The sequence below is a fragment of the Diceros bicornis genome (genome assembly GCF_020826845.1).
Source record: "Diceros bicornis minor isolate mBicDic1 chromosome 39 unlocalized genomic scaffold, mDicBic1.mat.cur SUPER_39_unloc_1, whole genome shotgun sequence".
Lineage (NCBI taxonomy): Eukaryota > Metazoa > Chordata > Mammalia > Perissodactyla > Rhinocerotidae > Diceros > Diceros bicornis.
The window spans coordinates 1,013,344-1,085,432 of NW_026690915.1; the positions used below are offsets into that span (position 1 = coordinate 1,013,344).

The window sequence follows — 72,089 nt, forward strand, 5'->3', positions numbered from 1 at the left end:
GATGTGGAGGGGACTCGAGTAGGACAGACATACCATCTACCCAACCCAGCCCACCTCTCCCGCAGGACCCCTGCCAGCCCCCAGGCTTCAGCCCCACCCATTCCACTAAGCACTTTGCCCCAGGATCAACACCATCAGATGCCTTCTTCGGGGCTGTGGATTGTCCCTAGAAAGAACCCCATAAGCATGGTGGACTGGCCCCCGGGAATTTCAAAGAAAGCTGGACCCACATCTGTTTTATCTGCCAGGGTCCCTAGCTGCTGTGTTTCAAAGCCAATTCTGATCTCAGTTCTTGTCTTAATCAGCTCAGGCGGCCACAACAAAATATCATAGACTGGGTGGTAAACAACGGACATCTATTTCTCACAGTTCTGGAGGCTAGAAGTCCAAGATCAAGGTGCCACATGGTCGGTTTCTCATGAGGGCTCTCTTCCTGGCTTGCAGACGGCTGCCTTCTCCCTGTGCCCTCACATACTATTTCCTTGGTGCATGCACGGAGAACGATCTCTCTCTCTTCTTACAAGGCCACCAATCCTGTTGGATTAGGCCCCTACTCTGATGACCTCATTTAACCTTAATTATCTCCTAAAAGCTCCATCTCCAAATACAGTCACCTTGGGGGCTAGCGTTTCAACATATGAATTGGGGGGGCCGCAATTCAGTCCACAGCAGTTCTTTTCCAGCCAAACTTTCTGCTCCTAACTTCAAGCCATCCCATCCCCTCTAGGACCTGCCCACTCTGGGTGAGACTTCGCTTCCTGCTTTCACAAATATGCCATCAAACACGCCTTCCCCGACCCACACTTGGAGTGTGATTTCATTTATCCATGTAGCCAACGATCCACTAGAACACATCTCCAATGGATACAGACACAGGGGACCCAGAAGGATACAGCCAGTCTGTATTGAAAGAGGAGAAGGCACGGATGATGAAGCCAGAGAGGGAAGGAAGGAAGCCTCTGACCTCGTTCCGTGAGGAAAAAGCAGGCATCCATGGGCAAAAGGGGGGAAAAAGTGTGCTTGGGGCACAGGAAGCACATGCAAAAATGCAGAGGCATGAAGAAGAGGGAACCCTAAGGAATTGCAGCCATGAGCTTGGAGAAGTGCGACTGCACATAGCTGCGGCCAGGCTCAGATGCCAGGGGAAGGGAGTTAGCTGGCATCTGCAGAAGGACCAAAGCAGGAAGTAGAAAAACCCATTGGGCAGCAGAGTGGAGACGATACTGAATGGGGCATGCTGGAACCATCCCTATATATGGCATGGCCTGGAAGCTGATTGAGGAGATGGGTACAAGAAAAGGACCAAGGCCGTCGGGACAGTAGGGAATTAGCATTATCGGGACTTGGTCCCCAGGAAGGTGGAGGAGAGGAGGGAGCAGTGAGGGGCAGTTGTTAGCGAAAGTGGAGAGACTGAGATAGGACCAGTTTGGGGTGGCACAGAGAACTGGCTCAGTTTGGGGCATGTTGAGTCTGTGAGGACTTTGAGATTCTCCCGGATGTGGGTCCAGTGGGCTTTGGGAAGATGTGGGTCTGGAGCTTGGGAAGAGGGGTGGATGCTGGTGGAAGTGTGACAACAGGTGATACAGCTGGAGAAGTCAGGGCAACAGAGGAGAAATGGATGGAAAGGGGGAGGTTCTGGTGAACCCAACATTTAAGGATGGGGAACTAGAGAGAGGACCAAAAACCCACAGCCACCCTGACACCCACACCTTCTATAAGCCTGTCTGAAAGCTCTGGAACCTCTAGGTTAATTTCTCCAGTTGAGTCCATAGTTTTGTAATCCTCAGGACATTGCACATCAAATCACAGGATCATAAGGGGCTTCCGTGCCATCTATGGAGTCCCACCTCCTCATGTACACACACAGAGACGCAGAGTGCCACAGAAGACACAGTAACAACAAAAACCAAGAGGACACTTGCAAGACGGAAAGACACTTTGTAAAAAGAAAAAAGTAGCATGTGACTTTGATACAATGCAACTGGATGTAATCGGGGAAGGAACATCTCAGAACTCATCCCTTTTCTGATCTTCTGCAGGGAAACAGGATACATCTTTGAAAACAGACTGGCGACAAGAAATCATAGAAAAGCTGTCACAAAACAACTGTAGCCCTACTCTCTTTATCCTTTTGGGTACAACCATTGTTTCTGCACTGTTGACAAATGCAGTTTTTGGAAAGTACCTGTGTTTTCCACCTTTCCACAAAGGCACAGGAGAGAAGCAAGAGTCTCCTGGTAGCAGGCTGCTATTCCTGAACACACAGCAGAGGCTTCTACGTAAACCGTGATGTGACACCATCACCTTGATGGATTGGAAGAAAACCCCAGATTGGAAATCAAATTTTAATCCCCCCAAGTCTGCCTTGACCTCCAACAGGAACTCATATCCAGTCTGCACTGGGCAGACTGGATACAGAACAGCAAATCTTGCTCTGCTGGGAGCAAAATACGCTTCTAAAGTCCCGAAGGCCAGAGGGCAACCCCTGGCCCCTAGGGTCAGCAAAACACGAGAGACCCCTCCTTGAAACACGAGCCAGGGGTTTGGTGCCATCTCATGAACTTTCCAAGAGGTATCCAAGGACTTGAGCACAGATGAAAATAGGACAAACAGGGCGAATGCACTCCAAAGGATTCTACGCGGGCACTGACAAACCCAAATTCACAACTTTTAAACCACAGTGATAGGAAACTACGGGCAGCTGATTCTCATTGTTTGCAGCAGTTATGTTCTATAAAGTCTCCTCAAACACTGAATTAGCAAATACTGCACCACTGTCCCCAGCGGGAATACAGGGTTAGGTTCCTGCAACGCTCTGGCCACAATACTTTCATCACTTGATCAATACATAAGCCTGTCTTATGTGTGTTTCTGTTTTAGGATACCTTACGTCACACATTGTTGATTCATTAACTTGGAGGTCACGATCAGCAGCACTAAGCACTAGCTCGTGGCTGAGCGAAGCTTATCTAACACACTTATTTTCTCCATAAGGCACCTACCTTACAGTCTTCTTGGCATTATTCTTGTACTAACACCAGATGGGCACTTCAGCAATGGGCAGAGGCCATTTTAAACAGCAGAAAACATGGCACTCAATATATCGCGAAAAAGGACACTTGTTTTCATCCTTGAGGATTGTGGAATTCACAAGACACGAGCCTTCACAAGACGGCAAAGCACGGCTGTGTCTGACCTCAGCTGGGAACGTGCTGGTGGGCGATTCGAGTTCTTTGCTGCTCTGCGCATGTCCAGGAAAGACCACAAAAGTGCTTGGAGTGTTGATTTTGGAGTCACAAATAAATTTTAGCGACTAGGCGAGTTCGCAAATATGGAATCCGTGAATAATGAGGATCGTATGAGTGCTTAAATTAAACACTTCAATTTTAAGAATATTAATCCAATTATAAGATATTTTTTAAAGTCTAGAGGGAAAACTAGGAATGGAGAACAGATCGGTGTTGCCAGGGATTAGGGGTGGGGATGGTCTAATAATTAAGGGGCGTCCAGAGAGAGCTTGGGCAGTGATGGGACTGTTCTGTGTTCTAATTGTGGGGATGGCCACACGACTCTATGCATGGGTTAAAATACATAAAACTGTGCACCAAAAAATTCAATTTCACTGTATGGTTTAAAAAATAAATTTTTTTTTAAAAGACAAACTGATAGCACAGTCACCTCGCAGGATAGAAATGAAATGGTTTTAGGGATAAATTGTTGCAGGAGAACTTTTGTTTTTCCCTCTCTATATTTTTGTAAATTTTTTTTGCAATGAAAATGCATTACTCGTTATTTTAACTTAACAAAACATAAAGACCGATCACAAAACATAAACCGAGCCATCTCTGACGTATTCTTAATAGCAATTAACACAAGGGGATCTTGAGAGAAAATTTCCTAGCAGACACCACTTTCTTTTGGGTTCTAGACAGGACCAACGGCAAGGAATCCTCATTCAACGTCAAGATGTCAATTTAAATAACTAAATCCTAAGATCACACACACAGTTTATGAGGGAACATCACTGTTATTTTCTCACCATCGGAACCCATATATTCAGCACAGCAAATAGTAGAAATTTCTTTAATACGGCTTTCTCTCCAAAGGGGAAAACGCAACATCCCTGGGCATTTCATTTAACTTGATTCATGCATGTTGTACCAGGGACCACGCAAGCTATCAGGCATGTCATCATGATCCTCAAGGAGTTTGCTCTCAATCAGGAGTGGGCCAACTTTCTCTGGAAAGGGCCAAAGTATAAATATTTGGGGGCCGAGCGATCGCAACTATTTAACTCCAATGTTAGAGCAGAAAAGCAGCCACGAATGATGCATGAAGGAAAGAGTGTGGCTGCGTGCCAATATAACTTTATTTACAAAAATAGGCATGGGTGGGCAGGGTTTGGCCCGCTGGCTGTGGTTTGCTGGCCCCTGTTCTAGATGAAGGCGGTTGACTATGTGTAAATAAAAAAGTGGGCTGAGAGAGGGTCAGAGTAGGGATTGGTCCTCTAGGAAAGACAGAGCTAACATCTTAGCCCAGGAAGGGAACAGAGGAAGGGAAGAGAGAGGACCAGGAGGAAGCCAGGCATGGTGAAAAATTGCCAGGAGACTGCGCCTTCCAGTGGGAGGAAGTGGGCAGTGGCAAACTCAAAGAGGTCAACTAGGGTGAGGCTGCAGAGACGCAGCTGGGAGGTGAGGGATTACCTTCATTAGAGCCATTGGTGAAGTGATGGAGACACAAGCCAGTTGCCATGGGCAGAGCAGTGAGTGAAAGGTGAGAGATCGAGGGTGGTGAGGACCTGCCAGGGGGAGGCTTGGCAGGAGAAGGCTGGAGGGGAGTGGTGGGTAATGGGGTTTGGGAGAGTACTGAGTGTTTATAGGCTGAAAAGAGAAAGGCTTCTGGGTGCATGGACATCCCCGAACAGAGAGGAGGGAGCAGAGACCCAGCTGGGTAGGAGTTCTAGACAGGGAAAAATTTATCTCCCCGAATGCAGTGGTTCTCAACTGGGGACCGCTAGCAATGTCTGGAGACACTGTTGGTTGTCATGACTTGGAGAGGGGAGGGGCCACTGGCATCTTAGTGGGTAGAGACCAGGGATGCTACTCAACATCCTCCAATGCACAGGATAGCCCCCCACAACCAAGAAGTATCCAACCCCAAATGCCAGGAGCACCGAGCCTGAGAGGTTCTGCTCTAAACCAAATTAAGAATGGAAGTCAACAGCAACTAGAAGGATGTGCAACTATGACATACAACTATCTACTGGGGCTTTGGGGGGAAAAAAAAGGAGGAGGACTGGCAATAGATGTTAGCTCAGAGCCAGTCTTCCTCAGCAAAAAGAGGAGGATTAGCATGGATGTTAGCTCAGGGCTGATCTTCCTCACCAAAAAATAAATAAATAAATAAAACTGTTAAAAAAAAAAAAAAAGAATGGAAGTCAACGATGGAGTTGGGTGAGGTGGAGACCCCAGGGGGCTCAACCCCATGACCTCCATAAGTCAGTGGGGCAGGGATGAACGGCAAGTCTCCAGGAGAGAAGCAGAGGTTAGGAGTAACCCCAGGGAGGTGACTGAACAGGCAGAAGTTCTGCTCCAAGGGTCCCAGGACACACAAGAGAACACACAAGAGAAACATCTCATGCCATCCTCCAGAAATGAGGGGGATCTGAGAAGCGGGGGGGCTCTGGAAGCGAGCATCTCATACCTCAATTATTCAACTCACTGGACCCCCCTAAAACTCTGTGGGTTTTCATTTTAATGAATCCCACACTGCCTTCACTCTCTGGCTTTGCAATCCCCCCACCCCACGCCCAAGTAATCTCAGGCCAGAGCCAGCCAATCCAAGGAGAAATGGCGGGGAAAGCCATTGCCCTCTTCAGCAAAGCAACAGAGACGCCACAGGAGAATGAACCAGGGTGGAACATCCCATACAACATCTCCAAGAAAGAGTCCTTCATTCCTGAAAAATCACATTGATCTCCCTCCACCGCCCAGCCCTGCCAAAATGTCGTGTCAGTTGATGTAAGAGATTAATGATCTGTAAACTTTCTCGCCCCTCTCCAAATCTCTGAGGGGTCTCACATCTCATGTATTTGATAGGATTTTGTTAACCATTACCGCAGGGTAGGGATGGGGAGGCTGGGACCCCAATGAACAACCTTTTATTGAGAAGCCAGTGCTCTGCAGCCAGACAAGCTGGGGCTCTAATTCCAGCTCTGTAACCAGGTCAAGTTGCTCGCCTACAAAAAGGGAGGGCAGACTCTACCTCATAGGATCATGGTGAGAATTAACTGAGATTATATATGCAAAGCATATGGCACAGCTCCCACTGAGTGTTTCCTTTTATTCTTGTTAGTTAGGTATTATCTGGAGAATAAAGGAGCAGTGGCTTGGAGGACTGGTGAGGACATGAAGGAAAAGAGTTGAATCAAGAAGAAATATTTACCAGATGCCTACTGTGTGCCAGGCACCGTTCTAGGCTCTAGAAATGTCGCAGTGAATGAAATACACATAAGCCTCTGCCCTTGTGGGAACTGTAAATGTGTAACCAAGTGGTAAATCCATCTGTTCACTCCTGGAAGCCCAGGCGTAAATCCACAATTAATTACCAAAGCCACAAGGAAAAGAGGAACAGGGAACCGCACGTACACAAATGCATACACACAAACAACCACAAAGCCTGGCGTAGGTCTGACAACTTGTCTTGGATTTTCTTAACAAGAACCTAAACCAATTGCCATCCTTCCTTCATTGAGCGCTCACTGTACACCAGGCATACGGGGGCATCAAGACATTGCGTAATTGGCAGAGGCGCTCAGCAAACCTGGTTTTCAACTCCTGAGCCTGTGTATGCTTTCTCCCACACCTCACTCACCATCAGGGAACTCAAGGAGTCTCTTCCTTTCCTCCCCAACCCCTTCCTCATCATGACTGATTTCCTTTTATGCAGAAATCTGAAGTAACCCAACAGATATTTTTAAAGCACAGCCTCAGACACCACGGTGGGAATCTCCAGCCGTCTTCTCTTAAACGATTCTTCAGTCCTTGTCCCACAACCAGAAAGGCCTGCTGTCAAGCCGCAGAAGCATGCTGGGGTTGGGGTTGGCCTCTGTCTGCTGCCACACAGGGACACGCAGGAGGGAGGCCCTCGGGGTTAGGGCGCATGAGAGGCTCATCCAAGGTTAGAGACCTCCCAAGTCTGACGGCAAAAGACCGCTTCATGACGGGCGGAGCTGGCAAGGGGAGGTTAGCAGGGAGCCCCGGCAGCAGTCCAGAGCCTTGGGTGGGCACCACACGGAGAGGTTCCAGTCCTCCCTCTGGCACTGACTTGGGGCAGTAAGTTATGCGTCCTCTCTGAGCCTCAGTTTACTCCTTTATGAAATGGGCGAACAACAGCGTCAGCCTTTAGGGGCCACTCTGAGGGTCCAGAGAGATAGGATGGCGCAGCCCGTGGCATTCGGTGACACCCACTATAATAATCATGATAAAAACGTCCACTCCTTCTGCTACTATAACTGTGCTGTTCCCAAGGCGCCGGAGTTTGCCTCCGGACATCTGGAAACAGAATCCCAAAGTGTAAACATGCACCTGAAGTCCAGGGTAGCCACGGGCCTCGATCCCAGGAAGGGGATGGAGGGATTCTACAGTTCCCCGCCCCGGGCAGCGTCACCTAGCAGCAGCGACCCCAAGGGACCCCCCGGTCTGTCACCCTCGACTCCGGCTCCTTACCGTGTGCGCCCCGCGCATTTGGCTGTCCGTGGCCGCCCGGACCCAGGGACCCCACTTCTCGGAGGCGACCCAGAGAGGACGTGTGTCCCCTCTCCGGAGCGACCTGGGGTCGGAGAGAGCCAGGCACGGGTCCGAGGCGCGCTACGGAGAGGCGCCCGCGGCAGAGCAGGCACTGGCGCAAGGTTGCTCCAGCCCGGGGCCGGCACGCGGGGCGCGGAGCCGTGAGCCCAGGCGGGCAAAGACCAAGGTCAGCGGCTTCCCGCCCCCAGCGGGACCTGAGTGACCGCCCCGGCCACCCGCCTCCCCACCCGGGAGGGCTCTTGGTCCACAGCTGGGGCTCCATTTTGGCGAGGGATCGCCTCCCCACCGCGCGACTCCCCGCCCACTCCCGGACCCCAGACTCACCCTCTCCGGGGTGCAGGTGGCCCGCGGCGCCCAACAGCAGCGCGGCCACGGCCACCAGCAGCGGCGCGGCGCCGCCCCCCGCCGGCCCCCGGCGCCCATGGCTGGGGTCCCGACGGATCAGAGCGCGCGGCGCCGGCCCGCGAGGGTCGTGCTCCGAGGTGGCCGCCCGAGGGGCGCTGGGGGCGCGTCCTTTTCTTCCACGCCCGCGGCCCTCGGGTCGCAGCCCCCGCCCGGGAGGCTCCTTGAATCAGCCGCCGGAGGGGCGCGCGGCCTCGGCCGCTACAAATCCGGCGGCGCGGCTCGGCGGAGGCGGCCCCGACCCCGGGCTACTGATGCCGTAGAACCACCTGCTTCCTGCTGCCTGGAAGTGGGTTTTAGTGAGGCTGGCTGTGCGGTTCACCCTAATGAAGAACTTTCTAACAGTGAGATCCAAACAAAAACGGAATGGGCTGCCTTATTGGCAGCATTTTCCAAAGTCAGTCCATGATGTAAGGAAGTAAGATAAGTTAGTTCTGTGATTATAGAATTCAGAGTTCGAGAGGGAAAACAAGCATTGTTCACATAGTTTCAGAATAGTCTAATCAGAAATGTAATAGAGACACATGCATGATGCTTTGGGTACCCAGAGAATCAAACTCTGCCTGGGGTGGGGACAGGGAAGCCTTCATAGAGGAGGAGGCACTGGAACTGAGTTTTGAAGATCAAGTAGGAATTTTCCAGGCAGCTAGGGGAGGGAAAGTTGTTCCAAGCAGAAGAAATAGATCACATGAGCTGTATGGATTGGTGGTTAGGAGAGTGTACCCAGGAGCTTGGATCCCAGCTCAAATACTTTGTAGCAACATGACCTTGAGCAGCTACTCAACCTCAGTTTTTTCATCCATAAAATGGATGGTGATAATTTGGGTCACAGGCATTGTTGTAAAGATTATATCAAAGCATGAATGTTAAGAGCTTAGTACCTGCCACACAGCAAGTGCTCAATAAATTGTAAATACTACTAATTCTCTGGAAGGGGAAAGCATTAAAGAGTTCTGGCTGGATGATCTGCACTTAGCACAGTGCCAGGCACATAGGACATTCTTGTCAATGTCGACTCCTGTTATTATTATTCAACATCATGACCCCTTCCATGGTCAAACCTGACCTTGTCCAGTTCATCCTCATGAGTGCTGCTCTGTGATGCCCTTGTCCTTACTGGGTAGAAACCCACCTGCTCCTTCTCTGGCTTCTGAGATCCCTTAGCAGAGTCTTTAAAAATCCACTCATTCCCAACCCCACTGGCTTACAACAGGGTTTTTCCACCTTGGCATTATTTGTGGACAGATAACTCTCTGTTGTGGGGAGCTGTCCTGTGCACTGTATGAAGTTTAGCAGCACCCCTGGCCTCAACCTACTTGATGCCAGCAGCACTTCCCTCCCACCATCTAGTCAGGAAAACCAAAAATGGCTCCACACATGGCCAAATGTCCCCAGGAAGTAGAATGAGCCTGCTCACACCTTTCAGTCAACTTACAGCCAATCAATCCCCCCAGTCGCCAGTACCCCAGCTGGTAAAGAGCTTCTACTGCAGACTCCTGTCCAGGGCTATTTAAGTGTCCAAATGAACCTGGTCTTGCTCTGTGCACTCACACGTCCTCACCCTGAAAGGAGCTGACACCGACTGAGTGCTGACTGTGTAGCAGTCATCTGGCTGTTTTATGTGCTTAATGCTTTAATCCTCCAGTCCTGGAGATGGATGGTGGAGATGGTTGCACAACAATGCGAATACACTTAATGCCATGGACAGTGCACTCAGAAGTGGTTAAAATGGTAAATTGTGTTATGTATGTTTTATCACAATAAAAGAAAACAGTGCCTGTATGTATTGTTATTTATATGTGGTGTTTTTTTTTTTTTTTTGGATAAGATAGAGGTTGAGAGAAGCATAGAGACTTGTCCAGTATCACCCAGCAAGGAAGTAATAGAGCCAAGATTTGAACAAATAGGGATTTGATTTCAAAGTCCCTATTTTTATCTTGGCATTCTACACCCCGCCTCCAAAAAAAAAAAAAAACACTGTAATATATATTTCAGGAGTTTTTACACACTCACACGCACACACTCTGTCCTGTGAGTCCTCAAATTCACCTTTCCTTCCAAGGTGCCCAGAGGGTCCCACTGTTCTTGATGCATCTTTTAAAAAATGCAAAGCCCTGGATATTTGGAATCTCTAACCAGCAGTTCCTCAGAGGCTAGCAATTCTGGTTGTGGTCCCCTAGTGTCATGAGCTTTTGTCAAACTCTTTCCCCCCCAAGACCTCTTTTGGAAAATATGTTTCCACCCACCCAACCTCCCCAACCCCTGCCCTGCCAGTCACACAGCCAGAGCTGGCAGAGTTAGCCATGACTCACTTGAATCCGGGCTGGCTTATCACACTGTGACTCCTAAATCAATACTTCTCATTTGGGTTGAAGAGAAGCCCCTTCAGCAACTTTCCAAGTGTGGTTTTACCTCTTTCTTTCCCCATTTTCATTAAGGATGCCAAAATTTGGGTCTGAGGACCCCTTTGTTGACACTGAGTGACCAGGGTGAAGACACCAGCATTATTTCCCTTCTTGTTGCCAGTAAAACTCTCACATCTCTCCAGGATGGCCAGGCATGAAATGGACCCTTGATCATCTTAATAATCAAATGACATTTTGCAGGACACTGTCATTTATATTATTTATTTAAGCCTCACAATCCATTAGCACAGCTTAAGAATCCACAGCAGAGCTCACTCAATAAACAGTTGTTGAATGAAGATATTCTGCAAGGGAAACACTATTTTGGTTGGAACTAATTTTAATGACAAATTGGCTGAGAGAGTAGATGTGACTTACCTAAAGTCACACAGCTACTAAGAGGGCAGACTAGGATTTGAATTCCTATTTGTCTGATTCCAAATCATAAGTTCTCTCAACACGGGATGTTGCTTCTTTCCTGGAGTTAATGCTCAGCACTTCTGCCCAGGAGGCCAGAACTGAGAACTCCCCTAGGGGATCACAGTTGTGGATGGCCAGTCCTCAGAAGGTGAGCTGAAGGTGCCCCCAACCCATGATATAAAGTTTGTTCTGGTACCAGCCTCATGACCAAGGTCACGTGCCCATGCCTGGCTGCTTCCAACAGCTTTTATGAAAGGTCAGCATGGGTTGACCTTCAAGATGGATTGAACATCAACATAGATGACTTCCTGCTGTCTAGAGGCCTGGCCTTCTTGGGTTCACAGCGATGAAGACAGACAGGGAAAGAACAAGCACAACTCAGACTCAACTCAGCACGTTTGTGGGAAACAACATGAGCAGTTCTTTGGATTCATCCTGCCATGAATGTCTAGTCTCTCAATCATGCCTAGATGCCCAAGATCTCCGCAAGGCTGGGTTCCAAGGTGTTTCCCCCACTTACCATGGTCTGTGTGTGGAGTGAGGGACCTTTCTCAACACCCCATGAGCATGTCAACCCCCTCATTCCAAGACAGTCTCAGATAAAACCTCCCTGGATTCCAGCATCCTGGGCTTAACCAGTGCTGCCTCTGTCTGTGCAGAGATAGTTGTCATCGCCTGGGTATGGAAGCTCCAGGGAGAGCTGTTGCATCAGAAACCCCTCTGGGTCTACCTTTCTGCTGGAGAGAAAATTGGTTGCAATGGGAGCCTAGAGCCCTTTATGTTTGGATTGTCGCTGGAGGATCACGGAATAACATTTACTCATCTCACAACCACAGAAGGATGAGCAGCACTGATGTGGATAATTGAATGCGACAAACATCCAAGTCTTTTCGTTTAGATCCAATTAGGAAGAGGAGATGAGGGAATCCATTATTGCAAATGGACCCATGCTCAAAAACAAAACCAATTCTGATGTCCAGGAGACCTCTTCTGAGTTAAATAATGAGACAGTGATGGTGGTGGAACAGCTAGGAGGCAGCTTCACTGGCTTGAGACATTTCCTCCTCTTCCATTCTTGAGGAGCCTGCAAGTCTCAGGAGATGCAATGGTCAAGAGATAGATGACTCTAGTGCCCATGAACTTATTATGTGTCTACAACCAGAGCCAAAGGAAAGGGCAGAGACCAGAGAGCCAGGCTATCCTCAACAAAGTTGCCCTCTGCAGAAAGTCACAGGCAAGGCCAAAGCAGAGTGATTTACCCAGAGCTCTGCTCAAACCAAAGCTGAGTCAGACAGGTGGCAACAAGGTGTAACCAAGACAGAAGCAGGAACAAGTGACATATGCTAAGGACTTTATTTATAGTAGTAACTATTAGCAAATTCCTTGTACCATGCCACCACTCTCTACTCCCAAGTGCATGGCAGATGTTAGTCATTGATCTCATTGTTTTCTACCTCTGACCTTAGATGGAGCTTCCCAACCTAGCACACCATACAGCCAGAGCTTACAAATTGGATTTGACATTCATAATGAAATCTTCTTTCCAAGCAGATTCTAGACCAGGACTCAAAGCAGTTGAGATAGTCTGCATGGAGATAAAGAGCTTGTACCAGAAAGTTATTCCACACACTGCTTCCTTTGTTGAGAAAGTCTTGTTCTGGAAGAAATGTCAGTTGAACTAAAGGTTAGTGATGCTGTTGATTGACAGTCCATCCCAAAGTCATTTCCCCCTCAAGGGCCAATAAGAGCTCATGGACCACACTTTGCATAGCACTGCCATAGACCATGAGATCCTGGACAGGAAATATCCTGCTATTATTCATTTCTGTGTAACTGCTACCCAAGGTACATGGACACTTCAATGTTTGTTGAACAGACAGGGATGGAACAGACAGGAGTTTGGAAAGAGAAATCAGGATATGGAGAATTGGGCAGGGGATCTTGGATCCTCAACACCTAGCATGCTGACTTGCATCAAAGATGGATGGATGGGTGGATGGGCAGGTGGGTGGATGGAAGGGTGTAGGAATGGAAAGAACAAGCCATGATTCAAGTTATTTGTGGCTGAGTCATGTTGTTCTAAGGAACAGATGAAGAAAAATAAAGATGAAAAAGAAATTGTTAGTAGTCTTGGTGTGTGCCTCAAATATTTGTCCTTGCATACCATCTTCATAATTTTGCCATTTCCATGTTCCATCCACACTAACGTTTTCTCAATACAGGTATCTCCTGCTTAATGTCAGTTGTCCACTCCTGAAAAGCAGATGCACACAAAATTGTCTATTGGAACCCTATATTCCATTATTTAAATGGGAAAAGTTGTATTTTACATCAACCCCAAACTCTCAACCAATCTCCTGAAATATAGCTAAAACCAGTGAAACGCTTACGTATCAGTAACAAGCTATCATGCTGGGATATGACATACTTAAAACATTGCTTCCTGTTGACTGAGAAATGAACAGAGCTATTAACAGTGTGAAGTCATATTTCTTTTCCATTGCTTCCTTTTCCAAGATTTTCTTCACTTCTCAACTTTTGGGGGAATCATTGTACAACACTAACCTTTGCTTTTGTCAAAATGTAGACGGTCCTTGAGGGAACAAGTTCATGACAAGCACATAACAGCAGAGAATGACTCACATTGAGTGTGATGTTGTCATAACCTCTCGGCACCAGTAATACCTGAGACGCACACTCTCCTTTGTTACCACTTGGGACACTTTTTCTATACACTGTTTTGTTTAAAGTCTTGTACTTAGCTTGGTGTCAATGTCAACTTTTCCTCTGTAACTATGGGCCAGAAAACATTATATTGAGAGACAGACACATTTTATGAAGTTTGGGCATTAACAAGACATTTTTGCATTCTACTAGGAAAAGTTTAAACAGGGAGATAGTCTGTGGAATATACCTGTGTTTTTCTTTAATCACTCACTTTTAGTTGTTTTTTTAGAATTTACTTAATTTCCTCTTTTATGCTGACAAGTCATCACCATTAGCCTTTGGAAAAGATAAGCGTAAAATGATGGAAATGGCTGAAAAAAAATAACACCAAGTCTTTTCTCAGGGTTTCTAACTTTTTACATGAAAATTTTTAAACCTACAGAAAAGTGGAAGGAACAACCATGTACCCTTAACTAATTGTTACTCTTTTGCCACATGGCTTTCTCGCTTTACATACATATAAACACACAACCACACTCACTTTCACATAACATCAAATTCACAAATTCATGTGACGCGAAATACACCTAACATAAAATTAACCATTTTAAAGTGTATAATTCCATGGTATTTAGTATATTCACAAGGTTGTGCAATCATAACCTTTATCTAGTTCCCAAGATTTTCCATCACCCCAAAGAAGACTCTATATTTATTAAGTAGCTAACTCCCATTATCAATCCCCCGGCATCTGGCAGCCACCTATCTGCCGTCTGTACCCACAGATTTACCTATGGTGGATATTTCATATAAATAGAATCATACAGTATGTGACCTCTTTTGTCTGAATTCTTTTACTTATTATAATGTTTTAGAGGTTCATCCATGTTGTAGCATTGTTGTAGGCTGAGTTATATCTCTTCAAAATTCATATGTTGAAATTTTAACCCCACAGGAGCAGAGAACCCAGCTGTATTTACAGATAGAGTCATTAAAGAGGTAATTATGTGAAAATGAGGTCATTTGGATGGGATCTAATCCAATATGACTCATGACCTTATATGAAGAGAGCAGGGATAATGTAAGCAAAATGGTGGAATGGGAAGCCCCAGACTTCTTTCCCCAACATGGACATACTGATTTAACAATATATAGATTATTTCCCTTTGTGAAATCCAGAGACCAGTTGAACGGCTCCTGCACCTCAACTGAGCATGAGATCAGCTGCATTGAAGCCAGTAGGAAAATACACGACACCATCTCACCATAATTCCTCCCCCATCATAGCACCACACAATCCAGGAGGAAACCCCCAGCTCCCAGATTCTCCCTGAGAAAGGAAGGAAAGCGCTGTACCACACATCCCATATTCTAGCATTTTGAGGGGCTGCCTGAAGGACTGGTTTCTGTCTTGCCTGAGTCTGAGCACTGATGGGAAAGTGGCCCAGGTTGGGAGCCACTGAGAACAAAGGTGATGGTTTAGACTAGTGTGCACTCCCTGGCCATAGACCTTTCCCCATGTCAGCACAAGGCAAGTGAGCTAAAAACCCCCAGTCCTGGCTTCTCCTTGAGGAGGGAAAGAATTGGAGAATTTGTCCAACATTCCAGCCTTTCAGGGGGTTACCCAATGAACTGACATCTATATAAGAGATTCTTCTCTGAGAATCAACCAGTCCCAAAAAGAAAGAAAAAGCTACCACTACGGAATCCCCAAGGAAACAGCCCAGCAAGGTCACCCTAAATAGAAAACCAAGTAAACAGGCTAACACACGTGCATAGAGCTTCTCATCAACTCTTTTACCCAATTAACCAAAAACATGTCATACAAGGGACAGAGACCGAAACAGTAGTTCTGAAAATAAAGGCACTTTGGAGGAAACAGACTTTGAGGGAAGAAGAAATTAAAAAGAAATTCTTAGTAATATTAGAAATATAACTGAATAGAACTCAGAGACATAACTACAAAGATAATAACCATGAAACAAAGGATTTTATCTTTACTTTAAATAACAAAAATTCTTTTAGAATGTTTTTAATGATAGGAGACATGAAAAACTCAATAGAAGTGTTGAAATATAAAATTTAGGAAGATATAACAAAAGAACAAAGAGAAAAATAGTAGAAAAATGATGAATAAGTCAAAGAATCATCACAGATGGCCCAACAAAGAAACAATAGGCATTTCAGATGTATGGAAATATGAGAAGAAAAAAACAGAAAAATTCAAAGAAATAATGCAAGAAAATTTTCCAGAATGGAAGTTGTGAATTTCAAGATTGAAAATTGCTCAGCAGAGTAGACAAAAATAATATATCCTATAAGCTTCCAGAGAGATAAAACACCTTTCCTACAAAACTCAAAAATAAGAATACCCTGGAACTTTTCAACAGGAACAAAAAATACTAGAAGGCAATGGAGTGATCTCTTCAAAATGCTCAAGGAAAATTAATTCCAACCCAGGATTCTATAGCTGGTCAAATAACCATTTAAGTGTGAGAATAGAATAAAGACATCTTTTGGGCCGGCCCCATGGCTTAGTGGTTAAGTGCATGTGCTCTGCTACTGGTGGCCCAGGTTCGGATCCTGGACGTGCACCAACGCACTGCTTCTCCGGCCATGCTGAGGCCACGTCCCACATACAGCAACTAGAAGGATGTGCAACTATGACGTACAACTATCTTCTGGGGCTTTGGGGAAAAAAAAAGGGAGGAGGATTGACAACAGATGTTAGCTCAGCGCCAGTCTTCCTCAGCAAAAAGAGGAGGATTAGCATGGATGTTAGCTCAAGGCTGATCTTCCTCACACACACACAAAAAAGAATAAAGACATCTTTAGACCTGATGGTATTTTCAAAAAGTGTGTCTCCATTGACTCTTCCTCAGGGAGCACGTGTGCCACCTCAATGGGGCATAAACCTAAAGAGAAAATACAGACTACAGGAAACAGAGGATTCAGCCCGAATGGCATCTCTAGGGTAATGGTGAAGGGGGGTCCTAGGATGGCAGCTGTCAGCTCGTTCAGCCTGAAGCAGTTCAGGAGGCTCCAGCAGAGGTTTCCTCAAGAAAACTAAACTGATAGAAAACTTCGTGTGTTTGAAAGTTTCGAGAGGAGATTTACATAAATGCAGAGAGTCTTGGGTTCCAAAACAAAAAGAAAAGAAGACGACTCAGTCTCTCACCACCACTCCTGCCCGAAACTCACCTGCGGATACCAGCAGCACCTGCAGACACATTTGTGCGAGGACACTCACGGGGGTGGCACTGCTTCCATCATATCTGGAGAGCCCGCCTCACCAAACACACACACTGCCGTGGACTTAAAGTAGAAAGATGATGTCAAATATCCACATACTTGGTCTACAGGCTGGAAAAACAGACCCTAGAGTTGCACAGTGCTATGCATCCTGTTTGCACAAGACAAAGGTGAGAGACACATATCTTCTGTAGGTCCTTTCCCTACCTTGCTCTTAAGTCTGTGGATCCAGGGCCATGAGCAGACCCAGTGAGGGATGCCCATCAGCTCTCCCCATCTCACAATGACGCCTGAGGACACCTCCCTGGGATGTGTCACGCCCTGGTTAGCCCACCAGCACCTTCACTTGAGCAGTGACGAGCTAATTGTCAAGGGATGGAGGTCCCAGGGGACGCCTCTTCTGGCTTCCTCTTTCAACTGCAGAGAATATTAACAGCAGTGGGAATCAGGTGCCCTACATCTAATGTTTGCCCCAGCAGAGCATGAGAAAACAATTATGTTCAGCTCTTAACTGACCACAGGAATGGAGGAGGGAGTATTTGCATGGATGACTGAAAAGTGCCAGACCATCGAATACCCTGGAGAGTTCTGAGTGAGAAGAATGGGAGAAGGAGTCTGTTTTATTTTATTTATTTTTAAGTGGTTATTTATTTTATTTTATATTATTTTATTTTATGTTTTTGTTGAGGAAGATTCACCTTTAGCTAACAACTGTGCCAGTTTTCCTCTATTTTGTATGTGCGTCGCTGCCACAGCATGGCTGATGAGTGGTGTAGCTCCACACCCTGCAACTGAGACTCAACTGCTGAAGCAGAGCATGCTGAACTTAACCAGTAGGCTACAGGGCCAGCTCCCAAGGCATCTGTTTTAAAATGTAGGTTTATTATTATTCAGGTATGGTGAGGCCAACAGGTCAGAAGATGATTGCCATTGAAAAGACACCCTGTTTCTTACGGTTCCCAAGAGGAGGTGGCACACCATGCCATGGGGGTCACATGGGGAGGCACCAGGGTCAGTCAGGAGGCAGAGGGAGAGAGGGGAAAACGTGGGCAACAGCCTTTATTCTGGTTTCCATGGAAAAAATGGGTGAGGCAGGGTTAGCCGGCTTAGGATTGTCTAGTCTGAATAATTTTGGTGGGCTCTGGGGCACACGGATGTCCCTAGTTGTCTGGCCCCTGGTCCCGGAGTGATCTAGTAAGTGGACAGTGGCCCTGAGTATAAGAGCTCCATGAAGGAGAGGGTTGGGGTGTGGGCTCTGCATTGGTTGGTTTGCACATGACAGGTGCACTCACAGGTGGTTGTTTGCTGTCTCTAGGAATTAGCTAGTCCTGGGAGGAGCAGTCTCTCCCCAAGCAAGTCCCCAAGATGTCAAAGCATCAAAAATACAGAATAAAAAGACACGATTAATGCAACATTCCTGTGTGTTCTCCAGGGTTTGTGGCAAGACTGCTCGAGTAATCAGTGGTTCTCAGCACGGAATACACAGTAGAGTGAGCTGGAAGTTTTTAAAAATGTGATGCTCAGGCCACACCCCAGGTCAAGTGAATCAGCATCGTTGGGGAATGGGGACCTCCACACTAAAGAATGGATGGAGCTGCTCATTTCAGCAGAGCCAGAAGGAGGTGCAGTGTCCTGGAAAAACTGTGATTTCCCCATGTAAAAACACCCCAGATTCAGCAGCACGATCCTCTCAGGGGAGGATCCACAGAGGGCTTCCCATGTGTCCATCGTGTTATTGTTGCTTGTGTTGGGTGGTGGATACACACAGGCACTTGAGATTCTGTGTGTGTGTGTGTGTGTGTGTGTGTGTGTGTACAGTTGATCGTCATTACTAACAAAGACTATATCTGAGAATTCACCTACTTGCTAAAATTTATTTGCAATCCCCAAATCAATACTGGTGGGATGTCCTAGGCCATTCGCAGACATGCACAGAGCAGTGAAAAATTTGAGTCATCTGCACGCTCCTTCCCAGCTGATGTCAAACAAGGCAAGGCTCTCCCTTCTAGTTTCAGCTCTCAGACCACAAACATGTCATCGTCGTGGTCTATCTAGTGCCATGTGTGTCACGTTTTTGTGCTTTTGTGCCTTCACTGTTTACATTGGCCCCCAGGCATAGTGCTGAGGTGCTGCTGTCTAGTGTTCTTAAGTGCAAGGGGGCTGTGACGTGACTTACAGAGAAAATGCGTGTGTTAGATAAGTTTCGTTCAGGTATGAGTTGTAGCACTGTTGGCCGTGGGTTCAATGTTAATGGATCATTAATACATATTAAATGGGGTGTTTTTAAACAGAAACACACACAACACAAAGCTATGTATGGATTAGTTGATCAAAATGCTGTAACTAGAGACTTGCAGGATCCTAATCCAGTAATTCCCAGTTTGGCCACATGCCCAGTTGGGTGAGCAGTGTGGGATAGGTTGCACAGAGACTGAAGAAAAGACCCAAAGATGGTGAGTGAGACACATGGGTTTATTGGGAATTACTTACAGGGAATGTCCAGCAGTGGCCGGCTGGACGGAAGTGTGCACCTGCCCCTGCCCCCGAGAGAAGCTTGCTTAAGCAGGCAGAGGAACAAAGGCTGCGTGCTTGCCGAGGAGGACTGTCCATGTATGACCTGCATTCCAAGGACGAGAGCTCCCCCCAGAGGGCCTCCATGTTCCCTCAGACCATGACGGCCTTTGAGCTAACTGTCCCATGAGAAACAGCTGGGTCGGCCAAGCCCAAGATTGTGATCATCATGAGTGCTGGCATGTAGCCCAGACAAGGGGCCCCAAGGACGCATGGCTCATAAAGGGCACAATAGTTCCCCTACATTCCCCTAGAAGCAATAGTTCAGCGTTCATCGTGACTTTATAGAACACAACTACTGCAATAAATTAAGAGAATCAGCCATTGATCACTTAAGCATTCTTGCCTTAACCCCTGGAGAACAAACAGGGATGCTGTATTAATCTTGGCTTTTTAGTCTGCATTTTTTCCAGCTTTACTGAGATATAATTGACATAATATATGTGTAAGGTTAAGGTGTACAATGAGTTGATTTGATACACTTATATATGGCAAAGTGATTACCACCATCATGCAGCTAACAGCTCCTTCACATCACACATTTCTTTTTTGTGATGAGAATATTGAAGATCTACTCTCTTAGCAACTTCCAAATACACAATACAGTATTGACTATAATCAGGATGCTGTGCTGAGATCCCCAGAACTCATTCATCTTCTAACTGGAAGTTTGTACCCCTTGACCAACATCTCCCCATTTCCCCCACCCCCCCAGCCCCTGGTAACCACCATTCTACTCTCTGTTTCTGAGTTCAGCTATTTTAGATTCCACGTGTAAGTGAGGTCACACATGATTTGTCTTTGTCTGACTTATTTCATTAGTATAATGCCCTCAATGTTCATCCATGTTGTTGCAAATGGCAAGAGTTTCTTCCTTTTCATAGTACAGTAATATTCCATTGCATATATATATATATCACATCATCTTTACCCATTCATCCATTGACGGACACTTGGGTTGTTTCTGCACCTTGGCTATCCTGATTTATTCTGTATTTTTGATGCTTTGACTGTGTGTATGTGTGTAAGTTTTGTAAGCCTGAAATATTTTGTAATTTCAAATTTTGAAATTAAAAATGTATTTAGAAATAAAATAATGAAACCTTGTAGTTCCAGCTTTATTGTGAGTTTTCCTTTCATCTCTCAGATGAAACAAAACTACAAGGCTACAAATTTTTCAAAGTGGAGCAACAACAGCATCAACCTCACCTGGAAGCTTGTTAGAAATGCAGATTCTCAGGCCCCACCCTGGACCTGCTGAATCAGAATCTTTGGGCAGGACCAGAACTCTGTGTTTTAACAAGCCCTCCTGCAGATTCTCATACACCTTTAAGCAAGAGGACCCGCTGGTCTGAGAGAACTGCCTCACAAGCCAGACTCACTGTCCACGTTTCAGATGATCAGGGGGAATGAAGAATTTAAGAATTTTGAAGACCCAGATCTGTAGATCTCCAATTGCCGCACATTAAGTTCTTCTGGGAGCTTTTAAAAATCACTGATGCTTGCTCTCCATCTGCAGAGATTCCGATTCAATCGGTCTGGGGTGCAGCCAGGATCTGGGGATTTGTTTAAGTTCCCCTGGTGATTCTAATTTGCAACCAAGGTTGAGAACTCCTGACCAAGAGAACAAAGTGGCAGCAGGGGAAAGGAAGAGAAGCTGGTGGTCTTGGGCGCCCCCTGCCGGCGGGAAGCTGTACATGTCGGCTCCCAGCACCCTCAGGCAGGCGGATAGAAATGCCGGCCCACGTGGGCTTTGTAGGAGTTCGCTGCAGGTATCTGAAGTCTGGTTGATATGTGTCCACGAAATGCCCTTTCAATGGAAATGCCTATTTAAATCCATTTAATCCTATATAATTCCATTTCAAAGCTGTTGTTTGAATGTTTCCAGTTGTCATTTGCTCACACACACCCACATACAGAATACATTACCTGTAATTTACGTAACAAACCCTCATATAGCACTTACTATGTGCCATTCACGGACCTTAACCCTGCACAAATAACTCGTCCCTCCCCATACCCGCCCTTTGACGTCAGTACTATTATTACGCACAATTTGCTAATGGGGAAGATGAGGCACAGAGAGAATAGTAGTTTGTCTCAGCCATGAAGTGGAGGGGCTGGGGTTTAAACCCAGCAGCTGGCTCCAGATTTGTGGTCTTAACAACATCACGGCATTGTTGCCTCTAATCATGACGGTCTCTGCCCTGTTTGCTGTGGTATCCCAGGATTTAGCATCTGTTATGTGCCAGACACAATATCCCCTCAGCGAGTCCCAACCTCCACTTCCACTGTTTGGGATGGATCTGAGACCTCACAGTTTCCTGGACCCAGTCACTGCAGTATCTCAGAGATCTGGGTTCAAACCCTGCTCCTGCACTGTTCCAGCTGTGTGACTTTGGGCAAGTCACTTCACCTCTCTGAGCCTCTATTTCCCCATTAGAAAAAGTGGCCATAGTACCCATTTTTAAGTCATCACAATGCCCCATTCCAAGCTGTCATCTAACACCCCTTTCACTTGCCATGAGGATTCTTTAAAGGGAAAAAAATGTTTATTATTGTCTTAAGTGGCTGTAATGTAAATTCACCACAATACTCTTTCATAGGGTCAAGGGTCCATCCTGCAGATGTGCTGAACAAGGTGGAGAAATGGGAGACACCTCCCCGTCCACACACAGCTGTATCACTATCGGCACTAAAGGCTGGGCCCTCAACAGAGTCTGTTCAATTCTTAATGGAATAATCCATCTGAACTAAATGTGTCCTTTTAATGTGCTGATGCTCAAAGCTCTATTATAACCCCACACTCATTAGGATAGCTGTAACTTTTTTAAAAACCAGAAAATAACAAGTGTTGACAAGGATGTGGAGTCAGTGAAATCCTCTACAGGGCTAGTGGGAATGTAAAATGGTGTTGCAGCTATGAAAATAGTATGATGGTCCCCCCAAAATTAGAAACAGAACTACTATATGATCCAGCATTCCCACTTCTGTGTGTATACCCAAGAGAACTGAAAGCAAGGTCCCAAAGAGATATCTGTACACCCATGATCACAGCAGCATCACTCACAATAGCCCAGAGGTGGAGGCAACTCTAGTTTCCAGTGATGGAAGGACGGAGCAACACAATGTGGTATATACTTATAATGGAATAGTAATCAGCCTTAAAAAGGAAGGACATTCTGACACACGCTGGAACATGGATCAACCTTGAGGACATTATGCTCAGTGAAATAAGCCAGTCACAAAAAGACAAGTAAAGTGTGACTCACTTATAGGAGGTCCCTAGAGGAGTCAGACTCACAGAGACAGAAAGTAGGATGGTGGGGGCCAGGGGCTGAAGGAGCTGTTCTTTAATAGGTTTAGAGTTTCAGTTTTGTGAGATGAAAAGTTTTGGAGATTGGATGCACAACAATGTGAATGTACTTAACACCACTGGACTGTACACTTAAAATGGGTAAGATGGTAAATTTTGTTATGTTTATTTTACCACAACTAGACTTTTCTTTAAAATTTTGTTAAAAGTTGTGATTTCAATAAACCCTCCAAAGGATAAAGAAAAAAAATCTGATTACATCATCACTATGGCTCTTTTTAAAAACATGAGGGGGAAATCCTTCCAGCCAAAATGCTTATTCTCATTCTTTAACCAAAAACATTTGAAAACAGAACGGCTGCGCACCAAAGCGTTAATCAGGTCAGCTCTGAGCAGGGGCATCGGAAGGTCAGAGGCAGAATCCTACTTTTTTTTTTTTTTGAGAGGAAGATTAGCCATGAGCTAACATCCAATGCCACTCTTCCTCTTTCTGCTGAGGAAGATTGGCCCTGGGCTAACATCCGTGCCCAGCTTTCTCTATTTTATATGGGACGCGGCCACACCATGTCTTGACAAGTGGTGCATCAGTGCACACCTAGGATTGGCACCTGTGAACCCTGGGACCCCAAAACAGAGAGCCTGCACTTAACCACTACACCTCTGGGCCAGCCCCTATTTTTTTTCCCTTACATAAGTTTTAAGTGGTGAGATTATGGGTGACTTCATTTTCTCATGCTGTGTTTTTCAGCCTGTTTTGAATTAAAAAGTAAAAATGACAACCAAGTTTGAATGTGATGGATAAGGCGCTGTTATTTAGTATATTTCTAAAGCCACACTAGCTGATCACCTTCTGATGAATATTCTAAGGATTAATATTTTAATATTCTAAGGAGGCATGTGGCCAGCTCTCCCATAGGACGCTGTAAATAACTTCAAGACAAGGCACCAAGAGAAAGATTCCTGGGTCTTACTGGGTTCTGGATCAGGGAGCTGGGTCAGACATGCCTCCTCAGGAACTCTCTATCCTCCTCCTTCTCCAAATTTGGCACTTTCAGGGGAATCCAGAATAGATAAGTGTCCTGGGAGCTTTCTGGGACAAGGAGGGGTCCTATCCCCACCCCTTCATTGTGACGTCTTCTAAAGGGGGCAGAGGGCAGGGTGATGTCACAGACCACTGGCCGGCCCCTCTCCCTCTCTGCCTGTGCCTGCCACAGGCCCGGCCTCACCTTTTCCCCCCACACCTCTGCACCCCAGAGGAAAGGGGTCAGCTTTGCCAAGCAGGCCACCCGGCCACCTGCAGCCATGGATGCAAATCACTCCACCCCCTTGGAGCCCCAGTCCTCTCCAGAGACCCCCAGGTCTGGCCTGACACCCTGCTCAACCCTGGGAAACAAGGCCTGCAGCAGGACACCAGCCCCCAGCACGGTGGGCGACAGGTTGCCACCAAAGACCGGAGCGGTGGTCATCGACACGGGCACAGGCACCTGTAAGGTGGGCTTGGTGGGGCAGGCGAGGCCCACTACACCGTGGCCACCATCGTGGGCTGCCAGCCCCAGAGGCCGGCCCCCACCGGGCAGCAGGCGCTGGAGACTTTCATCGGCGAGGCCGCGCGCGCGCGCCCCGAGCTGACGCTGGTGCAGCCGGTGCGGAGCGGCATCGTGGTGGACTGGAGCGCGGCCGAGCTCATCTGGCGCCACCTGCTGGAGCACGACCTCCGCGTGGCCAGCCAGGACCACCCGCTGCTCTTCTCAGACCCGCCCTTCAGCCCCGCCACCAACCATGAGAAGCTGGTGGAGATGGCCTTCGAGTCGCTGCGTTCCCCCGCCATGTACGTGGCTTCGCAGTCCATGCTGTCCGTCTACGCGCATGGGCGGGTCAGCGGGCTGGTGGTGGACACGGGCCACGGGGTCACCTCCACGGTGCGGGTCTTCCAGGGCTACAAGCTGCCCCACGCCACGGAGCGCCTGGACCTGGCGGGCACCCACCTGACGGCCTTCCTGCCGGAGATGCTGCTCGGCTCCGGCGTGCAGCTGGGCCAGCAGGACCTGGACACCGTGGAGGACATTAAGCATCGCTACTGCTACGTGGCGGCGGACTTGCTCCAGGAGCAGGCCCGGCCCGAGCAGGAAGACCGGCAGAGGCTGGAGCTGCCGGACGGGCGGACGGTCACGCTGGGCAAGGAGCTGTTCCAGTGCCCGGAGCTGCTCTTCAGCCCGCCCGCGATCCCAGGGCTGTCGCCCGTGGGCGTCCCCACCATGGCCACACGGAGTCTTCTCAAGGTGCCCCTGGAGGTGCGGGCGGACGTGGCCCAGAACGTGCTGCTCTGCGGGGGCTCCTCGCTCTTCGCGGGGTTCCAGGGCCGCTTCCGCGCGGAGCTGCTGCGCGGTCTGCCCTGCGAGGCCCGCGCGGTGGTGACGGCCCAGCCCAGCAGGAGCTTCTCGGTGTGGATCGGGGGCTCCGTCCTGGCCTCGCTGCGCGCCTTCCAGTCATGCTGGGTCCTGCGGGAGGAGTACGAGGAGCAGGGCCCCCCATCGTGTACCGAAAGTGCTACTGACGCGGGGCAGGGGTGGGGAGTGTTGTGGGCAGTAAAGCTTCCGCTACCCAGCGGGCTCTGTCCTCCCTTCCCTCAGGGCCCGGCCGGGTCCACTCCTGGACCCACCCAGACTCGCCTTGCTCTGACCCCACACGCCCACCCCACCGAGATCTGCCTCCAAAGACATCCTTGGTTCTGCCCTCTCCTAACTCACCTCCCATGGTCCATCCCATGAGAGACCCCAGTTCTGATTCCCTGAACCCACCTCCCCCAGGATCAAGGCCCAACACACCACCATGTCCTCACCCTGTCAAACCCGTCTCCATGATCTGTGTCCCCCAGGGCACTCTCAGGTTGGGGCCCCACCCAAGCCCAACCCCAAGACATCCCCAGATTCTAACCCCTAATCTCCCCTCCATCATCTATTTCTTTTGATATATAGTGCCCCAAGATTCCTCTGGGCTCTAAGCTCCCCAATTCACCCCCTTGCCATGTCCATCAAGGATCCTCAACCACCCCCATACCCTGTTCCTCCCCAAGGAACTGCACTGGGCACTCCAAACCCCCTCCCAGAATCTTTCCATGAGTGTTGCAACCCCTAGGTGCACCCTCATAGTCTGCCCCCAATTTCTAATCCCCCCAAACATAGTCCCGAGATCCATTTCCCAAGACATCCCCGGTTCTAAGCACCTCAAATCCACCCCCTCATTGGTTTTCTCTTGTCTGTTTAACCAAAGTTCTCCTATACTCTGATAGTACGAGCACCCCCAAAATTCTCCCAAGTGCTGAAACCCCACATTCACCACAAAAATCCAAGTTCTGACCATCACGGGTCTCCCCTATAATGGCCCACTAAAGGATCCCTCGTCCAAATCCCATGCCCCAAGTGCCCCTCCCCCAAACTCTGCCCTCCCCTCACAGTTTGCTCCCCTAGACTCTTTCCATCCAGGTGCTCCCACAACCGATCCCCCATTCGTACCCCCAAAGAACACCATGTTCTGAAACCCCAAACCCCCAGGATGACGCCACTGCTCTCAGCCCAGCCCCTTGTTCTGCATCCCTCCGAAAATACCCCTGCATGGTCTGTCTCTCAGTGTACATCCTGACCCCAGTCCTCAGCCCTGGAATCCTCCCAGGAAGGCTTTGGCCCCCAGGACCATCCCATGATGACCCCACTAATGCCCTAGGTCCCTCCCCTGTGTTCTGACCTCCCAACTCCCTCCCCAAATACAGTCTCCCACGGTCAACTCATGATGAACCCCCAGGACACCCCACCCTGGGGTTTTCAGACTCCCACAAAAAAAAAAAAAAAAAAAGGATGTTAGAAGATATATGAAAAACCCAAAACAAGAACCCCCAAGAGGTTACAAAGTGATGAGGAGGAACTGCTTTTTCTTCTCACCAGGGGGCAGCGCGTCCAAGCTCAAGGGGCTGAGGGCTGCACCAAATTTAGAACCATGACGACTGCATCCCAGAGCTCAAAGCAGACCCACCCCGTACCACGGGGTCAGGGCGCTGCCAGCCACACACACACAGAAGGGATGTGGGACAAGCCGAGTCCCATATGCAACTGGAAGTGAGGAGGATGCACAAACCCCCACCACTCTTGGGCTGCTGACAAACCCAAAGGGCTCTCATTTAGACCAGACTAAGGTTTCCCCAGCCCCAAACCTTCCCTGGACAGAAATTTCCCCTAGAACTCTCCAGAAATGTGCCCCACCCATTTGCACACTCTCAGGGGTGGGGAGCTCACTACCTCAAGTCTGTTGTTAGAAATCCCACCTCCTTCCAGGAGTTGTAGGTAAACCTCTGTGCTCTCTGCTTGCCACTCCCCTACCCGGGGCACTGAGAGCACCAGAGAGGTCCCCCCACCCGTATTCACACACACCCCTGGAGTCTAGTCTCTCCCAAGCCCACCGTCCCCAATTTCTTCCACTTCTGGTTTTAAGTCATTCACATATTCATTCCACAAACATGCATTGACCACCCACTATGTGCCCAGCTCTGGGCTGAAATCTAAGGAAACCACAGTGCATCACTTGGGATGTACCATGGAGGACAGGACATGCGAAAGATGTCTAATGTCACTGTCTTACTCTCAGACGACATTTGAGGGACAGCAATTGTGTCTCCTTTATTCACTGAGTTTACTAAGTGGGGAGCAGGTGTCTGGATAGGAATCGGGAAAATCCAGTCTCAGCCAACAGTTACAGTTAAATCAGTAAATTCAAAAAAGAAAAGTGAATGGGGTGGCTTCCCATCCATCAGCTGTATTACTCCCTATAAAAGGTCTCAAAAGCAACCTCTGTGCTTTTTTCCCCCGTCAGCCAAGAAAAGCATCCATGGAGCTCAAGTTTGAGGTGAAACCAGGCTCAGGGTCCACCTGTCCTCGTTGATCCGTGGATTTCTGTGTGAGCAGGTGAGTACCGTGTGGACCTGGTACCGACAGGTTCCATCAGCCTCCGCTGTGCAGAAGACCTGCCAGTGGGCTTTCCTGGGCTTGGGTTGTCACCACAAGGAGTCAGGAAGACTTTCGGGTTAAAAATGAAATTACTCAATTTTTTATAAAATACTCAAATGTTTAAAATCTAATTAGAATTCTTCTTTGCATTTGGTCCAAAACTAAGGTGATATAAAAAGATATACCTTACAAAGTCTTGCCCTCACCTTCTTTTCTTTCCATCCCATTCTCCTTCCTCTAGCCACCTATAGGTAATTACTTTTATTGGTTTATCATGCATTCTTAGCGTTCTGGATTTTCTTTAAGTAAATGCAAGCAAATATATTTTCATTTCCCCTTTTACTTATACAAAACATTGTAGTACTCTATGCATTTTTCTCTGCCTTTTTTCCTTTAACATATACTGGAGATTATTCTATTATTAGTGCATAGAGTACTTTGCTCTTTTTAGTGGTAAATAGTCTTAAAAACCAAGAGCTGGACACTAGGTATGCTCAGTGCCTCTGGAGTATCATTGCTTCTAAGACCTTTCAGTGGATATAGTAGTGTCAACTTAAAAAGCAAATTTGCCTGTTATTTCATCTGAAATTGAATTTACTTGGGAATAGCCAAAAGAGTTGCAATTCAGGATATACATGCTATGGCAAACCACAGGCAAATCCAGAAAAGAAAGGAGGGGAGCTGCTTTTATAGAGAAGAGCAGGAGTAAGGAGGGGCTGTTCTAAAGGAAAATCCATTGGGAGAAAGTAAAGGTCAAGGCAGCAAAGGCTTCTCACTGGCTGAGCTGCGGCGTTTCTCGATGGCTGAGCTGCGGCGTTTCTCGATGGCTGAGCTGCGGCGTTTCTCACTGGCTGAGCTGCGGCGTTTCTCACTGGCTGAGCTGCGGCGTTTCTCGATGGCTGAGCTGCGGCGTTTCTCGATGGCTGAGCTGCCACGTTTCTGGTTGGCTGAGCTGCGGCGTTTCTCGATGGCTGAGCTGCCACGTTTCTGGTTGGCTGAGCTGCAGCGTTTCTCGATGGCTGAGCTGCGGCGTTTCTCGGTGGCTGAGCTGCGGTGTTTCTCGGTGGCTGAGCTGCAGCGTTTCTCGATGGTTGAGCTGCGACGTGTTTCGTTGGTTGAGCTGTGATGTTTCTCATTGGCTAGGATGTTGTCAGGTGGAAAAAGAAATCTTGCTTCAGTAATAAAGCAGTTTTACTTCGTGTCCAAGACACAAGTCTCTGTCACTTCCTGCTTGGTGTAATTGACAATATGTGAGAGGGTGTGAGAGCTCCCACTACAGGCCTTCCTGACTTCAATTTAGTTAAGGTTTCTTTTATCAATTTCTGCAGCAGAGAATACGTAATTTTTAAATCATGAGTTTAACATGATATTTCTAATTCGATTTAACTTTACAATGGTTTTTTGCTTAATTTTCTTTGATTTTATATTAATCTCTTATATGTTATACTAAAAATATTGCCTCTGAATAGCATTAATTTATTTACTTAATGATATTCTCCTTCAGTGTATATAAAAAATTACACCCAGAAGAGTCGCTGTCTTTACGTAGCAATCTCGCTTCTGGAAATATACTCTGAATGTAAACCTCCCAAAATACAAGACCACATCTACACACGATGGTTATTCACAGAAGCATTATTTCCAACAGCAAAAGAAGAGAAACAACTCAAATGTCCTTCAGGAGGAAACCAGCTGAATTAGCAATATACTTAGTTTTAAAGTCCCGTGAAAGCATTCTTTTTCAAACTCTGTTGTAGTCATGTTTCCAATTTATATGCAAATTCGGTTCATTTAGTTATTTGTTTTCCATTTTGAGGATTGTGGTTGTATTTTTAAAATATGATTCTGAAGTCAAAACTGTATAATGAGCCATATTTAGGGAATTCTAAATTCAATTCCTGTCTCCTCTTCTCAATTATTGTCCTACCCTTCTTGGTTAACGTTTGTATTCATGTTTTATCCTTTCAGCGTTTCTTTTGCAAATATGAGAAAATAGGTGTGTGTATATGTAAAAATATACATATGCAAAATATGTGTGTATATATGTACATATATTTATATATATTATATAAAATACATTTGTATTTTACATACAATTACATACAATACATATACATATAAAATGCAAATGTATATACATTTATATGTATACATATACATATGTATATATCCTGGCCTTTCCCTTCTTTTAAAAAGGAATCATTCCATACACTTTTGTACCTTGATGTTTTTCTCCTTATATTTATTGGGGATAATTATCTCTACAACTACCTAGAGATCTTATCACTTTTTAATGGCTGCATGAGTCTTCACTAGGTGAATATCCCATAGTTTATTCAACCAGTTCCTATTGATGGTCATTTGTGTTGTTTCTACTCCTTTGCTGTTATAAATGTCACAATGAATAGTCTTAGAGGAATATTTTAGTATTTCTGTATCTTTGAGATGGATTCCTAGTAGTGGGAATGATGGAGAAAGGATAAATATTTTTGCAGTTTTGCTTGATTATGGTAAATTTTCTTCTGTAGGAGTTGTACCACAGCAGTGTATGAAAGTGCCTTTCCAGGCAGACTTTCCAACAAAGGATTTTTCTTGATCTGAAAGATAAGAAATAGTATCAGTATTTACCATCTACATCTCTGTTCTGTGACTAAGATCATTGATGATTCTACCAAGAGTGTTGTCCTTGAAATGGAAGTGGTGGAAACCAGAGTGTCCTGTGTTGGGGACATGAGGAAATGAGACAGAGAATGCAAACACTTTGGCAGTGATGAGGGAGAGAGACTGGGAAGTAACTGGAAAGAAAACTATGCTCTTAGGATAGGTTTATTTCCCCGCTACAAATACTGCATAGGGTTGAAATGGTGGGAGGAAGAGTCCAGGAGAGTGGGAGAGCTGGAAGGGGAAGGGTAGATAAGAGATCATCGATAGGCTTCAGATCCTAAAAAGGCAGGCGGGATGGAGCAAAGCACAGAGCTGCAGAGCACGGCCTTACAGAGAAGGGGAGACGGCTCCTGGTTTGTAACAGCAGAGGGAGGAAACCGTGGCGCAGGTTGTGATTTTGGTGACAAGACAGGAAAATGGACTCCTTAGGATGATTGCTTTGAGAAGTAAGAGGCAAGACCATCTGCTGAAAGTCAGAGTGTATTCATCGATACCTATTGCTGCATAGCAAATTATCCCAAACCTTAGTGACTTAAAACAACAATAACCATGTGTCATCTCACAGTTTTTGTGGTTCTGGAATTCAGGAGCAGCTTAGCTGGAAGGTTCTGTCTCAGGGACTTTCATGAGTTCACATGAAGATATCAGCTGGGGCTGCAGTCACCTGAAGGACTGACTTCCAAGGTGGTTCACTCACATGCTGGCACGGTGGTGCTGGCTGTTGGAGGCCTCAGTTCCTCTCCACGTAGGTCTCCCCACCAGGATGCTTGAGTGTCTTTGCAACATGGCAGTTGGCTTCCCTTAGAGCCAGCAGTCCAAGAGAACAAGGCGGAAGCTACAGTGCTTTCTAAGACCTAGCCTCAGAAGTCACCTCCACAATATTCGGTTGGTCACACAGGTCAGCCCTAATTCAATGTGAGTGTGACAACCAGGAGGCTCGAATCATTGAGGGCTATTTAGGAAGCTGCTTACCATAGGGGAAAAGGTGAGCATGTGAGAGATTTAGAGACATTAGAGAAGGTATGATGACTAGGAAGCTTCAGAGACTTGTGGGATTGTCCTACAGGGTCAAGAGCTCTTTGCGTGGTGGAGACCATGTTTTTCTGGAGGTGGCAACGTGACATCTCTTGTGCAGGCTGGCCTGCCCAGATGTTGCCACGGAGCAGGCAGATTATTGGAATCATGCTTGGTTGGAGTTCTGCTGTGCCAGCGTGAAGATAGGGGGTAGGGATAAGGAAATATGTTGAAATGAGACACAGTGAAACACAAGTTGGGTAAGTACGAAGTGAAAAGAGAAGGTAGTAGATGGACAACAATAAAGTAGGAGAGTGGGTAGACTGGAGCCACGTGTGGTAGAACACATGTCCTGAAAGGAGGAAATGAGTGAGCAGGGTAGATGTTTGGGAGTTTGGGTTCAGAGAGAGAAGTTTCTGAACTATTGTTCTAGATGGTAGAGCAGTGTTAGGTGATGACAAAGCCTGGGGTGGTGCCCATGGAAATGTGTGGCCAAGATGGATGGGGACAAACTCCTAATACTGTGAGAGTCATCCTCATGGACGCTGACGTCATCCAAGTGAGGTGGGACTGGAGGTTGAAATAACAATGGGAGTCAGGTGCCAAAGTCTCCGTGAACAGGGGTTGTAGCTGGGACTGTGATTGTGACAACCATGCGGATGGGAAGAATGTGCCCTGAGACTCAGGGAAGCCAAGGACTTAAAATGGGGGGAGCAGTAATGTATTGGTCATACCACTGGGGGCAGAAGAAGACAAGTTTTGCCATCACATGGCCCTGAGTTCATCACCTGCTAAGCAAAATAAAGGCCCAGTATCAAATATATTATGTTTGAAGGAGGACATGACGGACGGGCTAAGACAGATTCGTCCTCAGTAACCTAGAGAGGGAGAGAGGCTGTGAATACTTTGTATTTTCCCATTTATTCCAGGGCCCTGTCCTGAGTGCTCTGTGGGGATAAGAGGAGGAGCATCCTGGTTCTCCACTGCCCTGTTGTTCACGAACATTTACTGAATCACAGGATGGCGGCCATGGTTCTGTCCCCGACTTGTGGTAAGTTCTTGGGTCCTTACAGGCCTCAGAGTCCAGGCGCTAAAGGCCCCTGCACCACAGGGGAGGGGGCTGAGCAGGGGAGGTGGGAGTGGAGCCCCAGGATCCATGAGGTCACTGATATCTGATTATGTGGTTCTTGGGATTTGGGACTTCAGTGGTTTGAGTGTCTGTGGAGATGTCACCTGTGTGGTGACTGTGTGGGATCTCATGAATTTTACCTCTAATTCCTTCTATAAACTTGATGAAGTAACAATGATGTCCCTCCGAACCTCAATTTCTTTATCTGTGAAATGGGAATAATCTGTGAACAGAGGGCATCCCTGGATTACTGTGACTCCTTCCTTCTTCTCCAGCTCAGTCTCCCCTGTACCCAGCCTCTCCTCGGAGAAGATACACAGAGGAGGAAGGTCTTGTTCATGGCTTCCTGGCAAGCTGGTTACTGGTAAGTCAGATATTCCTTTCTCCAGATAATTATTCTTTTGACCAGAAATTGGACTTATCTTTTGTGGCCTGGAGGCTCACAGGCAAACCAGGTCCTCAGGCATCCCAGGATCTCCGAGCATCTGATGGAGGGTGAGGGGCTGCCCAGAAAATGTCAGCCTATGTCAACAATTTTTACATTTTCAAAGCTTCCTCCGGGGTCACCGTCTATATTGTGTTCTGCTGAGACTTTTAAAGGAAAGACATGACCGTGTTCTGTACTCAAGTAATTTATGACGGCTACTAGTGAGTATTTCTCTGTTTTCTGCAGTGTCCCAGCCTGTCAACCTTGGAGATTGAGAGAAATAAGATTACAGAGCCCACAGTCTTACTGGAAAAAGACAACCGTGTATATGGTGGACATGCATCTAACCTTGGGAGTGGCTGGAAGTAAGTAGACAGGAGACGAGCATTGAGGGCTGAGCCTGGAAGCAAAGGAGAGCAGAGCTCAGCACCTGCCTGGACATCGTGTGTTTTGGGTTCCTCTTCCCTAGTTCTGTCATCCTCGGCCCTTTTCCTGTCAACATTGGTGAGGGTGGTCCTTGGCTAAGCCATGATGTTTGTGATGGTTTAAGACTTGGTGACCTTCGAGGATGTGGCTGTGGAGTTCACCCTGGAAGAGTGGGCATTGCTGGATGCTTCTCAGAGAACACTGTACAGGGATGTGATGCTGGAAAACTGCAGGAACCTCGCATCTCTTGGTAAGCCTGACATCATTCCTGCATTTATTTATTGACTCAGGTAACAAGGCTTTAATTCATGTAACATTCACAAAACAGAAAGACTGACCATTTTAACTATTTTAAATATACAGTTCAGTGGCTTTTAATAATGTCACAGTCTTGCGCAACCATCATCACTCTGTAATTCCAGAACCCTTTTATCACACCCATGATCATTAAGTAGTTACTCCCCAGTCCTGCCTACCCCCAGCCACTGGCTACCACTAATTTACTTTCTGTCTCTGTGGATTTACCTATTCTAGACATTGTATATAAATGAATCATACAATATATGGCCTTTGGTGTCTGGCTTCTTTTGTTCAGCATGTTTTTAAGATTCATCCATGTTGTAGTGTGTATCAGGCTTCGTTCCTTTTTATGGCTGAATGTATTCCATTGTGCATATATACCACTTGTTGTGTATCCACTCATCTGTTGATGGACATTTTAGCTATTGTGAATAGTGCTGCTACGAACATTCGTGTACAAATTTTTCCTTGAACAGTTGTTTTCAGTTCTTTCAGGTATAAACTTAGGAATGGAATTACTGGGTCATATAGTCATTCTATGTTTTAACTTTTTGAGGAAGCTCTAAACTGTTTGGCAGAGTACCTGTTGTCTTGACATGAGTACAGCCATGATTGGCCGCTCTGTTGACCTACAGCCACCAGCACAAACAGAAATACAAAGCTGCTTTCTGTGTGGTGGGAACTGGCCCTTCTCCCACAGAGTGAGTCACAAGTTGTAACATTTCAAGGCTCTTGGAGCGTCGTAGCACGGGATGGACTGGCCATCTGTGCCGGGCTGGGACGATAACCAAAGAGAACAATACACGTACACAACTACTGGGCTGGGATGTTACCCAGGGGGCTCAGTGCACGTAAGCCACTGATAACCATTTTGTGCATGGGAACACTAAATGCTTGCTCTGCAAACTCTGTAATTGCTTACTCTGAAAATTACTGATGGTATAAAAACTACTGGAGACTGAGACCCGGAGAGATTTCCACCTGTGGAAGGGACACCTTGCCCAGGACGTGTGATCCTTGCCCAGCCACGTCGATTGACAGGGCTCTCCTGGCAGTGGGGCGTGGATGTTGTGAGTAACTGATTTGATGTGAAGTAATTGATTTGATATGAAGCAATTGATTTGATGTGTTCTCTTTTCGGTCAACCTGGTGTTTCTCTTTCCGGTTGATTTGTGTCATTTCTCTTCAGCCGATGTGGGTGTTTTCCCTTTCCAGTCGGGCTGATGTTTTTTTTCCCTCTTAATATTTGACCTATTTGATCTGTTTGCAGACTGTCGCCTTTACTATCCTCTATATAATAAAATATACCTTCAGTCCATTTGTTTGGAGTGGAAAGTGTCTTTCACGTCTCCGATCGAATCCCCGAACCTCTCATAACACCTGTGCACCATTTACATTCCCTCCCACAATATGAGAGGGTTCCAATTTCTCCTCATTCTTAACCACACTTGTTTCTTTTCCTTTTTTTTTTTAATTAAAGCCATCCTTATAGATGTGAAGTGGTATATATCTCAATGTGGCTTTTATTTGCATTTCCCTAAAGAATAATGAGATAAGAATCATCTTCTCTTATGCTTGTTGGCCATTTCTATATCTTCTTTAGTAAAATGTGTATTCAAGTCTTTTGCCCATTTTAGGGGGAACAGGGTTGTTTGTCTTTTTGTTGTTGAGTTGTAAGAGTTCTTTATATCTTCTGGATGCTAGACATTTATCAAATATATGATTTGCAAATATTTCCTTCCATTCTATGGATTTCCTTTTCACTTTCTTGAAGGAGACTTTTGCTGCATATAGAATTTGTGGGTGACAGTTTGTTTTCTCTCAGAACTTTGTTTATTTATTTTTTTGTGTGTGAGGAAGACCAGCCCTCAGCTAACATCTGCTAATCCTCCTCTTTTTTGCTGAGGAAGACTGGCCCTGGGCTAACATGCGTGCCCATCTTCCTCTACTTTATATGGGACGCTGCCACAGCATGGCTTGACAAGCGGTGTGTCGGTGCACGCCCGGGATCCGAACTTGCGAACCCTGGGCAACCGAAATGGAGCACGCGCACTTAACTGCTACACCACCGGGCAAGCCCCAATAATTTCTATCTTTTTGATGGTCTCTATTTGGTAAGAGTTCCATTTCCTTTAGTTCTTTGTACATGGTTTCCTTTATCTCTTTGAGCATACTTAAAATAGTTGATTTGAAGTCTTTGTCTGGAAAGTCCCTTCTTTGGGGACAATTTCTGTTAATTTCCTTTTCCTGTAATGGGCCAAGCACTTTTGTTTCTTTGCATGACTCATTTTTTTTGTTGTTGAAAACTGGACGTTTGGCATTATAGTCTGGCAATTCTGTAAATCAGATTTCCCCCCATCCCTAAGTTTTGTTGTTGTTGCTTGTTGTAGTTGGTGTTGTTTGTTTGGTGACATTTCTGAACTAATTTTGCAATGTCTGTATTAGTCATGTGTGGCCACTGAAGTCTCTGTTTTCTTAGCTTAATGGCCAGCTAGTGATTTGTCAGAGATTTCCTTAAATACCTAGAACCCAAAAACGCACAGTCTTTGCAAATGGTCTCTGTGTATATTTTGGAGCGGGCTTTCAAAACTCAATCAGGCGACTGACAACTCTGTCTTAGCCTTCACTTCCTGCTTGTGCAGAGCAGGAAGGTCAATCAAAGGTGAGGGCTTAGTGCCTTCTCAGGTCTTTTCGGAGCATGCACCCAGCCCTGGGTATGTGCGTGGTCTTACGTATACCTAGGAATATGTGGGAGCTTTTCGAAGCCTTTTTTGTCCGAAACATCTTATTCCCTGCTTTCCTCTTAGACTTTTTGGTTAGTCTTTTGTTTGGTTCAATGGTTTTCCCTTGCCCCAGGCAGCAGTGGCTAATACATTTAAATGTGTTTGGCACATGCCCCAGCCCTCCACCCTTCATAGCCACCTCAGCACTGAGAGAGTTTGGAGTTAGACAAAATAAAAGCAAGCCCTTTGAGCCAGTCATTCAGGGAGCCACCAGACAGGTCAAAACAAGCAACCACAGCTCTTTGAGAAGAAAATCCGTTCTGCTCCCTCCAGTAGTAGGAACACAGGCTGCTGTCTTCAAGGTGACTGCCATGGTGGGGAACAGGTGATGGGCCAGGGTCAGTTAAAGTGTCACAGAGCTCTCTTACCAAATTCACTTCTTTGTTTTGATTAAGCATTGTTCTGGTTGCTGTAAACTTCTTATAACTTTCCAGTGTTCCAATCAAGTTGATTCTGACAGTTTTTACCAGTTTATTTGCTGGTGTTTTGTAGAGTGTTGGACTTTGAGAGTTACCTACTCCACCATTGTCACTGACATCACTTCTCACAAGTCTTTCTTAAGCACCTTTATGTTCCTGGATCTGTGCTAGGAATTAGGAATATGGTGGTGAATGAGGTCTGTGCTGGGAATTGGGAATTAGGGAATTAGGTCCCTACCATCCTGGAGCTTGTGGTCTAATGCCTTCCCTATCAACTGAAGATCTACTCCTTGGCCTGACTTCATGTTCTCCATGGATAAAAGCTTTGGAGCTTTTAAGTCTGTATTTGAAACTGGGCATGAACTTCTGGGACCAGTTATCCCCTGTCACCCTGGATACTGACTGAGGATGCTTACATTTTTTTTTCTTGGTGAAAGATAGTTATACTATATTTGTTAGAATTTAAGGATAATTGTACTGCTGCTCCTAAAGTCACACCTGCTCATCTATAGAAGTGTGGGCCTCAGTTCCATGGTGAGGCTTCTTGTCCCATGCAGAGTCCCCTACATCATATGTCTTTTCTCCATGTATAGGGAATCAAGTTGATAAACCTAGTCTGCTCTCCGAATTGGAGCAAGAAGATAAAGTGAGGACAGAGGAAAGAGGAATTCTCCCAGGCACCTGTCCGGGTGAGCACTAGGTATATATGAGTCTTTGTCAGGAACCTCTCTGGCCTGTGGCTTGACAGTTTGGAGTATTACATTAGGAAATGTCCATCAGAGACATTTGTAAAATGCCCTTTTTTTCCGACAAGAAGGCCAAAAACGTTTAGTATGAGCCTCCTCGTGGACCTCCTTTGCTTTTTCTTTAACTTTCTGTTCATTATCTCATACTTTACTTTGGCCTCAGAGGGGGGAAAAAGATCTCTCTCTTCCTTCTTAAATTTAAGTCTCATATGAGCTCTTTGTCTAGTTCCTTCTCACTTTACATTCCTGACAATTCCTTCTTTCCATCAGCATCAATCTCAATATTTCTAGAGTCTTCTTTAATACAAACCTAAAATTTTCACACTCGTGTCCCTTTCATTGCAAACCTCCTGAAAATCTCTAACCCCTTCGGGTCTACCTTCACTAACATCTGCATTTTACCTTTTCTTTCCTTTATCAACTTAAATTTCTTTTCAATTTGTTTCGGATTTGGAGACTCTTACTTAAAGTCCAAGGGTTAACTTCTAAGCAGCATGTTTTTAGAGAAGAACAATCTAAAGGTTTAAAAATGGTAAGATTTCTGATTTTCCACAGTAGGAAAATGCCATAAATTAGAAAAGCCACAAAGTTACCAAGGGATTCATTTTCCCAAGAAAAAGTTGTCCCTCTGGAGAGATACCCTGAAACTCTTGTGAATTTGGAGAGAAGCATAAGTTATCTCCAAAATGTTTTCTTCCCTGAGTGTTCACAAAAGTAAATGTTTCCATAAATGTGACTCAGATATTGAGTGTTTCAAACATAAATTTGTCTTAAACTTATCAGAAGATGTTCTGTGAATCTGATAAGGACTTATGGCAAAGCATCCATCTTTTTTAACTTCTGAGAACTCAAACCAGCAGACATCATATACAGGCACTCAAAGTGGCAAAAACACCAATTATAATGATGTTATACATAGCAGAATTCCTGGAAGAAAAATTCCTATGATAGCATTGAATATTAAAAATATTATAAATTATAGTTAGCATTCATTTCTTAATCAACAGGAGAGAAGTCATCTTGGAGTGAAACTCAACGAGTGTAATCAGTGTTTTAAAGTCTTCAGCACAAAATCTAATCTTATTCAGCACAAGAGAATTCATATTGGAGAAAAACTCTATGATTGCAATCAATGTGGCAAATCCTTCAGCAGCAGTTCTTACCTCACTGTTCATAAGAGAATACATAATGGGGAGAAACCCTATGAATGCAGTGACTGTGGGAAAGCCTTCAGTAATCCCTCATCCCTTACACTGCATGTGAGAATTCACACTGGAGAAAAGCCCTATGAATGTAACCAGTGTTTTCACGTCTTTCGCACTAGATGTATCCTCAAAAGGCACAGGAGAGTTCATACTGGGGAGAATCGTTACGAATGTAATCACTGTGGAAAGGCTTCAGCATGAGCTCCTCCCTTACTGTCCACAATAGAATGCATACAGGGGAGAAACCTTATGAATGTCATGATTGTTGTAGAGCCTTTAGGAAAGCTCACATCTGACACAGCATGTGAGAACTCATACTGGAGAAAAACTGTGAGTCTAATGAGTGTGGGAAATCCTTCACCAGTAGTTTCTCTCTTACTGTGCACAAGAGAATACATTACAGAGAGAAACCCTATGAGTGCAGTGACTGTGGGAAAGCTTTAAATAATCTCTCATCTGTTAAGAAACATGTGAGAACTCACACTGGAGAAAAACCCTATGAATGCAATCATTTTGGGAAATCTTTCACCACTAACTCTTACCTTTCTGTGCATAAGAGAATTCATAATAGGTAGGTATGAATATAGTAACTGTGGGAAAGCATTCATTGATCTGCCATCTCTGGGGCATCTTCGGGACTCACATTGGATGTATAAATTATTTGTTTTGTAATAAATTATCCCTAAAATTTAGCAGTTCAAAACAACAAGCATTTATTATCTCACAATTTCTGTAGGTCAAGAGTTAAGGAATGGATTAGCTATGTAGTTCTAGCTCAGGATCTCTCATGAGAAGCAAGATGTCAACCAGAAATGCAGTCATCTAAAGTCTTTGGGACTGAAGGGTCCACTTCCAAGATAGCTTACTCACATCCCTGGCAAATTAGTGTCAGTTGTTGGCAGGGGTCCTTCAGTTTCTCCTTATGTAGGTCTCCCCATGGTGCTGAGTATCGTCACAATATGGCAGCAGGTACCCTCCAAAGGAAGTGATCCAAAAGAGCCCATGCAGAAGCCGTAAGTCTTTTATGACCTAGCCTCAGAAGGCCATATTCTCTCTTCATCTGGATTGTGTTGGTCACCCAGACTGATCCTGCCACAGAGTGGGAGGGAACTACACAGGATATGAATACCAGGAGACAGAGATCACTGGGAATCCTCTTGGAGTCTGGCCTTCAGTGAAGAAAAGCCTTCAGCACACCCTCATCCTTCTAATCTGATCAATATGGAGTAGCATTCAATAACCCACACGTTAACTCACTCTGGAGAGAAGCCTTCTAAGTGCACTGTATGTGGTAAAACCTTCAACACAAACTCTGACCCTACTGTGTGCCAGAAGATGACCTACTGGGGAGAAACCTAAAGAATGCAATGGCTATAGGAAAGCCTTTGGTGATAGCCCTAGGGAGTCACGTCACAATTTACACTAAGGGAAAACTCTATGAATATCATCAAAATGGAAAACCCTTCAGAGGACCCTCATCCCTTAAGACACACATGAGAAACACACTGCAGAGGAACACCCTGTATATAAGGAATGTGGAATGGCAAACACTGGCACTCTCCCCTCTAGTCTACGCTGCTCTGTGCTTGGGGAGGTTGATGGACTATATCAAAGAGCTCATTTGCCTTAGGCTTCTGTTTGGGTTGGTCAGTGGGGAGCCCAGTTAGGAGATCAGAGGGTTGGAGGAGAGTGACTCCATGCCATGACTATATCCCTGCAGGAGAACTGGGGTCCGGGTGTTACCCTTGAGCTCTTCTCAGCCCCTGTGGTGCAGCTGTCTCCCGTTTCCCCACTATGACCCCAGACTCACTCCCTCCCCTCCCCTTTTCTTCCTTGCTCTTCCAGTGACTGAATATGCAGTATCCCTCTTTGGTTTCCCTACACCCTAGTCCTGTTAACATGAATCATTCTGGCCTAGTGACACATCACTGCACGGAGAGCATAATGAAAAGTCTGTACCATTTCCTACAGGGGCCCCAAATAATCAGGATTCATCACATCACTGACCTCACCTTCCACCACTCTCCTATTTGCTCCATCCACTGTAGCCATACTGGTCTTGCTGTAGCTCCCTCACCCCAGCACAGTTCACTGTCAGGGTCTCTGTACTGCCTAGACTGATATCCCCCAATGTAGCCACATGGCTCACTCTCAGTTCACTTAGGTCTCTGCTCAAGTGTGCCCTGAACACAGAGGCTTTCATTCTCACTCCAGATAAATGAGCAAGTCTCCAATTCCCACATTTCTTATCATTATTGGGAGATATTCGTCTCAATAGCACGTATCACTTCTCTGTCTCCTACCTTTGAAGTGGTGCAGACTGTATCTCTCTGTATTTACCATATCCACCTGATGCTACAAATATTTAAGGCTAAGGTCTCTTTCTTGATTACAAGCTTCAGAGAAGAATCTCAAATTTTAGTATTTGATGGTATCTACCACACAGTACTTGCTCAATCATCTAAATTAAATAACTATCTGAGGACACAGAACTGTAGTTCTGAAAGCAGCAACAACAGAGATGTGAAATAGCTAACAGAAGGTTTTCATTAAGAAAAGAGCCCCCTACTATTTTTGTGCCTTATGCCTCAGCTCTGAGAGATACTGTAGACATTAGATCCCAAAAGCCAGTAGCGCGTAATTACCCAGAACTTTTTACGTCTGTGTATTTTAATCCCAAAGATAACTTAGATCTCACTTAATCTATCCACACCAAGGAAACTTTTGAATGCAGTTTAACATTTACTTAAAGCTGACTTTTGACTAAGCAGTCACCTCATATCACAGGGACAGATAATATACTCTTAATTATGAAAAGCAATTTTCTCAGTCATTCATACATAAGAACTTGATTCTGGTACAAGAGATTCCTAGAGTACCTCCTTAAAATCTGTGGTTCTGACCAGTCCATTCACACGGACTGTATTACACTCCCAGGGGTATCCCTCAATACAGGTAGCATTTATTCAGCTATGCTTCCTTTTTTCTCCTTCCTCCACCTGGGACTAAACCACACAAAAACTTCAGCAGAACACTGAATAAACCTCAGGGTAAAAAACTGCAAAGCTAGGATGTCCAACACACTCTCTTTATTAGGGAACTTGCACATCATTGTTGGGGACTATGACCTCTGTAAAAAACCTTCCTCTCCATCATGCCTCTGGATACCATTTGTTCTTCCTTCTTTCCAAACTACATCATTTCTCATCATTATCAAGAGGACAAAACTTAAAGAGCTCTGTGAAAACCTGCCATACAGCCCACTACTTTAGTCCAATAATTTGCCCAATTCTATTTTCTTTCACCTCACTTGCATACCTACATGCCCCATGAATTTGAATATACTCACTTCCTTGACTGTGTATTTAAACCTGGCTATTCCATTATCACCTCTAGGTCATAATATCTTTCTCCAAGTTAATTTATAATTTTAAAACATGGCAAGATACTGAATGACTCCAGGTGAATAGCTTCATATATATGCATATGAATTTACTATGCATACAAATCTCCTGGGAATATTGTTAAAATGAAAATTTTGATTCCATAAATCTGGGACACACAGGGGAACTTTTAGATGACGGAATCATTCTGACAGTACTGTGGCGGAGAATAAATGATTCTATGCATTTGTCAAAGCCCACAAAACTGTGTAGCACAGAGTGTATGTAATACGTGCAAGTTTAAAAAAAATCAACCCATGTGACTGAGTATCCCAGGATGGAATGCAAACTGTGACAAATGAATCTAACATTATTATAAATTTACGATATCACCATACTGAAGGGGGCTGGGGGGCAGAAGCTAACTTGAGTAACTTTGGAAAACGGGTGTTTTGACTAGAAACTGTAAGGCTAAATATAATAGGAACTGTACACTGTACGTAAACACTGTATTCTAGTTGGTAAATTTGTTTCTTCTGTGAGAATAGCCTAGAAATTCTGCACCTGCTTTACCCATATGCTGAGGGTGAAGAGTATGGATGGTAGGTAGAGGATGGTGGGAACCAGGTTTCTCTGTTGGAGATAGAAATTATAAAGGAGCAAGAAAGGAAGGTTAGGATGAATCCTGTAGTTCAGGATTATAGCTGGAGACATCAGTACAAACTCAAGTTTACCTTAATATGTATACAGATGGACAGATACAGAAAGAACTATAGATATGCCGACATACGTGGTTTACTATATACACATATGTCACTAGCTCTGTCTGCTTTGTCTGCTGAGAGGGCCTAGAAGTAGTGACACCTGAGTAGCAATGAGCATACCCCGCACCCAAATCTGCTTTCTAATACCCTTTTCTCCAATAAAAGGAACCAGAGCTCTTTGGAGAAATGAGTGACTCGAGGGCAAAAGAATGGGAATGTGTCAAAAGGACACGGAAGCCAACTCGAAAGAAAGCTCACAATGGGCAAGGCTAGAACAATTTGAGCAACAAAATAAATTTACTGGATTATAGCCCAAAATATAAAATACATATACATAAGTCCATGCTTATATAAATGAATGAGTGACTAAAGGGGGGGGAAATGACTTCTCTACAGAAGAATTCCATTATAATATATGCAGACACTCCCTCCCAGCAGGAGATGAACTTAATTCCCACTCCCTCCACCCCCTTGAGAGTGAGCCAGACACAGTCACTTGCTTCCGAAGAATACAGCACGGAAAGGGAAAAACAAACAGTAACTTTACAGTGGAGAAACCTGGCAAATACTACCTTGGCCAAGTGATGGACGTTATCATCAACAGTAATGTCACGTGGATATTATGCTCCCCATACGATGTGACTGGAAGAACACTTCATCTCTGTGATATTTGTGCTAAAAACTGATAACCCTAGTTGATCCTAACAAAAATATCAGACTAATCCAAACTGGGGGACATTCTACCCGACACCTAGCCAGTACTTCTGATGACTGTTAAGGAAATCAAACAAAGGCTAAGAAACTCTCACAGAACAGAGAACACTGGAGAGAGCTGACAATTAAACATAACATGGTACCCCGGGTTGAATCCTGGAATAGAAAGAGAGCATTAATGGAAAAGTCAATGAAATCCAAGTGAAGTTTGAAATTTATTTTTTTTTTGGTGAGAAAGATTAGCCCTGAGCTAACATCTGCTGCCAATCCTCCTCTTTTTGCTGAGGCAGACTGGCCCTGGGCTAACATCTGTGCCCATCTTCCTCCATTTTCTGTGGGACACTTGCCACAGCACGGCTTGATAAGTGGTGCATACGTCTGCGCCCAGGATCCGAACCTGCGAACCCTGGGCCACGGAAGGACAGCATGTGAACTTAACCACTACACCACCAGGCTGGCCCCAATAGCTTTTTTTTTTTTTTTTTTTTTAATGGTTATAAATCTGGTTTCTCCTTCTAGAGAATGGGACTCATAATACTGTGAACATCACAGGAGTTTTGTGAGGATGAACTGTGATACATTCACATAATGCACCATGTACTGTGCACCATGCCTGGCTCAGTCAGAGTTAAGAGCTCAATGATTATTGGTGGCATTATTGTTTCTAGAGCAATGAAATGTACCCAGCCTCTTGATGGCAGGGCCTATGACACTGTTCTTCGGGAGTTCCCAAAAAATAAAAACGATGTATAACAACATCAGTAACAAAAAAAGCGGCAAGGTGCTGAATGAACCGCTTCATATATATGCGTATGAATTTAATATGAAGACGAATTACTGGAGAATCTTGTTAAAATGAAGATTCTGATTCAGAAGGTCTGGGGTAGGGGCCAAGGTTTTACATTTTGAACAAGCTCCCAAGTGACGCCAATGCTGCTGGTCCAAGGACCGAAATTGGGGCTGCAACTTTTGTATTTCTGCATGTTTTTAAATTTTCCTTAAAAAAAATACAAAAAAGTTTTCTCCATCTATTCTTTATCTCTTCACCACAAAAAATACTCTTATTTTTAAACCCAACTATATCATATGTAACCCACCAGTCGTCAAGATCTTAAATAAGCAACTATTTCAACAGTACAGTCTTCCCCGCTTATACGCAGTTTTGCCTTCCACAGTTTCAGTTACCTGCAGTCAACTGTGGTCTGAAAATATTAAATAGAAAATTCCCAACTTCGTAAGTTTTAAATTTCGTGCTGTTCTGAGTAGCATGATGAAATCTTGCTCCATCCCACCTGGGACGTGAATCATCCCTTTGACCAGCGTATCCACGCTGCATAAGCTACCTGCCCATTAGTCACTTAGTAGCTATCTCAGTTATCAGATTGACTATCGCAGTATCACAGTGCTTGTGTTCTAACAACCATGGACATCATCTGCTTATGACATCCGACCATCAACATCATCATGGCTCAAAGATCCTCCTCATGTATTGTCAGAAGGTCAATATTAACCTAGCGCTACATCACAATGCCTAAATCATTCACCTCACTTCATCTCAACATGTAGGCATTGTATCATCTCACGTCCTCACAAGAGGAAGGGTGAGTACGGTACAATAAGGTATCTTGAGAGAGAGAGAGAGACCACATTCACAGAACTATTTTTACAGTATATGGTTATAACGGTTCTATTTTATTATTGTTGTTGTTAATCTCTTACTGTGCCTAATTTATAAATTAGACTTTATCACAGGTATGAATGCATAGGAAAGAATATAGTATATACAGGGTTCTGTATTATCCGCAGTTTCAGGCATCCACTTGGGGTCTTGTAACACATCCCCCGTGGATAAGGGGAGGCTACTGTATAAAAAAGGGGTAACTACACATTAATGTTTGCCCCCACATTATCTCATACCTATGTAGATAAAAGTAATGTCTTGCAAAGTCAAGTCATATACAATTCTCTTAGCCTTATCAGTTAAAAAAGCCTAAATACTTTACAGTAACCTAGATTAACCACAATCCTAGGAAATTGTGTGAAAATTTTAATTTGGTAAATTCTATTTGGAAACAGAGTATCCTATTACTAAGGCTTCTGCTTAACGATTTATTGAGTTTTCAAAGGATAAGAAGCGATCTTAGATGATCTTAGATTTAGTAGCATATACAGGATATTTGAGAGAAAAAACAGGAAAAGATGAAGAAAGCACATACTGAACTGAGAAATAGGGAATAACAAAAAATGAGATGTAAAAGAGTCATACTTTCCTGCAATTAATGACATCACAGAAAATTTTAAAAACCAGTTTCCTTAACTCAATGATTTCTAGCCATTCTGGCTTTGTGATTTCACACTTTCCCATCCTCCTTAAAATGTTTCTTAACACAAACTTTGGAAATTTAAAAAATGACATTTTTTTTAAAACTCTGAGATAACTGCAAAATAAGCTCAGCAAACACCATTTTAACTGGTATTGACTTTAAAAATTGTTCAAATTTATTTAGTGAAAGAAACTAACTGATTTTGATGGCAAGAAATCTTTCTGGTATGTGTATACATAAACACAATGTTTCCAAACACAGTATACCATAGTAGAATTCAACAGGACACTAACAGATCCATGGTGCAAACTGCGCCCTGTGTTCAAATTAACTCTGAATCGGTTTTCCTTAAATGTCACAGGTCATTGAGGCTCCAGGGCTTCTCAAAGCCTCTAAAAAGCCTTTAAACTCTGAATTTCTAAAAAGGAGGTTTTCATTGAGAACATTTCCAGTGATCATAGTCCCTATTCACTGCCTACCCACAACACTTTACAAGCTGAGATCCAAAGATTCTTGAACCATAAAATGATAATTAAAATATTTTCTATAAGCCAAGGAAATTGAAGTGTTACAGGTCAACAAAGCTCCATTGCCAGCTAGAGATTAATTCTAAATGGTTGAGACCATTACAGCACATCACTAACAACCTGCCTCACCCTGTAAGAATTTTTCAAGAGCATAATAGATAGAGACTAATTAAAGTGATTCAAATAAATTCTCAAATTTACATGGACAAACATATTATTAAAAATTTAATCTACAGGCAAGCAGAAAAATTCTTCTGAGTATTAAGCATGTATCAATCATCCAAAAATGAGCAAAATATGACAATATATTTCTGGTCTTTACCCATAAATCTAGTCCTGGAGTAAATCATCATTCAAGATAATTAAAAAAAAAAATATCTACCCAGGATTTGAAAAATTTGGTTGCAAATAACAACACATCCACACAGTGAGGAAGTGATGCTCTGAAATCTTCCAATAGTATCTTCAGAAAGCTTAACTTCAGTTACATAATAAACTTTGTGCTGAGCTGAAACTGATGTACAGGTGCATCCTGACCCAGATTTCTTAGTAAATAAGTTTCAAAACTGTCCGTTATAGCACAGCCCAAGAGACATTTTCCTATGTATTCTTCTTCCCTTCAGTCAATGGTTATAGAGAGCTTTCTACATGGAAAGAATCAAAAAACCATTTTTTTAGTAGAAAGCTAATTATACCAACCAAAAATGCTAAATGACTTCTTAAGTCTATTTCATTTCATAAACTTCATTTTCATAAAGGAAAAAAGAAACGCTAAAGCAAAAATACATTTAAAAATTCTAGCCAATAAAAATCAAATTTTACTTTAAAAACTATTTACAGTGTACGTTAATTTTAAAAGTAGAGCATATTTCTCCTCTCATCACTCTATACTAACATTCATAGTTACTGAAACTTTTGTTGTTTGCAAGAAAATCCCTATGTCTATAAAGTTCACCTCCTCACTCTTTTAACTAACTAGGCACAATCTCCCTTCTCTGTACTGCCTTGTTATAAAAGCTTTGGGGAGGGGGTCTCAGGGTTAGTAACAATGACAGTAGAGCAAAGGAAAAGGATAGCATAACAGCCGTAAGGAAGAAAATGAAAGCAAAATAGAAGCAGGTCTTCCTCCTCCTGATAAACAAACACCAAGGCAGTTGAAAGAATTAGATAACTCGACAATCATACTTCTCAGAAGCACATACCTTGTATGGTAGAAATGGTGACTCAGAATAATTACAGAATATGCTTTGCAATTATTTTAAATGAGTATGCATTATAAAAGACTCCTGTAAGTAAATCTGCTTCCACAGGGTTTAACTTTTTTCAACTATACCATCTAATTTGACTTACTACTCACCTTTGCTTTAGATATGGCAGTAAAATATATAAAAGATTACTCGAACAGGTAAGCGGTCAGAATACAACAGCACGCGATCTCTCCGCATACTCAACAAGAGGATTTACTCTCAAGAGGCTTACTTCCTATTTTCCAGGTAGCTTTGTTCCTGTGTCTCCTCTAGGTATTTCTACCTATCAACCATTTCATTGCTCACTAATGAATAAGACAATGCGGGACAACGTGACTCTCCTATTCACTTACTATAGTCAATATACCTGTAGAGATCTGAATCAAAACTGAGATTCAAAAGTCTTCTAATTTACCTCTCAACTCTGGTGATTCATAAAGTTTTAGATAACAGAGTTTGACTAGAATCACCAGAAACTCTGTTATCTAAAATTTTATTACACATTGTAAAAGTGATAGGATGAAACTTCAAAATCATTTAGTTCAACTCTTAATTACTTTACAGTTGAGAAATCATTCAGAGAACTAGTTAGATGATGTCAACTCAGGTTTTGTAACTCCAGACCAACACTTGTTCTGCTAAATCATGCTGCTTTCCGTGTAACTACTCCTTCTTCTCTATGATGTTCTTGTTATCCAAACAGTGCACCTGTGAAAGCTGATAAACTCAAGTATTCCTAGAATGACCAGAAAATCCCAAGTCTCAGGTCAAATACATATACCACTGCTTCATTTTCTACCCCAACATTTTTTCTGAAACCCTCCTAACTGCCAAAACTTTCCTGTTTCTTGTCCATCACTTTTCTCTATCACTATAATTAATGTTTTAGTTATCTAGTACCCTATGTTACATAAAACATAATGCTAATCATAATAAGCAAATATTGAGTGCTCATTATATCAGGAACTATATTAAGACCTTTAGATGTAGCATCTCACTTAATCCTCAACTTCAAATAAGATAAATAATACCGTAATCCCCATTTCAAAACTCCAAAAATCAAAGCCTCAGAAGTTAATTTTTTCTTTTTCTCTCTCTCTCTCTTTTTTTTTTTTTTTTTTTGCTGAGGAAGATTGGCCCTGAGCTAAGACGTGTTGCCAATCTTCCTCTTTTGGCTTGAGGAAAATTCACCCTGAGCTAACATCTGTGCCAGTCTTCCTCTATTTTGTATGTGGGTCGCCGCCACAGCATGGCCACCAATGAGTGATGTAGGTCGGTGCCCAGGAACTGAACCCGGGCCACTGAAGCAGAGCACACCAAACTTAACCACTAGGCCATGGGGCTGGACCCAGAGGTTAAATAATTTGTCCTAATTCACAGAGCTAACCAGAAGTAGAACCGGGATAAGTAATCAGGCAGTCTCACTCCAATGTCCATATTCCTGATCTCTACATACAATGAGTATATATAACTACATGCACTTTATTATTAATATGCAGATAACTCAAAATTTGGGGGCTACAGAAGAATTTAAAGAGTCTTTGTATTTGAAGAGGCTTCTTTCACATTAAAATAGCTTAATATGGCTTAATCCCATAAACTATATCTTCCTTAAAAAGACATGGCCCAAGTAAGAACTCTTAACTCACTCATATATAATTAAAACTCAAATTAAAGAAAATAGGAGGAAAAAAGAGTTGCAACAATACTTTAACAAATATCCAGATCAGCACTGTCCAAAAGAACTTTTTGTAGTGATAGTAATGTTTTCTATCTGCACCGTCCATCATGGTAGCCACTAGCCACATGGGACTATTCAGTATTTGAAATGTGTCTAGTGTGACTGAGTAACTGAATTTTCAATATCGTGTAATTTTAATTAATTTACATTTAAACAGCCACATGTGGCTAGTGGCTACTATATTGGACAGCACAGGTAGAAGATAAAATGCCAGAAAAAGATGAGGAAATAAATTCTTATTGCCCTTATTTAGAGAGTGCACTAACAGTCAAATCAATTTAAATCTCTTTTCCTACTTGTTCTAGCTTCAGTTATTAACCCAAACAATATATACCTCCAAGGAGATTTAAGTAATCCAAACTTCTATACTTAAATTCTTCTTTGTGTATCTCAAAGGAAAAAAATAATTAAAACCTGTATTATCAACAAAGCTCCTTATATTAGAAACTTTTTACTGTTTGGATACCTAAGAGGAAGAATTTGAACCTGAAAACTGCCATCTACTAAGAAAACTAAAAAGAGTCACACAAGTTTTCCATTCTCTTCATAATAAATACTTGATAATAAAGTGCTTACCTTGATTCTCCACTACTGTTTCTAACACTTTCTTCATCACTGTGTCCATTCATTGTAAATATCAAGAAGTTTTAAAATAAAATATAAATCTTCCCAGTTTAAAAGATGAATATAAATACTGACTCCTCCTTGAATACCAAAAATTCACAGACGAATTTTCTTCAACATTCACAGGTTTCCTGGGACCCTTTTTGATTCACCTAAAGAAAACATATTAAGAAAATAAGAAAACTTCCTGTAGAGAAAAAGATAAGTCTATTTAGAACTTATACAAATCTACCTAGGCCAATCAGAAATACCTACGCTTCCATTAACTACATTCCTGACTACTTACTAGAATTTATAGCACACCAGTGCTTATTTTTGACAGAAGAAATCAGAATATCTGCTGAGTGATAAAACTTTTAGACTAACTGCAGCTGTGTAGCGATACATATATACACATTATGGATAACTAGCTAACTAAAGAAAAATGGTAATATATAACATATATATACCTTCCAAGAATAGAAAACGGAGTCTTATTAGATACTTTGTCAAACCAAGTAAGGGGGGAAAAGGTTACCTTTAATCAAACACTAATTCATATCACCAAGAACTTCATACACTTGAATGAGGCAAAGTTTGGAAAATGCTCACATAAGAACAGAAGAATAAAAGGGTATCATACAATCTTCGCAAAAACTGTACAGGTCAAAATAAATGTGTACTTTCACAGGTAAGCCGACAGTGGAATGATAAAATTTAAATAATATTTATCCAGGTTGGACTTGCGGAGATTCCATTAAAAAAAAAAAAAGGTAATGGAATATACACTATGATTTTTTAAGTAACGGGTTTGGGGCAGAAATCACGGACCAAGACACAGCATTCCCACCTTTCAAGATTTCAGCACAACACTGGAGAGTCACCTACAAGCCATCCGCGAATAAACAAAGAGATCTCTGGCAGGGGAGGGAGAGGAAGAAGCGGGGGAAGGAGACGTCAGATCCTTCCCCAGCCAGAAAGGACCCAGATAGCCGACTGAGAGCAGAGCTGTCCTCCGACCTCAGCAAAGAGAATTCAGTCCTACGATGATCTCCATTCCACAAAAAAGAGGAGGAAAACAGGCTGTTGCCAACTTAATCACAGCAAACTCTACATCTAGATCGAGATTTTAATTCTCCAGAGACTAAGGTCCAGTAGACTCTTTGCAAGAACTGGTTATCCAAAAAGTAACTCTTCCACGCAACATTTATTCCTCATGTTAAAGATTAATTCCAACCCGTCAAAGAGCTTTACTGTTCAACAAGTCTTAAAAATCTAGGGACTCTAACAAACCGCCTCTTTCCCGAAAGTCTCTCTGCGTTGAGAAAGTTCACTCCTCTTCGTTCTTTCCTTTCCACCTTCCTTTCGCTCCTCAAAACGGCTTTCTCTGGACATTCTAACTTCCTTTTCCCCCTCATCTGCCTTCCCCGAGTCAGTCCTCTTTCTGAGGCCCTGCTCACAGCCCTGAGTTCTGCAGCTCCAGGCGCACGCAGCTCTCTCCAGCCTTTCCCGCGTCTCAACAATGAAGTCAAACCTCCCCAACCCTCCTCCCCTGTGCCCGGTCCTTCAACAGCTGCTCTGCTCCTGCTGAGTTTCCGAAGCGGGGCTCGAAAGGAGGCTGGAAGCCTTCCTCCTCCCTCCTCCGTCCATCGCAGCTTCGCTCCAGTCAGTCTCCCGGCCGGACGCACACTCCCACCCCCGTCCCTCCCAGGGCCTCCCTCCCGGTCCCCGAGTCTCTCTTCCCGCCTCACACTTCCCGCCGCCCCGCTCCGCGCCCTCCCGGGCTCGCCTGGGCCGCCGCCCCTCCCCCTCGCCGCCGCCCCTCCCCCTCGCCGCCGCCCCCCACGTGCCGGGAGGCCGGGTCGCGGCGGGGGCGACGCGCCGGCCAAGCGCTCGCCGCTCGCGCTCCGCGGCTCTGCCCTCGCGGCCCCGCCGCGCCCACGCCGAGGAGGCCCGGGCTCCGCCGCCCGCCGGCGCTAGGACGCGCTCCGCGGAGCCGCCTGCGCGCGCCACTCACGCGGCCCCCGCGCGCCGAGCCCGGCCGCCGCCGCCGCCGGCCCTCGCAGAGCCGCCCCGGCCTTCGCCCGGCGCCCCCGCCCTCCGCCCGGCCGGCTCCCGGCCTCCCCGCCACATCCTGACCCGCAAGCCGCCCCCTTTCTTACCGGCGGCCGTGCAGGCTTCGCGGGGGCAGAGGGAGCCCACTCAGGTCTCCGCCGCCGGGTGAGTCCTCGGGCTCCGGGCGTCTGGGGGGAAGCAGGAGTCCGTGAGGGGGAGGGGGAAGCCCCGGCCTGCGGCTCCCACGCGCGACCCCCTGTGGAGCGGATCCCATAATCCATTCATGATGGAAGCACCAACGGCGAGGGCAGCTAGAGCGAGAAGGAAGGAGCCGTCGTCGTCGCCGCAGCCACGCGCGCGCTCCCGCTCCCGCCACTTATCGGCTCCCGGCAGCCGCCATAACGCCGAGAGAGCAAGCGCAGCCGTCTCCGTCGTAGCCGCCGCCTCCTGCACGACGTAAGCCCCCTGCTCACTCCCCTTCCCCACTGGGCGCGAGGAGGACTGACTAGGGCGCAGGCGCGAGCACGCCAAACCGCTCCTGCCGGCGCGCGGGCGGTGGGAGGGGCTACGTTGTGGAGTCGTGGGCCGTAGGAAGAAAGCGATTGGTGCTGAGGTGGGGCGGAGAGCGAGTGCGCGCACGCGCGCCCATGGGAGCCGTACGCCAGCCGCGCGGAGGCCGCCGGACTCTGGCCACGGCCGCGGGCCGCTGATGCTGGCTCTGGTGCCCTCCCTCACCCGCCGCGAGTTGAGTTCCGGGAAGTGGCAGCTAGAGGCTCGCTGCGTGCGGGTGTGGACGCTGCTGTCGCTCGGGACAGTTGCGCAAGGACTTTGCGGGGGAGAGACCGAGAGGAACCGGGGAAGCAGAGGGATGACGAGATGCTGAAGACTGTGTTGGGGCTCGGGGAGCCGCAGAAGCGCCGCGCTGGATAAGCCCAGGGGGCCGGGTCGTGCGTGGGGTCCGGTCGCCCGGCTTCGGCCCGCATCTCTCTCCGGCCCCCGGCCCCGTCGGAGCGCCTGTGGGGAGGGGTGGAGAGGGGCCCGCTGCGTCACACCGGGCAGCCTGGGACCCCAACTGTTGGGCAGCTGTGGTCACCTCCGGCCGCCTCCTACGCCTAGGCGACCTGCGACAGAGGCTGCCTCGCGGGCCCGATGGCCCGTGCGGGCGGGGCACCTGAGGAGACGGAGGGAAAACAGAGACGGAGTTGCTGACATCCTGTGACACTTCTTGATTCCTTTGTGGGTTCAGGAGAAAACTCTTACAACCTTTCTAGGTCCCTCCCTGGAGGACGGGAGGAGGGTGCGCTGCCGAATGGCGACAAAAAAGCTGCTCGAAGGACGTTGATAACTGGCTTAGCGTAGCGTGCTGCCACTTAGTGGATGGTTTCTTCCTGAACTGTGACTGCGGGCCTCAGTTACAACCCTGGAGATGTGGCGATGGAAACACTATCTTTTCAAGCCTGGGGATGTCCCGCTTCATTCTTTTTGAAAGCATTTTTTTAATCATTTCTTTTACACTTCATTTTTTTTTCCCCTCGTCCACAGATCAGTCTTGAATCGCTGGAGGTTAATGATACTTTTTGAAACTTTCTAACCCCATTCCTCAGTTATTTGATTTGGTGTAAAGGCCAACCTTCCAAGTCAAATGACTTTGAAGGGGGTAGCTGCATTCCCAAAATAGTTCTTTTCGCGTGTGGGGATTTCAAGTTTTAGTCTACCAGCTGTTTAAACAGTTTGGGTCAAAGCCTTCAAAAAGATCTCAAAACATGACTCCAGGTATGTGTTCGTTTTGTGGAAGAGTATATTCACCCTTGGGAAGGAGGTGGCGGCAAACAGGTACACTTGGTCTACTCCAAAAAAAGTCTGTCTGTGACCAATGAAGAGTGAAACAAAATGGAACACTACCACAGTTTGCAAAATGGTCTGTGCTCCACTTCTTTTTTTCTTTCCTTTTTTCCTAGTTATTAAATAGCTGTAACGCTGGGTTGTGAGGAATAACAAGATCATACAAATCTCCATCTCTGAAGGCCCTACAAGTAGGAACCAAGTGCTAATTTTTAATATTAAAAATATGATAAAAGTGCCTTAATGATAGGAACTTCCCGTGCCTCTGATTTCTTTCTTGGATTACTGGAGTGGTAAGTGAAAAATAAAAGCCCCTGGAAAACAGTAGCCACGCCAGATAAAGAATTTTGTGATCAGAAATATAATTCAGATAATAAAGTCCTCAATTATACTACACTTTATAATTGTCTTACAAAAAAGAATTACCGTTATGTTCTTAATCTATTTTGTATGTTTTCTGAAAGCCCACGTCAAACCTTTTTTAACTACTGACTTGCCATTTGGATGTGATTGCTACATATAAACTCTAGATCCTTTTTTTGCGGGAAAAAAATCTTGCCAAAATTGTAATAAAATATTGCATCTTGGAGATTTATATTTCTTGTTGAATCTTGGAGGTTTATGTTTCCTGTTGAATCTTGGAGATTTATATTTCTTGTAAAATCATTGTACACTTTAAGACTCCACAAAATTTTAGAATGACTGTTGACAATGTCGAGAAATACAAGTAAGTAGAAAATTGGAACAATCTTGCCAGTTCAGCTTTTAAAAAGTCACTTGATAAATAAGGCAAAAGTATTTGTTTGACCATTTGTTATCTGCATAGTTAAATTCTCAGTTTCACTTTGTTTGAATAAACTTGGTCTTTGTCTCTACCTATGGGTACTAAAAACAATAGACAAACAGTTGATAATCTCAACACATGACTAGCAAAAATCCCTGAAAAATAACATCAACCAGAAGTTTTTATTCCTATCTAATTTCCCATTTGGGACATTTCATATTCTTTGCAAACAATATTACTTTGACAAAATCTAGGACAGCTCTTTGTGAGTCCTTACTTCTGATATGCTCTTCTAGGGCTGGAAACCCATGAGTTTCCTTAGGTGGGGATAGATTGAGAACCACTTATCCAGAATTGTGAGATGTGTACCATAAAAACAATGATAACTCTTGCTTTCTGTTAATGTTTTGGATGCCAAGTTGGGGTTTTAATTTCATAATTATGTTCTTGTTAATTAGAGGATTTGCATATTAGAAGCTGCTAAAACAATCAGGACAGTATTAAAATACCCTAGAATCTCAACCTATGACGTCATCCCCCAGGTCCTTGCCAAACAGGAAGAGCTTTCCAAATATACTTAAATTTACAAAGTCCTCTATAAATAGAACACATGAAATCCTAAGTAACCTACACAGAAAATTTATTGTACATTTTCTGTTTTCTTAATCATAAAAATTCTAAGAGAGGAGCTGTGGTTCCCAGTGTTGGGCAGGGAGCAGGAGTCAGTCACCTAGGAAATTTTTTCCTAATTACACATGCCTGACATTCTCATTCCTCCCCTCTTCTGATATGCAGAATTTCTACGTTCTAGGTAGTGCTTGGAAAAATATCCTAGATTGTTCTGATATCTACCAATAGCTCATCCAGCTTGTTTATGGCCACTGTATTTGGAGATTTTTACTGATAAATGCTTGAATCATAATAAATTTTAAATGGAAAGTTCTTAAAGATCTTGCTAAGAGACAACTATGTATAAAATTTAATAGGCATTGAAGTGGATACAAAGATTTTACTTCCTCTACTGACAAAATTAAGTGTGCACACAGTGTAAGAAAAAAGTTAAGTAGCTAACCTCAAAATATGAAATTGAGGGCCGGCCCCGTGGCTTGGCGGTTGGGTGCGTGCGCTCCGCTACTGGTGGCCGGGGTTCGGATCCCTGGTGCGCACCGACGCACAGCTTCTCCGGCCATGCTGAGGCCGCATCCCACATGCAGCGGCTAGAGGGATGTGCGGCTATGATGTACGGCTATCTGCTGGGGCTTTGGGGAAAAAAAAAGGAGGAGGATTGGCAATAGATGTTAGCTCAGAGCTGGTCTTCCTCAGCAAAAACAGGAGGATTAGGATGGATGTTAGCTCAGGGCTGGTCTTCCTCAAAAAAGAAAAAAAAGAAATTGGTATGTTGATGCTATGTCACTCTTTCCTCTCCCCCAAGTCCTTTATTTACTGTCCATTTTATCTCATATCTGTTGTCTTCAGCCCTTCTTCTTAATCCTCACTACTTTGTTTACTTAGGCCCTATTTTCTCTATATCTTTCCCTCCAGCTCACCCTGTAGGCTCCTTTCAGACCTGAAATCTAATGAAATCACTCCCTTGCTCTAAATATGTATATTTAAATATACTACATACATTTGCATACATGCATAATATTTTAATTACTTAGTCTGTTCAAAATCTGACCCCAGCATCGCCTCCCATCATTCCTAGCAGACACTCGACACTCTAGCCACGTATTTCTTCAGGTCATTGGAAAGGTATCTTTCTCACTGTTAGTGGATATAGTCCATCTCTCCTATGAACAAACCTTGTAGGTTTGTTTAAGTCAGTCATCAAGAACTGACACAATTGTACTGACACCATGTGAGATACATCAGGCAGCTCTCTTACCTCCCTTTTTGGATATCAAATTGTGTATTCTGTAAGTGCAGCATGTCATTGTAATAAGCCATTTGTTTCCATACTACATTGTGAGCTCCTTGAATACAGACTCTCTGTGTTCCTTATTTATTATATTGACATTCATTCAATAAATTGCATACAGACACTCTGCTGGGGTGGGGGAGGCGAATTAGAGCAAAAACATACTTTCAAGAGTTCAAGTCTAGTGCAGAAAACAATCACACTGCAAAATCATAACTGAGAAAAATGGTATGAAGAAGCATATAGCGCTGTGAGGATTCACAATGGAGAACCGTAGTCAGAAAAGTCCTGGAAGGAAGTGACTTGGTCAGAGAACTGAAGAATTATATAGGCAAAAGGGACATGGAGAGCTCCTTTCCCAGTAAAAGACACAACATGAGCAAAAATTCTAGGGCCAGAAAGATGGTGTCAACTTAACATCCCAGTTTGCCAAGGATAGACTTTTTGCACTTTCAGAAGTGGTTTGGGGGGCCGGCCTGGTGGCACAGGCGGTGAATGAAGTGCACATGCTCCGCTGTGGCGGCCCGGGGTTCACCAGCTGGGATCCTGGGCGCGCACTGGCGCACCACTTGGCAAGCCATGCTGTGGCGGCATCTCATATAAAATGGAGGAAGATGGGCACGGATATTAGCCCAGGGCCAGTCTTCCTCAGCAGAAAAAGAGAAGGATTGGCAGATGTTAGCAGAGGGCTGATCTTCCTCACACACACACACACACACACAAAAAGAAGTGGTTTGGGTGATAAATTACATTGCCATCCTACCTATAAGGGACTGCAAGAAGCTCAGTGCTGCTAGAGCAGACAGAACTGAGGAAGATGAAGCTGCATAGGGGCCAGGCCATTCAGGGCCCAAAGGCCAGGAAAAGAAGCAGGTTCTTCCCTTGGAGCAATGGGAAACCTTTGAAGGATTTTGAACTGGATGGTAATGATGAGATTTGCAAATTGAAAAATTTACCTTAGCTGTAAATTCCAAAAAAGGATTAGAGGCAGGTCAAAGTAGATGCAATATTCTTAGATGAATTAGGCAGGTACAACAGGTAAAAGATTAGAAATAACTTGATGAACCAGGGTAGTGTTATGGAGGAGGAGAGAGTAGCTGTGGAAGGAAAAGCCCACAGGATTTGTTGATGCAATTGGATTCAAGGTTAGGAGGAGGAGGGAAGCTGTACATACAATGGAATGGAATGGAGCTGACTGATGACATCCATTTGAAAGGTAATATGTTTGGAGATGAGTAGGTGTGGAGATCATTGGTGTAGGACTTACTGAGTTTCTGATGCCTTTGAGTCATCCAAGAGGCTTTTGGATTGAAGTCTAGAGCTGAGAAGTAAGATCTAGACTGAAAACTAACTGTTAAGTATGTAGGGAGAAATTAAAGTCTTGAGTATACATGAGATAGACTTAGCAGACAACCTAGGAGTGTGCAATGAAGAATTTAAATTAATTTTTGGCTAGGTAGAGGAAGATGAGCTGGCTAAGGAGTTGCAGATATCAGATGGGTGTTGTGCAATGGAAGACAAAGGCATAAATAATTCAAGGAAGGAGTGGTGAGTAGTGTCCAATGCTGTTGAGAAGTCATGTGAAATAAGGCCTGAATAATATCCATTAGATTTAGTAACATAAGGGTCATTTACCTTAGCAAGAACTATTTTGTTGGAATAATAGGACCAGAAGCCAGATTGGAGTGGGATGTGATAAATGAAGAAATGGAATCAGTGAGTCTAAATTTCTCTCTCAGACAGTTGGACTTTGACTTGAGGGTGAATATGAATTTTTCTGTTTGTTTTTTTGGGGGGGCTTGTGGATTTTTGTTTGTTTAGGTGAAAGATTTAAGGTGTTTCAAAGACAATGGGAAATATCCCTTTGAAAGAGAGGTCGAATATATTAGAGTTAGCTGTAAGAATTAACACATATACCTTTTTTTTTTCCAATCGGGAACAGAACACTAGATATCACTGTTTATAGTTATGGGCTATAGACACTTAATTGGTGTAATTTGAGAATTTCTGTGAGTCTTTTACTCCCCAGATACATGCCTCATGCTCTACTAATGTTTGAGAAGTCCTTGGTAGAAATCTATTTGAAAGCATATATTCCTGGGAAGAGTAATATGTTAAGAAGGTAGTTCTCAGCTGTGCCGAAGTTTAGAATTACCTAAGGAGCTTTAAAATAAAAATGCTCAAGGGGCCGGCCTGGTGGTGTAATGGTTAAGTTCGCGCAGTCTGCCTTGGTGGCCTGGGGTACGCAGGTTCAGGTCCTGGCTGCGGACCTATGCACTGCTCATCAAGTCATGCTGTGGTGGCAAACCATGTACAAAAATAGGGGAAGATGGGTACAGCTGTTAGCTCAGGGCTAATCTTCCTTAGCAAAAAGAGGAAGATTGGCAGCAGATGTTAGCTCAGAGCTAATCTTCTTCACCAAAAAAAAAGAAAAAGAAAAATGCTCAAGACTTACCTTAAGAGATTTCATTCCATTGTTCTAAGGTGGGGCCTTGGCATATGCGTTCTTTCAAAGCTCCCCTTTTAAAAAGATGATTCTAATGTGCCATTAGTATTGAAAAACTATGGACATCATTGTATTAACACTGCATTGACTCATGACATTTGGTTTAGATGAAGTGTGGAGAGGCCAGAATATTTACTTAGAAAATAGTGGTTATTAACAGGGCAGTGGTGGGTGGAGATTTTGCACCTCAGGGGATATTTGGCAAGAATCTGGAAACATTTGTGGTTGTCACAATGAATCGGGTGGGGGCTGCTACTGACATATATTGGGCAGAGGCCAGGGATACTGCTAAAGATCCTACAATGCACTGGCCAGCCCCCCACAACAGAGAATTATCTGGCCCAAAATGACAATAATGCCATTGTTGAGAAACCCGGCTATAAAGAATGGCAAACTAGGTAGTATCTTTTAGTGAAATCTCAGTGGGTGGGGGTTGTGGTTTGGTAAGGGTGCTAATGAACGAGGAGGATCTATTCTACGTAACAACTTAGCCTAAAACTAAGCCTTGCTTGTAACCAGCAACAAAAGAGCCTCAAATAAAATCCGTTTGCAGAACTAAGAAATGTGACTAGCACAATAGACTGATTATATTATTTTCCTTGGTTAAAAAAAGATTATAGTGCAACTGAAAGTATTATTGCTGGTGGGGGTGTAAATTGGTTACAGCCACTTTGGAAAATTCACAGGCAGTGTACATTGTAGCTAAACTTATGCCTATCCTATAACTCAGCAGTTTCACTCCTGAGTGTATATCCAAGAGAAATGAATGCAGGTGTCTCCTAAAAGCATTGTATAAGAATCTTCCTAGCAGTTTGATTCATTTTGGCCTCAAACTGGAACAAAGTGAAGTATATTCATACAATGGAATATTACCCAGCAGTAAAAAAGAATAAATTGCCACAAACAATAATTTATGTTGAGTGAAATAGACACAAAAGAATTCATATTATATAATTCCATTTATATGAAATCAAGAACAAACAAAACTAATTTATAATGATAGAAGTCAGGATAGTAGTTACCTTTCTGGGCATGGGTATTGACTTGGAAGGGGCATAAGGAAGCCTTATAAAATGATGGGAATGTTCCATATCTTGATCTGGGTGGATATGAGTGTATATGTATGAGAAAGCTCATCAAGTCGAACATTTTAATTTTGTGAACTTTACTGTGCATATGCTATACCCCAATTTTTTAAAATTAAAAATTAGGAAAAAAACCCAGGAAACCTAATTTTGAATTACTCGAAGTCTTGCATCTCAAAAGTTTGGTTAAATACAGGGTCAGCTACTTAGTATGGTCTCAATAAATATAAACAACTCTAATGCATTGTTTAGTGAAAATAAATTTTGGATTTGGAGTCAGACCTAGTTTTGAACCACAGCTTCATTATTAGCTATATGATACTGAGCAAGTTACTCATATCAGGACTTTTTGTGACTATGGAAGAACAGAATAGCAGTGAGTTGAGAGAAGTACTGAAAAATCCTTTTCTTTTTCTTTTGGAGGGGGGGATTTTAGCTTTGATTTGTGATCCCCCACCACTGAGAAATATCCACAGACGTTTAGGGGTGGGCCTCAGCAGGTGTATAAGTGTTAGGTGACTTAACGCCTCTGGCTTTAGCAAGGATGAAACCCGGAACCCTATCTGGACCAATCAGATTGTCCTAAGAATTTAAACTTGATTGAGAAAGTTTATCAGACAGCTGATCTGTTCTAAGAAACCTATAAATTTAGGCGAGGGTTGCCATGTTTGGTAGCAGCATGTGGAGATTTAGAGGTGTGTTGTAGAACAAGAATACTCTCAGATCACTTACCACGTCACTCCGTGTTCTAAGTGTTGTAACTCTGTGAGGTTGGTACTGTTATCCCTACTTTATAGGTAAGGAAACTGAGAAGCTTGACTAGATTAAGTAAGGGCTAAAGCTAAAATAAAACTCAGGCAGTGTGACTCCAGAGTCTGTGCTTTCATGGAGCAGTGCTGACATATCAGACACGGATCTGATAGCTGCCTTTGTTCCTGATAGTTTTACCGTTCCTGATCTCAGTCCTTTGAGAAGGTCGAGTCTGCTCCCTATCTTTGAATTATTTATCATAATTTATCCTTATAATACAATGTCATGTCTTTGCTTAAACTGGTTTAAGTGAATTTCAGCCAATTACAACTGGAAGAGTCCTGCTCCAGTTTGACTGTGAATGGGGTTGGAAATAACAAACCTCAGAGAAAGTGAAACTGGCTAAATCAAGGTGGGGTAGCAGGCAATAAAGACTTTCCTGCCCTAAAATGGGAACTTGTTTGTGTGTGTGTTATGCAATAGTAAATCATTTACACAGGCTTTCTCCAGTAGTGTCTTAGAACTCCAACTATATAGTCACTGAGGTAGGGCTTTAGAGAACTTGGTAGGGAAATATAAAAAATGTCAAGTGTGGCAGTTACTGTACATGGAGTTTTGGAAACTACATTAGAAAAGAGAGGAATTCTAAACAAAGTTCTCAGATGAAAGTAGATTGGAGCAAATTTGACAATTATTGGAAGCCAATTTGCCTTTGGTCTGAGAATATATAACCAGATCAGGAAGTTACTGAAGAAGCCCATTGCATTGCAACATAATTTTTTTTTGCCACCTTGTGTCTAACACCAGAGTTTTTACATTGAATGCCAGAAAGTGAAATTTTAGTCATAAGAATGGGACTCACAAGGAGGAGCAAATGATATTAAGGAACTCTAATTCCTCAGCTCCCTCCAAAAAATTTTCCACTGCCCATCCCCTTCCATGCCTCACAAAAGTGTGACAATCCTTCACGTTGTCTGTCAATATCCACTAGGATTCAGCATCTTGTTACTCCACGTGTCCTGCAACACAAACGGCGGCCTATTGCTCTGAAGAAACAGTGTACTAAGAAAACAAGGAAGAGGCTGCAGAATATGCTGAACTTTTGGCCAAGAGAGTGAAGGAGGCCAAAGAAAAACACCAGGAACAGATTACCAAGAGACGGGGGCTGTCCTGAGAGCTTCTACCTCTAAGTCTGAGTCCAGTCAAAAATGAAATTTTCTAAGAGTAACAAATAAGATCAGATATCCAAAAAAAAAAAAAAAAGAAGAAGAAAGAAAATCTTCATTAGACAAACACCATAGTGATAATTATCAGAGGCAAAATATATTGAAGGATGCTAAAATTAGTGGGTAAAAGTTTGAGGAGAAGCAGGATATTTGCATAGTCTCAGTATTTCCCCTAAGATATTTATTAATGACAAGGGAAGGGGAATAATTACATGGAGAAACTTGGCAGAGACCACCATGTCTCCTGACTTTATGCTCTGAGAAGGGCACAATGCCATTTCTGTGGTGTTCTTGCCAAAAATGCATAACCTTCATCTAAACATGAGAAAGCATCAGACAAACCCAAATCGAGGGATATGCGACAAAATAACTCCACCAGTATCTCTGCCAAAGTGTCAAGGTCACGAAAGAGAGAGAAAGACCAAGGAACTATCTCAGATTGAAGGAGACTAAGGAGACTTGACAACTAAATGCAATGTGGGATCCTGGATTAGATCCTGCATCAGAAAATGGACCTTAGTGGAAAAATGTTTCAAGTCCGTAGTTTAGTCACTAGTGTTGTACCAATATTAATTTTGATAACTGTACTGTGGTATGTAAAATGTTAACATTAGAGGAAGCTGGATGAAAGGTATATGGAAACTACTATTTTTGCAACTTTTCTGTAATTCTGAAATTATTTCAAATTTGAAAAGTCAAGAGGGCATTTATAGCAGTTCCCTAAATAACTCTGCATAGGTGGTGGGAAAAGAAGATTTCGATGGCCTTGAAATATCTGGATAATATATCTTTCCAACTCAGTCCAATAACTCTTTACCTGGGCATATACAGTTTGAGAACTTTACCTCTTTTAAACGCATAGAAGATCATAGCCTTTTTCTATATGAAATACTCTATTTTTTCCTCATATGACATAGGCACTCAAAAAATATTTGTATAAAATGGAAATAATGATTGCTGTCCTGCTTTTCCCTGCTGAACTTACAGTGTGGTTATAAAGTGTAAAAAAGATATAGGAAGTGGAAAGTATTTTGCAAGTTGTAAGCATTGTACCGGTGTAAGGTGTTATTTTGATTATTGATGGAAAATTGTCTAAGGTATTTTTGTAATTTATATATACATCGAATCAGTTTCTCATCTTACTTTCTCTTTACTCTAATCATATTTCCACATGTTTACCAGGCTTAAAATTTCAAAATTGCCCTTGAAAATAAGGACTGAAGGAGAGGGGATGGGTGTCAGTTACCAAAACTCCGGCTAGTCATCTTAAAACATGCCCTTCACCTTTGTCCTTCACTTTTATTCTCTTCTATGCCGTAAGAAATTATAGACAAAAAAAGGAAAAAATTTAGAGCAGGGTAGGGCCCTAGAGTAATCTAACTCAGTTCTCTTAAACATACCTGATTATAAGAATCACATAGTGAGGTCATTTCGAATATGAATTCCTGGAACGCTGCAATCATAATCTATGGGAGGGAGCCTCAAATCTGTATTTCAAAAATGAGTTTCGGCTGGTTATTATTGACAAGCAAATTTAAAAGCACTGTCATTTTATAGATAGAGAAATCGAGACAAAATGACCAAATTTATTTAAAAAATAGCATACACTATCTGGTAGATATTAATTTCTGGGATATAGTCTAGAACAGGAAACAATTTTGTAAACAACTCTAGTACATAGGGGACCAAACAAAGCTGAATGCAACTAATCCTTCCTTGGGAGGAAGAGGATCAGGAAAGCCACCAGAGACTTTTGTAATACTGCACCTGCTGGGTAGACAGCAGAGGGTGAATATTCCAAGAAGAAAGGACAATATGCAGAGACACATACATGTGCATGGCATTCTCAGGGACTGGGAGTGGTCCAGTGGCCTGCACTGTGGTGTGCAGTGGCGTGGTGGTGAAGCTCAAAGAAGAAAGGCAGGCTGGGGTCAGAATTTGAAAGCCGGGAATACCTTGCTAAAAGGTTTGTTCTTACATATCACCAGAAGCACAGGCAACAAAAGCAAAAATAGATAAGTGAGACTGCATCAAACTGAAAAGTTTCTGTGCAGCAAAGGAAACCATCAACAGAATGAAGAGGCAACCTACAGAATGGGAGAAAATATTTGCAAACCAGTTATCCAATAAAGGGTTAATATCTAAAATATATAAGAAACTCATAAAACTCAATAGCCGAAAAACTAACAACCAATTAAAAAGTGGGCTAAAAACTTGAATAGACATTTCTTCAAAGAAGACATACAGGGGTCTGCCCGGTGGCGCAGCGGTTAAGTGTGCGTGCTCTGCTTCGGCAGCCCGAGGGTTTGCAGGTTTGGATCCTGGTAGCGCACCGACACACAGCTTGTCAAGCCATGCTGTGGTGGTGTCCCATACAAAGTAGAGGAAGATGGACACAGATGTTATCCCAGGGCCAATCTTCCTCGGCAAAAAGAGGAGGATTGGCATCCGATGTTAGGGTGCCATCCGATCAGGGCTGATCTTCCTCACAAAAAAAAAGACATACAAATGGCCAACAGCTATACGAAAAATGCTCAACATCACTAATTATCAGGGAGATGCAAATCAAAACCACAATGAGATATGACCTCACACCTGTTAGGATGTCCATTGTCAAAAAAACAGAAAATAACAAGTGTTGGTAAAGATGTTGAAAAATTGGAACACTTGTGCACTGTTGATGGTAATTAAAATGGTGCAGCCACTACGGAAAACAGTATGAGGTTCCTCAAAAAATTGAAAATAGAACTACCATATGATCCAGCCATCCTACTTTTGGATATTTATTTAAAAGAATTGAAAACAGAATCTCAAAGATATTTTGCATTCCCATGTTCATTGCAGCATTATTTACAATAGGCAAGAGGTGGAAACAACTTACATGTTCATTAACAGATGAATGAATAAAGAAAATGTGGTACATACATACAATGGAATATTATTCAGCCTTAAAAAAGAAGGGAATGCTATCATATGCTACGATATGGATGAACCTTGAGGACATTATGCTAAGTGAAATAAGTCAGTCACAGAAGGACAAATACTGCATGATTCCACTTATATAAGGTATCTAAAGTAGTCAAACTCACAGAAACAGAAAGTAAAATGGTGGTTGCCAAGGGCTGATGGGGGGTGGGCTGGAAGTGGGGAGTTGCTGTTCAATCCTGTATTTTCTATTTCCATTTAAATCATAACAATTAGCTAGTTTCTTGAAGTTGAATTCTCAGAATAATCTTGGACCTCTCCTTCAAGATTTTCCTTTTCTTCATTTGTACCTGCCTTCTTTCTCTCCTTGTTTCCTTCCTTTCCATAGTTATTTGCCAGGAGCTGTATTAGTCATTGATAGTACTAGTGAAAAAGCAGATGCAGCCCCCATCCCTCATGGAGCTTATAATGTAGTGGGGAATACAGATAATAAACATAATAAATGAATAAAATAATTACAGTTTGTGAGAGGTGCCATAAAGAAAATGTATAGGGTAATATGATAGAAATTTGCTAAGATAAAGGAGCTGGAGGAGCCTAATTCAGGTAGGCCTCCTGAAACTGAGTCTTGAAGGATGAGAAAGCCAATGTCAAATGCTGCCAAAACGTGAGCAATTATAAACATTAAAACTTTTTGTTCTGAAACAATCACGGTTAAGAGAAGGAAAAGATAAACCTACAGACTGAGAGAAAATATTTAGAAGTCTCATTTCTGACAAAAGACTTCATATTCATTGCATGTTCATTGCAGCATTATTTGCAGTGGCCAAGACATGGAAACAACCTAAGTGTCCACTGATGGATGAATGGATAAAGAAAATGTGGTGTATATATACACTGAAATATTATTCAGCCATAAAAAGGAATGAAATCTTGCCATTTATGACAACATGGACGGACCTTGAGGGTATTATGCTAAGTGAAATAAGTCAGACAGAGAAAGACAAATACTGTAGGATTTCACTTACACGTGGGATCTAAAACAAACAAACAAAAAAACAAGCTCATGCCTACAGAGAACAGATTGCTGGTTGCCAAAGTTGAGGGGTTGGGGGTGGGCAAAGTGAGTGAAGGAGATCAAAAGGTACAAATTTCCAGTTATAAAATCAATAAGTAGTGGGGATGTAATGTACAGCATAATAACTATAGTTAATACTGTACCGCATAGTTGAAAGTTGCTAAGAGAGTAAATCTTCAAAGTTCTCATCACAAGAAAAAATTTTGTAACTATGCATGGTGACAGATGTTAACTAGACTTATTGTGGTGATCATTTCCCAATATATACAAATAGCAAATCATTATTTTATACACCTGAAACTAATATAATGTTATATATCAATTATACCTCAATAAAATAAGACTTTTATTCAGAATATAAAGAATTCACAAAATTCAACAAGAAATAACTCAAAAGACAGAAACATAAGTTTTGAACTGACACTTTACTCAAAAAGACATATTGATGGTAAATAAGCATATGAAAAGATGCCGATACTCATGATGGAAACATAAAGTAAAATCACAATGAAACACCACTATACGTCTATTAGAAGGTAAAAAAAAAAATCCTGACACTACCAAGTGTTGACAAAGATGTGGAACAACTGGAATCCTCATGCTTTGCTGATAAGACTATAAAACAGTATGGCCGCTTTGAAAAACTGTTTAATAGTTTTTTTAACAAACAAATTTAAACATATACAGTGCTTATATGTTTACTTATTCTTATATGGGAGTAGCAGTCTTACTCCCAAATATTTACCCAAGAGAACTAAAAACTTATGTGCACACGAAAATCTGTACACGCATGTTTATTTCAGCTTTATTTTTAATTGTTAAAACTTGGAAACAACTCAAATGTGAATAAATGAATAAACGGTTTGTGGTATATCTATACACTGGAATACTACTTAGCAACACAAGGGAGAAAGTAACCCTGATGGATTCATGCAACAACATGTGTGAATCTCAAAGGTATTTTGTTAAGTGAAAGAAGCTAGAACCCAAAGGCATCATATTGTATGACTCCATTTATATGACATTCTGGGAAAGGCGAAACTATTGAGATAGAAGACAAATCTGAGGTTGCCAGGAGTGGGGTGTGGGAAGGGGTTGATCACAAAGAGGCAGCAAGCAGGAATTTTTGGGGTGATGAAACTTTTTGGATCATGACTGTGATGGTATACACAGTTCTATGCATTTGTCAAAATCCATAGAAATATACATCACAAAGAGTGAATTATGTAAATTTAAAACATGTAAAGTGTTGTTATTGATTTCTAGTTTAATTCCATTGTGGTCTGAAAGTAGGCATTGTATGATTTCTATTTTTTTAAATTTGTTAAGGTGTTTTATGTCTCAGGATGTGGTCTATCTTGGTGAATGCTCCATGCAAGCTTGAGAAGAAAGTGTAATCTGCTATCATTGGATGAAGTGCTCTATAGATGTCAATTATATCTAGTTGATTGATGATGCTGTTGAGTTCAACTATGTCCTTACTGATTTTCTGCCTGCTAGATCTGTCCATTTCTGAGAGAGGGGTGTTGAAGTCGCCAACTATTATAGTGGATTTGTCTATTTCTGCTTATAGTTCTATCAGTTTTTGCCTCACATAGTTTGACACTCTGTTGTTAGGCACATGCGCGTTCAGAATTGTTATGTTTTCTTTGAGAATTGACCCCTTTATCATTATATAATGCTTTTATTTATCTCTGATAACTTTCCTTACTTTAAAGTCTGCTCTGTCTGAGATTACTATAGCTACTGTTGCTTTGTTTTGATTATTGTTAACATGGTATATTTCTCTCTACCCATTTACTTTTAATCTATATGTGTCTTTGTATTGAAAGTGGGTTTCTGGTAGACAACATATAGTTAGGTCATGTTTTTTTGATCCCTTCTGACGTTCTCTGTTTTTTAATTGGCACATTTAGATCATTGACATTTAAAGTGTTTTTTGATATAGCTGACATATATTTGCTATATTCATTACTGTTTTCTATTTGTTTCTCTTGTGTGTTGTTTTTTTTTTGTTTGTGAGGAGGACTAGCCCTGAGCTAACATTCGATGCCAATCCTCCTCTTTTTTCTTGAGGAAGACTGGCCCTGGGCTAACACCCGTGCCCATCCTCTTCTACTTTATATGGGAGTCCGCCACAGCATGGCTTAGCAAGCGGTGCATTGGTGTGCGCCCGGGATCCGAACCTGCGAACCCCAAGCTGCCGCAGCAGAGCATGCACAATTAACCACTGCACCACTGGGCCAGCCCCTGTTTCTTTTGTTTTTTTGTTCCTGTTTTTGTCTTCCACTCTTTTTCTGCCTTTTATGGTTTTAATTGAGCATTTTGTATGATGATTCCATTTTCTCTCCTTTCTTAGCATATCAGTTACAGTTTTTTAAAACTTTTTTAGTGCTTACCCTAGAGTGCAATATATATTTACGACTAATCCAAGTCCATTTTCAAATAACACTATACTACTTCCTGGGTAGCATAAGTATTTTATAATAACAAAATAATCCTAATTCCTTACTCCCATCCCTTGTATCATTGCTGTTATTCATTTCACTTATATGTAAGCACACATAAGCATACATATTCGTAAGCGTACGTAATCAAATACATTGTTATTTTAAACAAACTGTTATCTGTTAGATAGATTAAGAATAAGAAAAATAACAGTTTTTGGTTTACTTTCAGTTATTCCTTCTTCAACTCTCATCCTTTCTTTATGTAGATCTGAATTTCTGACCTATATTATTTTCCTTCTCTCTAAAGAACCTCTTTTAACATTTCTTGCAGAGCAGGTCTATTGGCAACATAGTCCCTCAATTTTTGTTTGCCTGAGAAAGTCTTTATTTCTCCTTCACTTTTGAAGAATAATTTCATAGAGTATAGAATTCTAGGTTGGTGGGTTTTTTTCTCTGAACACTTTGAATATTTTACTCAACTTTCTACTTGCTTGCATGGTTTCTGAGAAGTTAGATGTAATTCTCATCTTTGTTCCTCTGTAGGTAAGATGTTTTTATACTCTGGCTACTTTCAGGATTTTTTCTTTATTTTTGGTTATAATTTGAAGATATACCTAAGTGTAATTTTTGGGGGCATTTATCTTGCTCAGTATTCTTTGAGATTCCTGGATCTGTGGTTTGGTGTCTGACATTAATTTGGGAAAATTCTTGATCATTATTTTTCCAAATATTTCTTCTGTACCTTTCTCTCTTTTTTCTCCTTCTGGTAATCCCATTACACGTATGTTACATCTTTTGTAGTTGTCCCACAGTCCTTGGATATTCTGTTTGTTTTTTTTTTTTTCAGTCTTTGTTCTTTTTGCTCTATAGTTTTCAAGGATTCTATTGATATATCCTCTAGCTCAGAGATTCTTTCCTCAGCCATGTCTGGCCTACTAATAAGCGCCTCAAAGCCATTCTTCGTTTCTGTTACAGTGATTTTTATTGCTAGCATTTCTTTCTGAATCTTTCTTAGGGTTTCCATCTCTCTGCTTACATTACCCATCTGTTCTTGCATGCTGTTTATTTTATCCATTAGAGCTCTTAGCATATTAATCACAGTTGTTTTAAATTCCCAGTCTGATGATTCCAACATCCTTGCCATGTTTGATTTTGATACTTACTCTGTCTCTTCAAATTATGTTTTTTGTGTTTTGGTATATGCCTGGTAAATTTTCTTGATAGCTGTATATGATGCACTGGGTAAAAGGAACTGCTGTAAATAGGCCTTTAGTGATGTGGCAGTGAGGTGTTGGGGAGGGGAAGCATTCTATAGTCCTAAGATTAGGTCTCAGTTTTTCAGTGAGCCTATGCCTCTGCACTGTGAACTTCATGACTGTTTCTCAGTTGTTGTTTTTTTTTTGCCCCCTTAGGTGAGACAGGATGGCTAGAGTGGGCTGGAGTTGGGTATTTCCCCTCCCCTAGGTCAGTTAGGCTCTGATAATACTCCAGTAGGTTAAGCTCTTGTTAGGCAGTTTTCCCTGAGGGTGGGCCTTGTTAAGAAGAACAGAGTGCTCTGGAGTATTTCAGAATGGCTCCTTTTCCCCTCCTCCTGCCAGGAGCACAAGGGGATTTTTCTCAGATACTTACTGTGGGAACCTAGTCAAGTTCCTGGAGGTAATCTCACAATGTTCTGGGGGCCCCTCTATGACTGGATCACCCCAGAGTTCTTCACTTTCAGAGTTGTCCACACTGAGCCTTCACCAATCTGTCCATTACAGTTCAGGTTTTCCTACCCTGGCGCTGGTTCTGGAGGTGGTTTCTGCGCGAGTCTCTGCTCTGGTGAGCTGCGGCTCTCTGTGTTTGCCTGTCCATCTCTCCACTCTTGGGGGAGCAGTTTACCCTGTGTCCTCCCCTGTCTTATGGATCCAAGAATAGTTGTTTGTTGATTTTTCAGTCTGTTCAGCTTTTTGCTTGTTATCAGGATGGAGCGGTAACTTCCAAGCTCCTTACGAGCAGAACTGGAAACTGAAAGTGAAAACATATAAATTTTTTAAAAATCAAGCAAGATAAGGGTCAGGAAAAAACTTGTGGATTTTTAAAGTTGTGTGTGTCATCAGTGACTGAGCAGTTTTGATGAAGTGGAGCTCATTGAATCCAAATTGCGCTATGTTTAAGAGGAAGTGAGATGAGTAAATGGAAACATGTAGTGTAGACAACTCTTTCAAGATGTTTGACTATAAAGTGGAAAGGGAAATAGCTGGATGAGAATGTGAGTCCATAAAAGTTTTAAATTTTTTATGTGAGACCGATTAGGACTAAAACTAACAAAAATGTATAAGACTTCTACTGAGAAAATTGTAGAATTTAATAAAAGATATAAAATGGCCAAATAAGTAGATATATCATGTTCACTGACGGGATAACTTAATGTTATGAAAAATTTCTGTGTTCCCTGAATTAATTTATAAATCCAAACAATCTCAATAAAAATGCTAATAGAATTTTTGTGTGTGTGGATTTTGCCAAATGGATTCCAAAATTCATTAGGACAAGGAAATATATAAGAATGCCAACATATGGGGCCGGCCCAGTGGCATAGTGGTTAAGTTCTTGCACTCTGCTTCAATGACCTGGGGTTCGAGGATTCGGATCCTGGGCGTGGACCTACACACTGCTCATCGAGCCATGCCGTGGCAGCATCCCATACACAAAATAGAGGAACGTTGGCACAGATGTTAGCTCAGGGACAATCTTCCTCAAGAAAAAAGAGGAAGATTGGCAATAGATGTTAGCTCAGGGCCAATCTTCCAAAAAAAAAAAAAAAGAATGCCAAAACAATCATTGAATATATTAGGAATTGCCTTATCAATTTTCAAGACACATTATAAAGCTGTATTAATAGAAGCAGTTTGGTACTGGTGCAGGAATAGATATTCGAAATTGAGATGTGAGTGGGGTCCCTTTGAGGAAGAATGCTATAACCCTGCCAACATAGTATACTGTAAATCTTCCTCTTTGCCCTTCTGAAAGTGACCTGGGACCCTTTACCAAGGTATCTGTGCATGGGAAGAGGGAAACAGCCAGATTTTTTTGGAATGACTAAGATAGAATTGGAGTTGATGCTAATTCCTGGGGATCCCAAATGCTTTTTGGTCAAATAGTCAGAGTGGAGATTGAGAGAGATTAGATGATAAATAGTTCTTTGGTCTGATTCCTTCTCACAGTGGGCCCAGTGGG

At 43.5% G+C, this 72,089-nt stretch overlaps 2 protein-coding genes and 1 pseudogene across 3 annotated transcripts; 2 read left to right on the top strand and 1 right to left on the bottom strand.

Moving 5' to 3' along the window:
- The first annotated feature begins 7,436 nt into the window (after positions 1–7,436).
- LOC131402276 (proline-rich protein HaeIII subfamily 1-like) lies at positions 7,437–8,473 on the top strand. Its single transcript, XM_058537125.1, has 2 exons — positions 7,437–7,948; positions 8,149–8,473. Exons 1-2 carry the CDS (start codon positions 7,437–7,439, stop codon positions 8,471–8,473), a joined length of 837 nt encoding a protein of 278 aa, XP_058393108.1.
- A 15,670-nt stretch (positions 8,474–24,143) lies between these two features.
- Positions 24,144–25,395, top strand: LOC131402279 (actin-like protein 9; annotated as a pseudogene).
- A 3,062-nt stretch (positions 25,396–28,457) lies between these two features.
- Positions 28,458–52,519, bottom strand: LOC131402280 (uncharacterized). 2 transcript variants are annotated; one of them, XM_058537128.1, is made up of 3 exons: positions 52,414–52,519; positions 50,225–50,424; positions 28,458–28,974 (listed from the first exon to the last, which is right to left on the bottom strand). In XM_058537128.1, the coding sequence occupies exons 2-3, from the start codon at positions 50,271–50,273 to the stop codon at positions 28,589–28,591; spliced, it is 435 nt and encodes a 144-aa protein (XP_058393111.1). In that variant the 5' UTR covers positions 50,274–50,424; positions 52,414–52,519; the 3' UTR covers positions 28,458–28,588. The 2 variants fall into 2 exon arrangements, 1 of the variants encoding a protein (XP_058393111.1); XR_009218486.1 differs by having other exon boundaries at positions 28,811–29,062; positions 52,414–52,507.
- Between the last annotated feature and the right edge of the window lie 19,570 nt (positions 52,520–72,089).

Bases quoted from the DNA above. Each gene is read 5' to 3' on its own strand.
- LOC131402276 (XM_058537125.1), top strand. From the start codon at position 7,437: ATGGCGCAGCCCGTGGCATTCGGTGACACCCACTATAATAATCATGAT. The intron at 7,949-8,148 runs GTGAGCCCAGGC...TCCGGGGTGCAG, and splicing joins GGCACGCGGGGCGCGGAGCC to GTGGCCCGCGGCGCCCAACA.
- LOC131402280 (XM_058537128.1), bottom strand. From the start codon at position 50,273: ATGGACACAGTGATGAAGAAAGTGTTAGAAACAGTAGTGGAGAATCAA. The intron at 28,975-50,224 runs GTAAGCACTTTA...ACAACATCCTAG, and splicing joins AACAGTAGTGGAGAATCAAG to CCAATGAGAAACATCACAGC.